This window comes from Coturnix japonica, unplaced genomic scaffold (assembly GCF_054131305.1).
Source record: "Coturnix japonica strain WE unplaced genomic scaffold, WE-NBRP24 Scf039, whole genome shotgun sequence".
Classification (NCBI taxonomy): Eukaryota; Metazoa; Chordata; class Aves; order Galliformes; family Phasianidae; genus Coturnix; species Coturnix japonica.
Window position 1 is genome coordinate 1,249,982 of NW_028188942.1, and position 70,013 is coordinate 1,319,994.

General features: G+C 44.8%; 4 protein-coding genes and 4 long non-coding RNA genes across 9 annotated transcripts; 5 read left to right on the forward strand and 3 right to left on the reverse strand.

Annotated features, from left to right (window-relative positions):
* Positions 1-201: 201 nt before the first annotated feature.
* On the forward strand, positions 202-1,511 carry LOC146753144 (fibrous sheath-interacting protein 2-like). The gene is made up of 3 exons (XM_085530803.1): positions 202-514; positions 775-900; positions 1,227-1,511. The coding sequence occupies exons 1-3, from the start codon at positions 443-445 to the stop codon at positions 1,509-1,511; spliced, it is 483 nt and encodes a 160-aa protein (XP_085386929.1). The 5' UTR covers positions 202-442.
* A 9,172-nt stretch (positions 1,512-10,683) lies between these two features.
* On the forward strand, positions 10,684-12,381 carry LOC146753145 (obscurin-like protein 1). Its single transcript, XM_085530844.1, has 2 exons — positions 10,684-11,323; positions 11,789-12,381. Exons 1-2 carry the CDS (start codon positions 11,286-11,288, stop codon positions 12,132-12,134), a joined length of 384 nt encoding a protein of 127 aa, XP_085386970.1. The 5' UTR covers positions 10,684-11,285; the 3' UTR covers positions 12,135-12,381.
* A 9,273-nt stretch (positions 12,382-21,654) lies between these two features.
* On the forward strand, positions 21,655-22,801 carry LOC146753146 (obscurin-like protein 1). The gene is made up of 2 exons (XM_085530997.1): positions 21,655-21,917; positions 22,561-22,801. The coding sequence occupies exons 1-2, from the start codon at positions 21,668-21,670 to the stop codon at positions 22,755-22,757; spliced, it is 447 nt and encodes a 148-aa protein (XP_085387123.1). The 5' UTR covers positions 21,655-21,667; the 3' UTR covers positions 22,758-22,801.
* Positions 22,802-23,321: 520 nt separating this feature from the next.
* LOC146753147 (myosin-binding protein C, cardiac-type-like) lies at positions 23,322-26,395 on the forward strand. The gene is made up of 3 exons (XM_085530804.1): positions 23,322-23,729; positions 24,358-24,624; positions 26,370-26,395. The coding sequence occupies exons 1-3, from the start codon at positions 23,348-23,350 to the stop codon at positions 26,393-26,395; spliced, it is 675 nt and encodes a 224-aa protein (XP_085386930.1). The 5' UTR covers positions 23,322-23,347.
* Positions 26,396-27,890: 1,495 nt separating this feature from the next.
* Positions 27,891-30,964, forward strand: LOC146753148 (uncharacterized). Its single transcript, XR_014940192.1, has 2 exons — positions 27,891-28,409; positions 30,854-30,964. It is a non-coding gene; the product is annotated as an uncharacterized LOC146753148 (long non-coding RNA).
* A 13,836-nt stretch (positions 30,965-44,800) lies between these two features.
* On the reverse strand, positions 44,801-48,481 carry LOC146753149 (uncharacterized). Of its 2 annotated transcripts, XR_014940203.1 has the most exons (4): positions 48,284-48,481; positions 45,375-45,650; positions 45,131-45,208; positions 44,801-44,925 (listed from the first exon to the last, which is right to left on the reverse strand). It is a non-coding gene; the product is annotated as an uncharacterized LOC146753149 (long non-coding RNA). The 2 variants fall into 2 exon arrangements; XR_014940202.1 differs by lacking the exon at positions 48,284-48,481 and having other exon boundaries at positions 45,375-45,728.
* Positions 48,482-49,214: 733 nt separating this feature from the next.
* Positions 49,215-53,383, reverse strand: LOC146753150 (uncharacterized). Its single transcript, XR_014940154.1, has 3 exons — positions 52,286-53,383; positions 49,858-50,965; positions 49,215-49,368 (listed from the first exon to the last, which is right to left on the reverse strand). It is a non-coding gene; the product is annotated as an uncharacterized LOC146753150 (long non-coding RNA).
* A 4,972-nt stretch (positions 53,384-58,355) lies between these two features.
* On the reverse strand, positions 58,356-59,223 carry LOC146753151 (uncharacterized). The gene is made up of 3 exons (XR_014940193.1): positions 59,176-59,223; positions 58,707-58,829; positions 58,356-58,558 (listed from the first exon to the last, which is right to left on the reverse strand). It is a non-coding gene; the product is annotated as an uncharacterized LOC146753151 (long non-coding RNA).
* Positions 59,224-70,013: the final 10,790 nt, after the last annotated feature.

Genomic DNA, 70,013 nt, shown 5'->3' on the forward strand with positions numbered 1-70,013 from the left:
GAACGAGGTGATCTTAAGGGTCCCTTCCAACACAAACCATTCTAAGATTCTAGGACAGAAAAACAGGCCAGCTCTCCCACATTGTTTCAGTGTCATTTACTTATAAAACAAGCTCTGGGACAACCGAGAAGGTATTTGTTCCACGTGCAGCATCACCTGTGATAGAAACCAAGGAAGCCTACAGCAGGCCTCAGGACTCAGCAAGCCTTTTTGGCTCAAAGCAGGGCCAGCTGGAGCAGCTTACCACGAGTGCACCCAGAAGGGCCTCCATGCAGCTGCAGGCTTGCCGCATGTCATTGCATGTCATTGTGATGCAACAGTGGGTGAGCGTGACATAAAGCTGCAGGCTGGAACTCTGGCTGGGGTGGCCTCAGTTCGCTGCTGCTGGAGCGAGAGGTGGTAGCGGAGGGTTGCAGCTCTCAGAGAGTTCCTACCAGGAGCCATGGAGTGCTGTTGCAGTGCTGGATTCCGAAATCCAGATGAATTTCTGAGCAGAGCGGGGAAGAGCGGAAAGGTGAGCGCTGCTACATCAAGAGAGGGCTGAGTGCAGTAGCCTGGGGTATGCAGGGCTGCTCTGGGGCTGTAGATGCTCTCCAGAGGCTGAGGGACACTTCTCCTCATGCTGGTGCTGGAGAAGGCTTGCAGGGAATCGCACCTCTCTGCACATCCCAGCATCGGTTACAGAAGTGGGGAGGGAGCTGCCAAAGGGAGCGGAGGTGGGCTGGAGAGGGGAATGGAGTGTCTGAGTGTCCAAGCGTGTCTTTGTCTTTCTAGCTCCGACCCAGAGGACAGGAAGTTGGAGCAGGAGGTAGCTGGCTGTTGGACCTTCCACTCGGGGTTAAAATCCCTGTGCAGCCCGGCACCAAGCTCCTTTTCGCCAGGAGAAAGCTGGGGGAAAAGGTGAGAGGAGTAAGGAAGCGTCAAAAAGGGCTCTTGTTTCCTGGGGTTGCCGCCATGCCAAGGAGGCCTTGTGTTGGGATGCCAATCCCATGTGTTGGGATGCTGGGGCCAGGCACCCATCAGGCACAGAAATGTGGAGACCGGGTCGTTCCTGGAGGAGGGTGCAACCCTCTGCTCTCCCTCTTGGAGGACTTAGGAAAACCCAGACATGACTGTTTGGGAAAGAGGCAAGAGGCCAGCCTGTGGGTGTGAGCAGCTTGGAAGTGTCTCTGTTTCTTTGCTGCTCTCTCCTTCCCCATTCACACTCTACAACACATCTCTTCCAGCTCCACCAGCCTTCTCCTCAGTTTGACCTGAGAGATCCGTACAGTCGCAATCTGTGCACAGAGTACAACAGCCTGCATGACCCGCATCTGCGGGAGTTCCACAACCGCAAAAACAACCTGCGGAACCTGAAGAAACGGGGCTTGGTCACCGAGGATGGCGACGTAAGTTTGGCTGTTGGGCTGACCAACACGGGTCTCCTCAGGAGGGCTTTCCAGTCTGCCAGGCAGGGGCCTGACATTACAGCCATCTGTCATTGTCTCTTCTGTAGGTTGTCTGCACTCTGAAGGAGTTCAACGAGTACAGGCAGTACCTGACCAGGCTGAAGCTGGAGAAAAAGCAAGCAAAGAGGCGAGAAGAGGTAGGCAAAGCCCAGTATTGGTAGGCACGTGTCAGCAGCATGGCACTGAGGGCACGGGCTTTACTTGATGGATCTGAGGGAGATGGGGAAAGCAGAAAAGGTGAGGGGCGGGCTGGTGGTCTAGGCATTGAGGCATGGAAAGGACAGCTCAGCTCAGAGCTGAGCTAGCACAGCGTGCTGGTGTGAAGGCAGCCTGGAAAGTTGCTTGCTTACAAGCAGAGCACTGTGGCAGCCGTTCTCTTCTGCCCTCATTGCAAGGCTGAAGCAGTGTGCTTGCCCTCTTCTGCGTAAAGCAGCAGTACTTAGGGTGGAAAGCACTCTCTAAGACAAGACCAAGCATAAACCCTCTGTTCCCTTCCAGGATGAGCTTCTTCGGGAGATTTCCAATTTGAAGAAATCGATCCACAGACTACAGATGGCCAGGGACAAGTTCCAGCCCGGTCCCGTGGATTGCATTGCGGGTTCGAAAATCAGACCCACAATGCTTCATAAACCAGCTGGCCCCTCTCCTTCATGCTATAATCTTCTGTCTGGACAATGCAGAAGGAATGTGGCTTTGATGGAGCGTGGCCTTCAGGGAGACTCATGGAGCACAGGGCGTGCAATGAAGCTGCCTGAGAAGTCACCCAAACCTGCGTTGGGCAGGGAAGGCTCCAAACTCCCCAGAATCATCCAGACTACTTCTGCGTCAACAACAAACTCCAAACTCCCCAGAAGCATTCGTACTGCTTCTGACCCAACAGCAAACTCCAGAGTCCCCAGAATCATCCAGACTACTTCTGCGTCAACAACAAACTCCAAACTCCCCAGAAGCATTCGTACTGCTTCTGACCCAAAAACAAACTCCAGAGTCCCTAGAAGCATCCAGGCCCCAGTGAAGGGAAAAGGAAAAAAAGGGGAAAACAAGTAGAGAGATTGGCCAAAAACCAAAACAGTGGCAACAAATTAGTTTTAATTGGCTTAATTAATTTTAATTTGTTTAATTCGTTTTAATTTGTTTAATTAATTGACCAAAGATGATACCAGAATGCAAGATAACACACTACAGTACAATATATCATAATTAGTATCAGAATTAGAATTAAAACCAATAAAAAAAATTAAAAAAATAACATTACAAAGTGTGTCCGAAAACTGAAGTCCTTATTCTAAAGCCGAGGTGAGACAACCCAGGGAGTTCTCGTGCTGCTGGGATCAAAAAGGAAAGGGGAGATCAAGTGATATACGGATGGCTTTTATCTTTTGCACTGAACATAAAGGGTGACAGAGCAGCAAGCAATCCTCTGGGGGATGTAGTTGTTCTCTGCTGGGGGTACATGCAGTGTTACAGGCTTGGGACAGAATGGCTGGATGACTGTGAAGAGGAAAGGGACCTGGGGCTGTTGGTCGATGCTCTGCTCAACATGAGCCCACAGTGTGCCCAGGTGGCCAAGAAGGCCAAGGGCATCCTGGCCTGTATAAGAAACAGTGTGGCCAGCAGGAGCAGAGAGGTGATCATCCCTCTGTACTCAGCTCTGGTGAGGCCGCATCTCAAGTACTGTGTTCAGTTTTGGGCTCCTCACTACAAGAAGGACATGGAGGATGAGGTCCTCACAGGGGACTTCAACCACCCTGATATCTGTGGGAGGGACAACACAGCATTGCACCAGAAATCAAAGAGGTTTCTGGAATGTGCTGATGATAACTTCCTCTTCCAAGTAGTATGGGAACCTCAAAGATCAGGTTAGGAAAGCTAAAACCCAGGCAGAACTAAATCTAGCTGGGGACAGAAAGGGGAACAGGTATATCAGTGATTAAAAAGAAGGTAAGCGAGGATGTGGGCCCTCTCTGGAAGGCAACTAGAGGCCTGGTCATGAGGAATACAGAGAGAGCTGAGGTGCTCAATGACTTCTTTGCTTCAGGCCTCACTGGCAAGTGCTCTAGGCCCAGAGCCCAAACTGCAGAAAGCAACAGTAAAACTTGGAGAAGGTGGATCTGTAAGTGCTGTAAGTGAAGATGAGGTTCTAGACCATCGAAAGAATCTGAAGCTGCACAAGTCCAAGGGATCCATCCGCAGGTTCTGAGGGAACTGGTGGATGAACTTGCCAAGCTGCTGTGCATCGTATTTGAAAGGTCATGGCAGTCTGGTGAAGTTCCCACTGATCAGAAAAGGGGAAACATAACCCCCCTATTCCGGATCGGGAAAAAAGAAGATCCAGGGAACTACAGGCCAGTCAGTCTCACCTCTGTGCTTGGTAAGATCGCGGGGTAGATCCAACTGAAGGCCCTACTGCACCACACGGAAAAATAAAGACAAGGTGGCTGGTGGTAATCAAAATGGTTTCACCATGGGCAAGTCAGACGTGACAAACTTGGTGGCCCATGTCAACTTCATGAAGTTCAACAAGGACAAGTGCCCTGAGTTGGGGAAATCTCAAGCACAGATAAAGGTTGGGTGGAGAATGGCTTGAGAGCAGCACCGAGGAGAAGGATTTGGGGGTCTCAGATGATTCAGCACGAGGTGGCAGTGTACGCTTGCGGCCTGGAAGGCCAAATATATCCCAGGTTTCATCAAGAGAAGTGTGACCAGCGAGTCGAGGAGGCGACTCTGCCCCTCCGCGCTGCTCCCATAAGACCCCACATGGAGTACTGCGTCCAGCTCTGGGGACCCCAACACAAGGACACTGTGCTGTTGGAGCAGGTCCAGATGAGGGAAATGGAGATGATCAGAGGGCTGGAGCACCTCCCCTAGAAGGACAGGCTGAGAGAGCTGGGGCTCTTCAGCCTGGAGAAGAGAAGGCTCCAGGGGGACCTTATAGCAACCTCCCAGTATCTGAAGGGAGTGCATAGGAAAGCTTGGGAGGGACTTTTTATAAATGCATGTAGTGACAGGATGAAGGGAAATGGTTTTAAACTGGAAGAGAATAGATTTAGAGTACATACCAGGAAGAACTTTACTGTGAAGGTGGTGAAACACTGGAACAGTCTTCCCAGTGAGGCTGTGGTTGCCTCACAGAATCACAGAATTGCAGGGGTTGGAAGGGACCTCTAGAGATCATCGAGTCCAACCCTCCTGGAAAGCAGGCTCCCTACACCACGTCGCACAGCTCGGCGTCCAGTCGGATCTTGAATATCTCCACAGAAGGAGACTCCACCACCTCCCTGGGCAGCCCGTTCCAGTGCTACGTCATCCTCACCGTAAAGAAGTTCTTCCGTATCTTCGTGCAGAACTTCCAATGCTGAAGTTTCATCCCATTACCCCTAGTCCTGTCCCTACACATTACTGAAAAGAGACCAGCCACGCCACTATGGCACCCACACCTCAGGTATTTATAAACCTGGATCAAATCCCCTCTCAGCCTTCCTTTCTCAAGGCTAAACAGACCCAGTTTGCTAAATCTCTCCTCATAGGGGAAATGCTCCAGGCCCTTCACCATCTTAGTGGCCCTCCGCTGGACTCTTTCCAAGATCCCTGTCTTTTTTGTACTGGGGAGCCCAGAACTGGACACAGCACTCCAGAGGAGGCCCCACCGGGGCAGAGTAGAGGGGGAGGATCACCTCCCTCGACCCGCTGGCCATGCTCTTTTTAATACACCCCAGTATGCCATTGGCCTTCTTGGCCACAAGGGCACACTGCTGGCTCATGGTCAATCTGTCGTCCACCAGGACGCCCAGGTCCCACTCAGCAGAGCTCCTGTCCAGCAGCTCTTCCCCCAGCCTGTACTGGTGCATGCAATTATTTCTCCCTAGGTGCAAGACTCTACACTTGCTTTTGTTAAACCTCATCTGGTTTCTTACTGCTCAGCTCTCCAGCCTGTCCAGGTCTCTCTGAATGGCAGCACAGCCTTCAGGCGCGTCAGCCAATCCTCACAACTTCGTGGCATCAGCAAACTTGCTGAGGGTGGTCACTATCCCCTCATCAAGGTCGCTGATGAAGATGTTGAACAAGACCGGACCCAGCACAGACCCCTGGGGGACGCCGCTAGTTACAGGCCTCCAGCCAGATTCCGCACCACCAACGACAACCCTCTGCACTCGGCCAGTCAGCCAATTCTCGACCCACTTCACCGTCCACTCATCTATCCCATACTTCCTCAGCTTTGTTATAAGGATGTCAAGGGGGACAGCATCAAAAGCCTTACAGAAATCAAGGTAGACTACATCTACCGCTCTCCCCCTGTCCACCCAGCTAGTGACATCTTCATAAAAGGCCTACAGGTTGGTCGAGCACGACCTCCCCTTGGTGAACCCATGCTGAATACTCCTGATAACCTCCTTTTCTCCCAGTTGTCTGGAGATGGCATCCAGCACAAGCTGTTCCATCACCTTCCCTGGGACAGAGGTGAGGCTGACCGGCCTATAATTACCCGGGTCTTCCTTCTTGCCATTTTGAAGACAGGAGTGACACTGGCCGTCCTCCAGTCTTCAGGCACCTCCCCCGTTCTCCAAGACCTCTGACAGATTACTGAGAGCGGCTCAGCAACGACCTCCAGCAGCTCCCTCAGCACCTATGGATGCACCTCATCAGGTCCCAAGGATTCATATTCAGTGACTGAAAGCAACAGTTGTTGCTCTAAGAAATGCAATACTAAACTAGGTCTGCCTGTAGCTGACAGCCATCAGCTTGCTCCTCAGGCAGGTTCTGTCTGGATGGAATGAAGGGCATGAAATACTGATGTGCTCATCAAACGCTGCTTGTTAGCTTAGAGACAAGGTGTTAAATAGGTTTGTTCATGTATTGCAAACATGTTACTTAGCTGCCTTCATTCTAGCTTCAGAAGAACATGTGCAGAATACAGAATTGATTAAAAGAAATAAGAACTGTCTGCATAGAACTTACTCTTTCCTTTACACAGGAGAATCAAGCACACGTTTGTATGTGAGTACCTCCAGAGGTGAAACTCGATCACCCAAATGTAATGAGCAGAGACATTACAATCAGTTCTAACTGTATCTTCATGCTGTGCTGAATAAGCCTGAGTCAGGATGTAAACCACTTTCTCTTTTTTTCTTCAGATGAAGCCATTAATTTTGTCAACAAGCCCAAAACGACTCCAGAAATATCAGTCAGTCCTTCTGAAGACCTGGAGCTGGTGTGTGAGGTGTCAGCTGCAAGCGGAGCTGTTGTATGGAAGAAAGATCAAACAGAGGTGAAGCAGGACCAGAGGACAACCATCATCTCCCAGGGGACGCACCGCAAGCTCATGGTCAAAAATGTGACCCTGAAAGACCAAGGGAGCTACAGCTGTGAAACAAAAGATGACAAAGCAACATTCCAGGTGAAAGTCAGAGGTGAGAAAATGCTTGAAATCCCAGAGATAAAGGAACGCTTCATTTTGTGTGTCTTGCATTTGGAGGATCAACTGACAGCCTCTCTGGTGCAAAACATTTTGGCTATAGGACTTTCTTTGTCATCTAGTGTCATAGCAACACTTTTCTACATGTGCTTTTCCATCCAGGAATGAATTACTGCAACAAACCATAGGCAAGGAGGGTAACTTGTTCAGCTCTTGTAGTCATCTGGTGTCTGCAGGGTTACAGTGCAAGAGCACACCAGGCATGCAAGGAGTGAGAAAAGGGGAGGTGTTTGAAGAGATCTGGTTACAAAATTTGAATGACACAATGAGGTGGAAAATGCAAATAATCAGACTGATAAATGGCCTGGGTTGCAAAGCCCCACAGTGCTCATCCAGTTCCAAACCCCTCCTATGTGCAGGGTTGCCAACCAGCTGCCCAGGCTGCCCAGAACCACATCCAGCCTGGCCTTGAATGCCTGCAGGGATGGAGCATCCACAGTCTCCTTGGGCAACCTGTTCTAGAGGGCCGTTCCCTTCTGATTTACTGGAAATGTAGAGAGACATCAGAAGAAACAAAGAGAAGGGAGGAGGTTCAGCAGTGCATGCAGGTGTTCTAAATCTCATGTCCAAATCTGCTATCAGAGTGCGAAATGTTTAGATTTGTGATATGATGTGATATGATATGAAATGATATGCTTATCATTTCCCAAGGCAAAATAGAGGGGAAAGTATTTTCCTGTCTTAATGAGGTATCACAATGCTCCCTGTGAAGGGCAAGTATAGTGAAAACGGGGAACTGGAGTAAGCTCTGCAGCAGACTACAGCAAAACGGTGTGACTGTTGTGATGTACCTGCAGAGAAAGAAGACGTGTTTACAAACAAGGACAAGGTACAAAAGGAGGTGAAGGCTGTACTGACTCAAAATGCCACGCTGAGCTGCGAGGTGGCCCAGGAGAAGACGGAGGTGAAGTGGTACAAGGAGGGGAAACTGATCACCTCGAGCAAGAAGTTCAAGGTGGAGTCAGAGGGCAAACAGCGTCGGCTGGTGGTGAGCCAGGTGGAGAAGAAAGATGCAGGGGAGTACAGCTGCGAGGCTGCTGGCCAGAAACTCACCTTCAAGATTCATGTAACTGGTAGGAAACACATTTTGGTTGATATTCTTTGATTATTCCATAGTCTGGCTGTGGAAACGTCTGTGTGAATGTGTCTTGATTCTGCCATGAAACTGTTTTGGGGAGGATGAAAAGAAATGCTTACAAACGTGCAGCTAAAATGATTATTTGTTTTTAACAGTGTTTCATCCAGCTCTTCCCCTAGGACTACTTTTATCATCAGCTGTCCATGGATGTCCAACTGTGATTTGTACAATGTGCAACACTGCTCTGCCAGTTGATATTTCAACAGTAGTAGTTACAGATCTCTACTGTGGCTGCACTGAGGTTTGGTTGTCGGTGTCCTAAGAACTTTTAGTCAGAGGCATTGCACTTGCCTTTGGCTTGTTGAATCCCACGTTGACGACCATTCGTTCCATGTTCTGTAAATGTAATGATCAGTCGTGAATCCATTTATACCTTTCTAATTGTACGTTTCTCATTAGTCTGAGAGTTTAGCACAAAGGTAGATCTCTCACTCCAGCTGCAGTAGAGATTGCTCTGGTGTCAGTATATTTTGCACAAGATCCGGTAAATTTTAACTTAGACTCCAGATAGCCATGGGCACATCAGCTGCATTCTGAGTGACCATTAGTGAGCTGGCTGATGACGAGGGTTTGTCTTCTGTTTTATTTGTAGCTGCACTCTGCTGGTTTTTGCTCATAAATCAGCTTGTTCTCTGTTAACTTTACAGTTCCCGTCTTGTATTCTGAGCTGATCAGGACAGGGAATCTGTTTTCTCCTCTTCTTTCCTATGGCAGTGAACACATTGGAGCTTAATCCTGGTCAAGGTTTGGCATTTGGTCAGCTATGTGGAGGAGCAACTGTACTGGGAGTCTACTGCCTTTCTGCTTACACAGACCTGGTGTCCTTGCAGGGCATAGCTTGCGTTCTGTTCCCTTGTAAAGGTTGCAGTCTTTGCTCTCTCCATCTTGGGGCATTCTGCTCCTTCAGTCCCTGGTGTGCAATATATCTCTGCTCCTGTAGTAGACAGTTTTGCTGCTGCCTGTGGTGTAGACTCTAAACCATCAGCTCTTACTATTCCCACACCACGTGGATGTGATTCTGGGGCCTTTGGATCTGTTCCGTGAGTTGTGTCGCTCATGCTTTTGGCTCAGGAAACTGGCAGTTTCAGCAAAGAGTGGATTACAGACAGGGTAGATTTGGGAGGTATCTGTCAGAGAAAATGAAATATGAACAATGACAGAAAGACTATGGCAACAGCTGGAATCTACCAAGTTAATCCTCAGCAGCCAAAGCCAGCCCACGTCTTATTGCAGAGGTGTAGGGAGAAAACACAGAAATGTAGTGCTTTTACACTTGAATTTTGCTAGCTGAGGGCTATTATTAGCTGTTTGCCTCAGAAACCAAAGGTTTTCTGTTCTCTTTCAGACCGGATGAGCTCATGGCTGCACAGGGTAATGTAATACCTCCTCCTCTGCCATACGTGGAGAGTGCTTGCCTAGCTACCGTTGCTGTATTTCTCATGTGTACCACTGTAACATGATGTGCAAGTCCAGCCCTCACTGCAAAATGATGTGGTGTGAAAGTCAGGAGGGATTATGAGTACTCTTGGAGTGGTTGGCTCTTTCACTACAGAAATCCTCATCTTACTAGCTTCTCCCAAAGTGCAATGGCTTCCTGAGTCTTAATTTCTCCTCTTACCACTGCACTCAGAAAGATTTTCAGGGTTCCTCTAGCCCAGGGTTCCACTGGTAGCACAGAACAATCCCATTTTAAGGACATGTTGAATGTTAGGTGCTGAGTGTTGAGCATTATGGGATGCAGATTAGACCTTCTTGCTTAAAAGAAACAAGTGCTGCACACCTTGGAAACCTATAGAAAACTAGAGTAAAAAGGGCTGATTCTGCCATCTAATTATCTCAGTATTTGTGGTGCATGCTGAAATCCTTATTTGAAGTGGGCCAAAGCTCCATTGCATTTGTGAGAAGTTTTGCATCACCTGTTTGGTCTAGGCCATGTTTGTTGTCTTGCTAATAAGCAACCCTTCTGATCTTCATCAAATCATTGTGGTTGGAAAAGACCACAAAGATCCCCACATCCAGCCTCACCCCATCCCACCATGCACACTGCCCATGTCCCTCAGTGCCACATCTCCATGGTTATTGAACACTCCCAGGGATGGTGACCCCACCACCTCCCTGCAAAGCTGTGCCACCACATCACCATTCCTCTTCAGAAGAAGTTTTTCTTAACATCCAACTTGAACCTCCCCTGAAAACCATCAGTCAAAACAGGGGCTGTTGAAGATGGGCGGAGAGAATGATGCTTCTACAGTCAGTACAAGCAGGGAGATCAAATGTAGAGTGTGTCAACTGCATTCTTGCATTGGCTTGCTGCCCTGCTCCCTCGCCTTCAGTGGACTGCAGTGCTGGTGGTAGAGCTGTGGTGTGAATCCTGGGATTGCACGTACTGCAACGGTCAGCAGCACAGGAACTTGAGCTGAACTTACCCTCCTGGGCAGCTGCTGCCAATCAGAATTCAGACAGCATGCAGAGGAGAAAGTCATGAAGGAAGGGAAAGGGATGGCAGCAGAAGGCTTCACAGAGTGACAGCGGGGAGGAAGGAGATAGGGGACAGGTCCTGGAAGGGTTTGCCATGACTGCTGGGGAGCAGGAGCCTTCCCGGTCACCTGAGCTGGGTATGCCTGAATATGCTTGCATGAATGATCTGAATGAGTGGTCTTCCATGTCTCCACTGCAAATAAAAGGCAATGTCAATCCCCCTCACAACTGCTAGTCCTGCATTCATGCTTGGAGCCTCTGTCTTGGTATCAACATCAGGACCCTGGGATCTTTCCTGGGACCCAAACAAGCATAGGAAGCTTATTCAAAATTGCTCTGCTGTTAGAAGCTGGCTAGCACTAGAGAAGTCCATGATGTAAGTACTTCAGAAATATTCTGCACTTCTACAGCCTTTTGTAGGGCAAACCATGGAATAGAAATGGAAGCCCATTTATTTAGGGTTTATCTGTTCTCCCACGCCTCAAATAGGAACTAGCATGAACGCTCTCAGCAACCAGTTGTTGGTAAAAGGAGAATCAGATAAAACAGTCATTAAAGTAATCAATAAAAGATTCAATGTATCAATCGATCCCACTTAGCAAAGTGATTAACTGAATCACCTTAACTGAAGTGTGTATGCCTAACTAATTACACTTGATATCTTTCTGATGCTAACTCCATTTGTTGACACAAAGGGTAAGGTGGGCTTTAAACACTTTCTTCTATATGTGTTAGGTATTAAGAGGAGATGACCTCAGCCAGTTCTCTGAAGAATCAGGGGTTGCTGTGAGTACAAAACCATGATTTATGCATAAAACTGAGCTACAAAATCTAATGTAGGCCAAATATTCACCATATTAAGGGCTATATCATTACCAAAGGGTAGAGTCAAAAGATAGTTTTCTGCTCTTAAATTTCTAAGTTCCTGATTTTGAGGTCTTCATAATTGAGCTGTACTTGGCTGATATCCAGTGCAGAGTGGAGCAATATCAAAAAGACAGACAGATGAAGATCTGTCATTGTCTTCATTAGAAGAAATCTGAAAATTAGGAGTCCAAGCTGATAGTAAAGACTACCCAGAGGGATGGGATGACCATAGGGACTGTGCTGAGGATGCATTATAATGTGTGATAAACACTGTGAAGCAGAGTTGCTCCAGGAAATGGTCCAATACAACATAGAAGCAACTTTTAATGTCTTCCAGTCACAAGTTGCTCAAATCTAATGTATATTTTACCCAATGTTTTCCAGTTCAATTCCAGAAGCAGAGGATGCCTTTATCAACAAGCAGAAGGTGCAGAAGGAGGTGAAGGCTGCACCAACAGAAAATGCCACGCTGAGCTGCGAGGTGACCCAGGAGAAGACGGAGGTGAAGTGGTACAAGGAGGGGAAACTGATCACCTCGAGCAAGAAGTTCAAGGTGGAGTCAGAGGGCAAACAGCGTCGGCTGGTGGTGAGCCAGGTGGAGAAGAAAGATGCAGGGGAGTACAGCTGCGAGGCTGCTGGCCAGAAACTCACCTTCAAGATTCATGTCACAGATGAGAGAAATTGTTTCGACTGTATTGAACCCCCCAACAAAGAAGGAGGGGAAAGTTAAGTGGTTTGACACATTCAACCCCAGCATTCAGTGATGTAGACGGTGCTTAAATTCTGTTTAATTCATATAGTTTTCTGTTTGCCTTCTGAAGCTATGAACGCAGAGGACTTGGGTAGCCTCAGCTTAAGACAGGCTGGAAATAATTTGGGAATTTCCCTGGGGATCTCAAGTAGATGCAATGATAGCAAAATGAGAAGTCAATAATTTCAGGGGAAATTATAGAATGTTAAAGATATCTTTAGGGCACAAGCACACCCCTGCAAATGCTTCTTCCTAAATAGTCTCAGAGACAGCATTTGGTCACAATGCTAGACGGCGGCATTGGTGGTTTCTATTAAATTAAAGAAACCTGCAACTAAAAAGGTTTTCCAGTATTTTCTTTTGTTTTCTTCTCTATAGCAGGTACAAAAGAAATGCTTAAAAATAGAAAGGCTTCAAGCTGGTGCTTTTCATTCCAAAATGGAGGAAGACAGGCGTTCTATTTATGAAGAGAGTCTGATAAGAAAGTGGAAAAAGGCTTTTTACCAGGGTCTGTAGCAACATAAGAAGGGGCAATGGTTTCAAAAGTGAAGAGGGTAGACTCAGTTTGGACATGAGAAAAGTTCTTTATGATGAGGGTGGTGATACACTGGAACAGATTGTCCAGTGAAGGTTGTGGGTGACTCATCATTGGGAGTGTCCAAGGCCAGGCTGGATGGGGACCCTGGGCAGCCTCATTTAGTGAATGATGTCCCTGACCACGGCAAGAGGTTGGACTGGATGATCTTTAAAGCTTCCTTCTATACCCAAACCGTTCTATGATTCCATAGGGGAAACCATTTTATTACTGCCTCTGAAAACTCAGGAGATATTAGAATTGTTTTCAGAAATAAGTAGGTGAGAAAAATACATTTCCTCACTATGACTTAATCACAAACAGAATTTTTTCCTGGCTTTTGCTGGCAATGTAACTTACAGCTGTCAGCTTGTTTGGACAATTTAATGCCTGTCCCCTTGTATGAAACAGACTTTTCAATGACTGCGTATGCTGGTGTGCTGCTGGACAGTGGGGAAAGGGGTGTTGTTTTCTTTTTGAAGATTTTGGAACATGATACTGGTGGAAATGAAAACAAGTTTAGGGCTATCTAAGCTGTTTTGGTCTGGCAGGGAGGAAGTTCTTCACTGGCAATTGATATAGTTCAGATGTTGGCATTCAGTTCTGTATGGGAGATCACAATGTGAACCACTGATTGATCAGCTGAGGCAAGTGTGGGGTCAGCTGTGGGAGCACAGGTGAAAGTTATGTAGCTGTGCTCCCTGGAGGGGTGGAGTTCAACTCCACCTCCTCTGAGACCTCATTTAAGGGCTGACCCTCACTGAGGCAGCATCTCGTGGAGATCGCTTGCCAGGGAGGATTGTCTCAGCTCTGGTGAGTTCGCTTTTCCTTATATCTTCTGTATTTCTGCGATTTTGCTTGTAATTGCTATCCTTGTTAGTACCAGCATAGTTACTGCCAATACAAGTTCATAGCACTGTCAGGAAATGTGAGTGGGAAAGCTGTCCTCAACGGTACAGTCCAAAGACTAATTTGGGCATTTGGGGAAGGCTGTGTAGAAAAGATTCATGTCTTAAATGTGCCCATTTGCCTTCAATTCCAGAAGCAGAAGATGCTTTTATCAACAAGGAGAAGGTGCAGAAGGAGGTGAAGGCTGCACCAACAGAAAATGCCACGCTGAGCTGCGAGGTGGCCCAGGAGAAGACGGAGGTGAAGTGGTACAAGGAGGGGAAACTGATCACCTGGAGCAAGAAGTTCAAGGTGGAGTCAGAGGGCAAACAGCGTCGGCTGGTGGTGAGCCAGGTGGAGAAGAAAGATGCAGGGGAGTACAGCTGCGAGGCTGCTGGCCAGAAACTCACCTTCAAGATTCATGTCACAGGTAAGACAGGTGTTGTCTGAAATACAGCAGAGAACAGTAAAGTAAAATCTAGTTTCTATTATACAGTGATCCAGTTGCAGTAGTCTGTGCTGAGGTTTTTCCCCTATACTTGATTGCCTGGGTTTGTAGCAAGTATTTGGTTTCAGTATGACACAAAGACCTGTTTCAGTCTGTCTGTAGAATAATAATTACTGATATATGTACAATGGAAGCAATATTCAAGATATTATTGAAATCTCTCCAGTGCCTGAGGTCCCAAACTGTAATTCCTGTTCACAGAAACATTTGACTAAGCTAAGTATGTGCAGTGAGGCTGGAGTGCATGTTGTACGTGCAGCCTTTCATGGCAGGAGAAGCAGGAACTTCTCCTAGTAGTACACTGCCTTTTTACTATGCCTTTATGTTGGAGGCTGCATCTGGATAGGTGAGTCTGCTACTCACGGTAAGAGACCTGGTAGAGCTGACTATTGCCAGAGCTCAAAGTAAGATAGATATCTGCAAATCACACACAAAGAACAAAGGACTGCGTTGGTGAGCATATTTCCTTTGTGCCTTTGACAGTCACAGTTGTGGCAATGGTAGAGGCCATGAGGAGTCTGTTCAGGAAGCCAGGAGTACTGTTCTGGGTCATGAAAAGGCAGCCAGTGATTTGACTATCACACGTTTATGTGTTTTGATGTTTCACAGTGGGTCTGAAGTAAAAGGAACTCAGGTTTTGGTTGCCTGCAGGACAGATGTTCTTTTGGGTTCAATATGTTTGCATAGTGACTTGCAACCATGGGACTGGTGTTCAAGGACCCTTTTGGTTCCTTCAGTTCCTAGGTTCTTTCTTGCCTAGATTTGACACTTTGTTTCGACAGAAGAGCTGATATTCTCTATGAAGGCTATTAGTTTGGGCACAAGTGGTAACCTAAACCTGTTCCAACCTGTACATACAAACCTGCAAGATGGTCTCATTTCAGTCCTTCTGTTTTTTTCTTCCCTCAGAGCCAAAACCTGTGTTTATAAACCAGGAGAAGGTGCAGAAAGAGGTGAGTGCTGCCCTGGCAGCAAGTGCTTCCCTCAGCTGTGAAGTAGCACAGGATCCAACTGGAGTAAAATGGTTCAAGGATGGAAGACTGCTTGCCTCCTCCAGAAAGTTCAGAATGGAATCTGTGGGCAAAACACGGTGTCTGGTTGTGGAGCAGCTGGAGAAGAAAGATGCTGGAGAATACATCTGCGAGGCTGCTGGCCAGAAGATGACCTTCAAGTTGGAAACAACTGGTGAGCATTCAGAAATTCTCAGCCAGGATTTTGTAGCCTTGTTGTGAACTGGGTTTTAGGGTGAAATCTCAGTTTTCTTTGCACCTGACAGTGTGAGAATTTGCTCTGGCCCTTTGTGTACCTCCGCGGTGCTCAGCTGTTCATTCCCTTACTTGGGGATAATGTCATTTATTCAAGGTGATGTCCAAACAGGCTTGTTAACAGTCCTCTGCAGTGCTTTAAGCTGTCATAGGTCAGCCAGAATTTATGCATGTTCTATAGCCATTCCTACATGTTGAAAACACTGCACTGTGCTTAAGCTTCAGCATATGTTCCAGTAAGCACAGTTCCATTAATTCTAGGGGAGTGGGTGAATTAAGCATAGATCTGAAGGCTGCCTTTGCCCAGTGCAGAGATGGAAGGACTAATGTAGATTTGACTTGATATTTTCCCTTCTAGGATGGGAAGGAGCTCTGTCAAAGTAAAAAAGTGGGCATTACTTCCCAGGGAAATAAGAGAAGTCTCATTATTCACAGGCGGTGAACTCTCATTTTCTCTCTCAGTTTGCAACCAGGCTGGGTTGCTGTTTCAGTACTGGCTGTTTTATGCAGGAACTCTTCTCCTGAGGTTAATCCAAGTTGTATCCAGGCCCTTCAGAAGGAAAGGGAAATAGCAGCACAGAAATATGGTCTGATTCTGACATAAATAAGTGCAGACCTGGAGAGTTAAAAGGGATTGTGTGATGTTCAAGGGACTTTGAAGCAAAGATGTCCCCTAGGTAAGATTTGTGGCTGACATTCCCCATACATTGTGGGCACACAAGCTAAGGAGAGACTAGTGATGAGCATGCAGAGAAGCCAATGATTCAGACAGGTTTGTAGTGACACGACATTGTAGAGTTCTGTCTAGTTCTCCTTGGCATAGTTTGGAAAATGAAGATGAGGTGATGGTGGTAACCAATATGGCTTCCTCAAATTCAAGCCATGCCTGACAAACTTGGTGGCCTTTCATGATGGAGTAACAGCATCAGTGGATAATGGGAGAGCAACTGACATCATCTACATGGACCTGTGCAGAGCATTTGATCCCGTCCTGCATGACATCCTGGTCACCAAACTGGAGAATAATGGTTTTGATGGATGGACCAGTTGCAGGATAGGGAACTGTCTGGATGGTCACACTCAGAGAGCTGCAGTCAATAGCTCAGTGTCCAGATGGAGGGTGGTGTTGGGACCAGTGTTATTTAACATTTTTGTAGGCAACATGGAGAGTGGAATCAAATGAACCCTCAGCAAGTTTGCAGATGACACCAAGCTGAGCGGTGCTGTTGATGTGCTAGAGGGAAGGGATGCTACCCAGAGGGACCTGGACAGGCTGGAGAGGTGGGCCCTTGGCAGCCTCATGAACTTGAGTGTGGCCAAGTACAAGGCCCTGCACCTGGGCCAGGGCAATCCCAAGCACAGGCACAGGCTTAGAGGAGAATGATTTGAGAGAAGCCTTGACCCTGAGGAGAAGAGTTGGTGTGGAGGGAGGTGTCCCTGCCTATAGCAGGGGGACTGGAACTAAATGACCTTAAAGATTCAGTCAGTTCTATTGTTTTTCTACCCTTAATTTTGCTTGAAAGGTTTTAGAATAAATGAGATTCTGGTTTCCATGAAAACTGTTTGCAGGGAGCTCCATTGTAGCTAGTAAGTCTATCTTTAAGTTCAAGGGCAATAATGCATTGACTGTGTTGAAAAGGGAAATGACTCAGGAATGGATGATGGTTTAGAATAAAACATAATCCTACTTATTTTCTATGCAAATATGTGTAAGGAAAAGATGCTGCACTCAGTTCTGGAAATATCCTGACAAATATATCTCTAGTGTTTCACAGCTGGAGATATCAAGATTGTTAAAGCACTGGAAGATGTGGAAGTGAATGAATATGGGAGTGCATCTTTTGTCTGTGAGATTTCACACAATGAGGTTCAGAGCCAGTGGTACAAAGATGACAACAAGCTGAAGGCTGATGACAACATTAGAATGCAGCAAGATGGTAGGGTGTAAGCGGGGGATCTTTCTCCTGAGTGGGGGGTGGGTTGGAGATCAAGCATATAAGACATCTGAAATGAAGAGGGTTCAGAAGCGAGTTCCCCTTTTGTTTTGGGACTGAGGTTTAGGTGGAACAAGTGACATGGTGGGATGCTTAGTGTGGGAAGTGTGATGCTATCCCACCATCCCACACTGCTGGGAGCAGGTAGGAAATGAGTGCAGTTATTTCCAAAGTGGGGGTGAACAGGGCAGTCAGTTCACCTCTCCAAAGAGGTTTTGTCTGACAGTGAGTGTGATCCTTCCGTATCAGGTACTTTGAAGGTGACGACAGCCACATTCGGTCAGTCCTTGTAGAAGCCATGTTTAGATTCTGCTTTGGTGGGGATGTGGACGTGGGGGAATGGGTGGTTTCATTGACATGAGAGAACAGGCAGTGATGCTGTGAAACCAGATGGATGATGCTCAGCCTGGCCATGTGCCTCAGAGCTCTTTGCTCAAGGAAGCCAAGTGTAGTTGTGGGTTTGCTCTCAAGAGCACAGTTTGGTAGGGATGAGTTGGCGGTTAGACTAGATGACCTTAGTGGTCTTTTCCAGCCTTAGTGACTCTGTGGTTCTCTGCTTCAGGAAAGAGCTACTTGCTGACTTACACACGTGTCCAAGTCAAGGATGCAGCAGAAATAAAATCTGTAGCAGAAAAGGCAGAATCTCGTGCCCATCTTACAGTTAAAGGTAATTATGCTTCTGATGACGATTTTGATTAAATTATCTTATGTTATAAACGAGCTAACATCCTTTCCTTTAATGTCAAGGAACTTAAACACCACCAGGGCCTTTCACAGAAATAAAAACTCCTACCTACCTACCTTTCTGCCCACAAAATATCCAGCTTCTCTTTTGGAATTTACTTTTGCAAAGTAAGATGGATTATTTTCTTAGGAGGTTGATTTTCTACGTTTAGTCTTCAGATTTGTGTTTGAACGTTGAGGGATAAAAAACATAGCTTGTCTTTTTCTTCATTTTCTCTTGCTGTTTGAAAAGAACACAGGGTTTTGTTTTTTTTTATATATATACAATGTTAGGGTATATATATGATGTTAAGTGTGATAAAGAAAAGGGAGACATTTGAGTTAGCACACTACTCAAGAGTTCAGTCCCCAGCTTTGCCACTGTTACAATTATAAGGGCAAGAACTTCCTGGAAAATGAATTTCTCCTAAGTAGAGTCATTACATTTGAGCTACAGAGACCTTTACTAGGTGAAAACTTGTTGTTCAGAGCTAAGTTGCTGTATTTAACCAAAGTAATTATCAATGTCCGTGTTTCAATGAACCTCTTTTCCATTTCGTAATGCGAGGAGTTTGATATTGGGATGGGAAGGTCATGGTTTGATTTAGATGTTGGACTGGGAATCAGAAGATCTGGGCTCTTTTCAGATTGTCAGTCTTATTGTCTGACTTCTTAACAACATTCTTTTCTTTCTATTATTTTTTTAATGATGTTTCAAGGCATTTTGAGCTGATAGGTGTAGTGTTCATGTGCAGTAATGCTGACGTGAGTAAGTGGGGTGATAATGTAAGGGTTTTTTACATTCCTTCTAAATCTCTGCTTTCTCTTGTTCCATCCTTCTTAAAGAGCAATCCATTAATCTAGTAAAGGAGCTGTGTGATGACTATGTGACTGAGCCTGAAAAAGCCAAATTTGAATGCGAGATATTCATTCCTTCTGTGAAACCTCCCAAGTGGTATTCCTACGTGGGGAAGTCTTACAGGCTGGCATAACCTTTATTATGCAGCAAGAAGGCACCATCCACCAGCTGACCATACCGAAAACCACCACTGATATGACAAGCACCATTCAGTTCTCAATTGGCAAATCCAAATCCACAGCCAATCTGCTTGTCAGAGGTAACATATCCTGGCTTGGTTTACATCATGAAGATGAAGAATTAATTAACGTACAGTCTTCCTTCACTGGGGTCTTTGAAATATTGTGTGTGTGTCTGGAGGGTCTGCTCCATTTCCAGTTCAAAGTCGTTGGACACTAAATGGGACAGCTGCATCTCAGTAAAAGATCTGTTTGAATAGTTGTGATGTGCTTACTATTCAGATCTACAGAGCTGAGGTTTTGTCCTTGGCTATACCAAAGAAGTCAAATCAGGTGAAATTAATTGTATTTCTGAACTAGACAAGGTTAAGTTTGGTAGCACCTAAATTTGATGCAGTTTGTCATTGATTTCATCTGAAAGAAACTTGCAGGCTTTTTATCTGCTGTTGTCCCCAGCGTAAGAGTCTCCATTCACACCCTAAAGTACTTGTTATATTTTCAACTCACTCTTATTTGAATAAAAGCCTCAACAATTGGGAGCAATTTAATAAGCACAGAGCAAGAGCTGGAGCTTGCATTTGGTAGATACTATACAGTATTACTTTATAGAAATATAATCAATGGCCTTCCCTATAGACAATCATTTGTTTTATCTTTAGAGTGGTTCAAAAAACCATTGTGAACATGACATTAATTGGAATGGAATACACGCAAGAGACTTTCCTCTTCTTCCAATTGTCCTCATCCTTTCTTCTCTTCCACCCCTGCTTTTCAGATTACCATATACAAATCACCAGGAAGCTGGAGGACAAGACAGCTTTGGAACATCATTCTGTCATCCTGTCCTGTGACTTCAGGCCTTCTCCAAAGGTTGTGAAATGGTTCAAAGGCCACACACTCATCAAGCCCTCTGAGAAGTACAAGATCAAGAGGGATAAGCATTCATCAGAGCTCAAGATTCTGAAGCTGAAGCCCAATGATGCCGGTGTGTACAAGTGCAAGGCAGGAATTGCAGAGACTGAAACCACGCTGACAGCTGAAGGTAAGAGCAGGGGGTGTGGTCTCTTACATGTCCTATTTCACCTCAGATTTCTTTTCTTGAGGTTGATTTCTGCTGTTCTCTCCTGCTAACTTTATAAATGTATAATCTTCACTGAGAATACTAGCCAAAGATCGTCTAGTCCAACCATTCTACCACATCCCAGTATGATTTATAGTAACAGTGGTAACAGTTCACCTTGTTTCCCTACAGCCCGCAATGTAGAAGTAACGAAGCACCTGCAGGATGTGGAAATTGAAGAAGAGAGCTCTGCTGTCTTCTCCTGCGAGCTGTCCCATGATGACGAGGACGTGGAATGGTTCCTGAATGGCAACCTCCTTTACACCAACAATTACAATGACATCAAGAACGTTAGCAATTGCTGCACATTGACAATGAAGCAGGTTAAGCCTGAGGATGCTGGCCCAGTGACAGTGAAGTCAGACAAGGTGTCAGAAAGCACGTGCCTGAAGGTGAGAGGTGGGTCTGATCACACCCCTCCTGGATGTAAGAGATGCTAAGGAGCCCCAGTTCATTCTATTGTGCAGCAGTCCTGCTTCTAAAGCTCACCTCTCTGGGGTGACAAGACATCAGGGGCTTTCTTCCAGTGGAAGGTTCCATTGCAGCAGATATCAACTAAGGAGGATGGTTTTGGTGTCCTGCCATAGCATTCCATTGCTTTTTATCATCATTTTACTTAACTCAAGAAGAGTTACAAGAGCAATTTCTTTTACTGCTTCAGTAACATGCAGTGTCAATGCTGTTGTCTCCAAGTATTTATGACTGCAGGGAGAGCTCATTCAGTGTGTGTTTTGCCTCTGGGATGACTAATGACCAGGCTGTGAGCAACCTGATCTAGCTGTGAATGTCCCTTTTTATTGCAGGGGAGCTGGGCTAGATGGCCTTTAAGGGTCTCTTCCAATTCTAAGGATACTGTGATTCTAATCTGATCTCCCTAGCAATTAAGCTCTTTTTCTCTATGCACTCCAGAGTTTGAAGAATTTCATTTTTCTCCTTTCTTTTGCATTTGGTGGAAGTTTTTTCCCCAGTATAAACATCTGATGTGTGAAATAGAAGATAGATAAAAGGAGTCAATAAAACAGGAAAATCAAAAGTGTTCAGCAGCTTATCCTCTTAATCCTGTGGCCTGCTGTATGAGCTCTGCTGTATGTGAGGGCAACGCCGGCTCTCCAGCTTTAGAAGAGTTGCATCCCAATTACTTCATATGATATCAGTCCCACCCACCGGCAATGCAGGCTGTCCCTCCTGTTCCCTGTATTCTCCTACTGAATACTTGAGAATTCCATAAAGTGCATTCAGTCAACGGACATGAAATCGCTTTAGGTTCTATACTGGTGTCGTCAGTAATGGTAAAGATTTATTGATCCCTATTTAAATATCTGAAAGCAACTGGAAATGTCTCAACTTCTGTATCACGTTGTTCTGTTTTGCCCTTTTAATTGCAGAGAAGCCTGCTGTCTTCATGAAGTGTTTGAATGATGCTTTTGTTGAGGAGTGGGGTGTGATTAAATTGGAATGCGAAGTCTCTAAAGAGAAGGTCAAACCAGTGTGGAAGAAGGACGGTGTTCTGCTCACTTCTGGCAACAAGTATGAGCTGGTACAGTCTGGGAAGACCCTATATCCCCTTATCCATGACTTCGAGAAGTCAGATGCAGGTTTCTATACCTGTGATATTGGCAGTGATGTTGCCAAATCAAAGGTCGGCATTCAGGGTAAGTGCTGTGGAAAGTAAAGGAGTGCTGAAAGCACATTCAGTGTGGTCACTATGTCTTACACATATTCCCCCACGAGCCTTAATAGTTTCTACAATAGAAGTGTATTACTGCAATTTAGCACAGTGATGTCTGGAAAATTCCCACTGCTTTTGATGTAAATGTATCTCATTTTGCCATGAAAATCACCAAACACATCATGAATGTCCTGGAAATATTTCCTTTCTAAACATCCCTAAAATGGAGAAATGGTTTGAACACCAGTAGGGGTAGGATGGTAACAAATTAGCTAATAGAAACATTTAATTTCTTGTCATAGGCAAAACCCTTTTTCTCACGCAGCATCCTAGAGTTGTCCTCTCTGTTAGGTTGTTCCCTCTGTAGCTCATTTAATCTTCATTCTGCTCCATGGACTGAGCTGCTCTAATTGTAGTTCTTCCAGAGCAAAGACAAGAGATTCACGTCTCTTTTTTTTATAGCTTTCTGGTAATTCTGAGTGGAGAATGTCTTAGAGAATACATCAGTAAGGAACACAGCCATGATCTGCAAATCCTGAGTTCAAACACCAGTGCTGCTACTCACATTGGTCACGAATGCCTTTTCTCCATATAAACCTCATACTAACCTATCTCTTACCTTCCAGAGCTGAATAGTGGCATTACCAAACAGCTGAAAACCACTGAAATCCAGGAGGGAGAAGATTGTACTTTTGAATGCATTCTGTCCCATGAAAGCATTGATGAGTTCAACTGGACACTGAATGGAAGCAGAGTGGAAAATGGTGGGCGATTTAAAGCTTCTAACGTGGGTGGAAATATACTCTCATTATCAAAAGTGTGACTCCTACTGATGCTGGGGAAGTCGTTTTTACTGCCCGTGGTCTAACCTCCAAAGCCTGTCTGTGAAAGGTAATGAGATGGGAGAGATTCTGGGGTCTGATTCCTTCAACTGTCTTCTGATAAGATTGTCGTGAGAGCTAACTCATAATATGGTTAAAGTGAATAGCAACCTTCTACTTGAACCTTGAAGCACTGAGAATTTCTCTTAAAAATAAGTAAAAGGACAAAACATTTTACACAAATGTGAGAACTACCCAAAGCACTGGGGTAGTGTTGGAAATGGGCATCTCACTACAGCTTGTTCCATTAACAGTAAATCAGGAATGCTCTGTTGAGGGAACTGTGGGAGCAAATATCCTCTAAGTATAAGCTGAAGGGATGGCCTTCACACCATCTAGCTGTACAACAAATTCCTATCTAGAGCATGTGCATCTGAGAGCATCATCCGAGGCTCCCAGTGTGATGAGTGGAGAGAAGAAAGAGGCAGTTTTCAGACATGGTTCATCATCCTCAATTGGGTAGATTTAAGAGAGAATAAATGCTGCCTGGAATTCTATTGTCTGTACTTTGCAGATTACTGCTGGCTGTAGGATGGCGTCTGTTGCAAGTGCCTCTCTAACTTATCTCCAGCATGTAGATGCGTGTATTTTGAGAGAGGCATCCTACCCTAAGTGTATGTTACTCAAAAAGCAATGTTTTCTTCCAGGAAAACCTACTGAGGTAACAAAACAGCTGGAGGATAAGACAGCAGCAGCAGGGCAGGACATCAGCCTGAGCTGTGAGCTGTCAAAACCGGATTTGAACATCAGGTGGTACAAGGATGGCAAAGCAATCAGAAAAAGCCAGAAGTACGACTTGCAGCAGGAGGGAACTGGGGCCATTCTGATCATCCATGACTCTACTGCCAAGGACAGTGGGGAGTACCCCTGTGAGACAGAGGACTCCATAACAAAAGCCAGGGTCACTGTGCAAGGTGAGTTGAAAAGCACACTGGGGATGGCATGTAGAGAAGTCGAGGTAAATATCTGCAGCCTGTGGGTGATGTTTTTCTCTTCTGTTTCCTTGAGCGAGATCAATTCTTAGTTTTCAGAAAATACGATGGATTAAAATCTTTTCCTTAAAATAATCTGGAAACCGAATGATTCTCCAGTGTGATGTGGATCTGGGCAGCCTGGTCTGGTGGTTGGTGGCCCCTTGACCGGGGGTTTAAAACTAGATGCTCTTTGAGGTCCTTTTCTACTCAGGCCACTCTATGATTCTGTGATCATTCTATGGTTCTATGATCTTGGTTGTTAGTGAGCCAAGAAAAGATGGCAATCTGAATTAGTCTATATTGAATACGTGTAATCAAAACTATATGCAGTTGATCAGATGAGATCCTACCAGCGCATGTATAATGGTATTGAACTTTCCAGATATCTACTGGAATTATCAAACCTATGTAAATGGGTGGACTTTGTGGTCTTCTTAGACTCTTTGCATCTCTATGTGATATTCTGAAATGAGGGCAAAGGAGATTCAGGACACCTCTGTATGCTTGGGACTTGTTGGGGTAACAAATCCCTTTGTCCTACACCCTCATCCTTTTTTTTTCCTTCCAGAAAAACCTAATTACTTTATCAAGGAACTTTCAGATGTGAAAATTGAAGAAAGTGGAAGTGCACTTTTTACATGTCAGAGCGAGAAAGCCACATCCTTCGTCATATGGAGGAAAGGCATTGCTGTGCTCAGGCCTGGCAGGAAATACAAGAGGACACAGAAAGGACGAGACCTGCAGCTGTGCATAAAAAATCTGGAGAAAAGTGACAGTGACGTGTACACCTGTGACATTGGTGATGCCCAGTCCAGAGCCAAGCTGGTTGTACAAGGTATGTGTGAGAGCCATATGACTGCGCATCCTGTTTCTCCACTACCAAGACATTATCCTGGTAGAATTTGTACATTTATGGCAGGTCTTTGGGGCTGCAGCTGTCTGGCCTGAATAGCGGTTCACAAGCCATGCACAGAGCAAGCTGCACAGAAAGGGAAAGAACTACCGACTAGAGCAGTGCCATTGAGAACTTTATGTATCATTTAAAAACCAAAAATGCTGATGTACGGTGAGGCTGGTGACACAGAAATCAGTGTGAACTTTCTATCTCTGACCTTTCTGAGTTAAAAATAGTCCTCCAGAGTTCTAGGCAAAAATTCCCTTATGTTGCATTCTGGGTAGTTGTCACGGTTTAAACGAAAATCTACCTGTGTCCGTGACAGGGGGGCCACAGGCAAGCGAGGTGCTAGAAGGAGCTGAACCTCAGTCCCAGCTACTTCAGAAGCAGCCCAAACCCCCTCGTACATCGCTAAGATTTTCTCAGTTGGAGTGTAGCACTCCTCAGACCCTTTATATGCTCGACTCCAAAGTTCCGGGGGTTGGCCTTGGGTTTCTCCTAAAGCTCTTTGCCACAAACTCCAAGTGGGACCTTTCTCTCCAGCAGCAGTGTAGCGGATGTTCTTTACATCCTGTCCTGTCCGTACTGGCCCCAAGGCCACGGCACGGGCTATCTCTTGTTTTCTCTGCTCAAAAGCCTGCTGCTGCTCAGGACCCCGTGAGAAATAATTCTTCTTCCGTGTTACCTGATAGAGGGGGCTCACTATGTGGCTGTAGTTTGGGACATGCATTCTCCAAAAGCCCACTACTCCCAGAAAAGATTGGGTCTCTGTCTTGGTGGTGGGAGGAGACATAGCAGTGATTTTTTTCAATCACATCTGCTGGGATGTGTCGATGCCCATCTTGCCATTTTACACTTAAGAACTGGATTTCCTGGGCAGGCCCCTTCACCTTGCTGCGCTTAATGGCAAAACCAGCTTGCAAAAGAATTTGGATTATCTGTTATCTTTTCTTGAAAATCTCTGCTGCTGTATGGCCCCACACGACAATATCATCGATATACTGCAAGTGTTCGGGAGCAGTAAAATTATTCATGCTTTATATGATGTTATGATGTGGAATAGCAAAATTACAAAATTATTAAACCATGACACCCTGGTATTTTTCTTTTTTTTTTCTTAAATATTTTTTTTTTTCTTAAATATTTTCCTTTTTATTATTAAAATGTTATGGGCACATCTTATAGAAACACAAGGCTGTTTACAAAGAAGTGCATGCTGTGTTGCTGTATGATGAGCAAGATACATCTATTCTTCATCTAGCAGGAATAGTTGCTGAGCCTTAAGAACAGTTTCAGAAAGCTTTGGGAATTTGGGCATTTTCCTTGTTTCTGCAACACAAAATGAAAATTTACGCTGTATACAAAGAAAAGGGGAGTCCGAACTTGTACGTTAAATTTGAAGGAGATCAATCTGGGGTAATATTTAAAAAAAAAAAAAAAAAAAAAAGGGAGTGTGGTCATCAAATACTTTAAAATATATTAGCTGTTACTAGAATGACACTTATCTTCCCCCATACGAATCACTGTCGTGTTGTATGTGAATTTGTGAGGTGGGTTTTGAAGCTGAAATTAAAAACTTCTTGTATGGCTGTCTTCATAGTGGCTATCCAGACTATCTGTAGAAATAACAGCTATTATGTAGTCAGCTATTCACCAGTTTTAACTGATTATAAATTACGTTTCAGCGTGGAGAACAAAGCATAGTGCCTGACACCTGTGTTGATCCTGAGGGCATTCTTGATTCTGTGCATTATGATGTCATGGATATTAAAGAGCAAGCTGAGGCAGCACATAGTTCCATTGTATCCCTGGGGGACCCGAAGGAAGATACTGGCTGGTTTGAAAAGCAGCTGGAGAAAACTAACTTTGAACTGATGGAGACCAAAGAAGAGCTAACAGAGAAAAACACCAAACTACTTAAAACTGAAGAAGAGCTGATGCAGAAGAACAAAGGTGAGTTATGCGATGTGAAAGGTAGAAGACAGAAATAGTTCATTAATCTAAAAGAGAAATAACCAGTCTGAGTAGGAATTAGAGGAGATGTTCTACCTTTGGAACCATAGCCTGTAGATAAGTGATAGTTTGTTCCTTGTGTATATTCAGGTTCAGCAATTCCACGGGTTTTGGTTATTTCTTTTCTTTTTCCCCCCTCTCCTTTAAACTGCAACTAGCAGCTTTACGCTTTCGTAAGTATGGGGTTAAATGTCTATATCTTGATTTTTACTTTTATATTGCAATCTCTACTCTTCTTTATGTCTTGTTGATGCAATGTTTTTGTTCCAAGAAATTTAGAAAACTTTTGAATCACTCCCAATAAGTGAAGACCACATGCAAATTAATTAATCTGTTCAAAAGCTACCTAAACATTAGAATATCTGGAAAAATTGATTACTTAATAAACTATCTATTGGCTACTTATGTAATACAACCTTTTCTGTGTGTTACAGACTTTGAAATGCAGATGATTAAATTGGATGAGTCTGTTGAGCAACTTAAAGAAGCAACTGAGGTAACTTTATCAAGAAGATGTTGTGTAAAATTGTTTTAATACCAACTTGTGGTAGCTTAAAAAGCTATGAATGCTCAGGATATCTCCACGTTCTATGCAGTCCATAAAACTTTATCCTGACTAATGTACTGCGAGCTACTGAATATGTGAAGACTAGCTTGATATAAGTATGTGTGCATACCACTTCTGGTGGTTTTTGTTCATTTTTTGATGTTTGGTAGCCTGAAGTAGCTCTGAAAACATTTATAGTTAATTCTGTCACTCAGATCTCTAACCTTGTAAGCTTAGCAACTTGACCCTTCTTAGTCTTTGACTGTCTGCATCACTGCAACTTTGTATTTCCATGGTATTAAAGCTGACTGTGATGAGTAGTCATGTCCTCGCCTATTACTTCTTCCAAGAACAAGGCTCCAACTCTATCTGTGAGATTGTGTGGCCTGAACACTTCTGAAGCTTTTCTTTTCATAAGTTACTAAAGATGAATAATCAGTCCTTGGCAGTGCCAGCATGGCTTAACAATCGTCATCTTGTAAGTAAGGAAGCTTCACTTGTGGTCAAGGACACAATCTAAAATATGCGTGACAGAGCTGACTAAGCTTTAAGGTTGGATTATATCTGTCACGATGAAAGTGATTTTAGCAGCTTAGCAGAAGTGTGATGTGATGAACTTGTATGAGAGCTGACCATTTGCTCTTTGACCATGTTTGTAATTTTGTTGACTTCTTGGAAACAGGAAATTCTTTGATAAACTGGTAAACTCTTGATTGTGTGCAAGTCTTTTACTTTGTAACCTGCTAGGCTCTTGCTTTCCCTTGTATACTCTACCGAGTATTGCACTTGTCATTATCTGAAGGTGTACTTGTTGTGTCTGCTATTGAAATTTGTAACTGATGTCTATAGAGTCACTGGGTAAATATTTTAGCTGTATGGTTTTGTGTAAATATTTGCCTACAGAAGATTACTGAGACTTAAGTGCTCCTTTTGTTAAGCTTCAATGTAACTGATCTTATATCAATACAGGAAAAGACTACCTACCATTTAACTACCATTAAAGCAGAACCGGCAGAAGAGAACACTAATAAAGGAACTGAAAGCAGCCAATTTTCAGTGCTTTCAGTTAAAGCACTGAAACAAGAGAAAACTGAGTTGGAAGTGGGAAGAAAGCGCAGTACTGATGAAGATAAGCCTACTGTGGAAGAGCCACCTCCAAAGAAAGGTACAGTTTCTTCCATCGTTGAACAGGGTGTCTTCCAAAACAATAAATTGCTTCCTATTCCGGATAGGAAGCAAAAGGCTGTGAAGCGCGTACCTTATGGTATAAGGAGAAAAGCCACTGTGTTAAACTGTAAATAGAAGTAACTGTTATGTAAATATCCCTTTTTCAGAAGGTCCTATGCTGTTCATTTTTGAATGCTTAAGAATAAAAGTTTTTTGCACTATTTTTTTCCTTTTTGCTGCTTTTTCCTCATCTGTTGATGCACTTGCAGATTTGGTAATAGTTTTAAAGCAGTTTCTTTAGGATTGTTTCAACTGCTGTTGCTGATCTTCTGAGTAGCATCAGCTGTTCAAGTGCTTTTTTTTTTGTTTGTTTGTTTTGTTTTTCCTGAAGCAACTATCAAAATTGTTGACGACCTGCTAATTGCTCGCTCATGGGCAATATTTGAGCAAAATGGTTTGGATAAGCTCTGATGCATTTAACTTCACTTCTGGGCACAGCTGAGCATCAGTGTTCCTAGAATTACGGAAGGCATATACAATGTAGAAGGGAAAATCTAAAACTTAGCTGTAGTCCCTTCCTTTCTTGTATTCCTCTTGCAAAATATGTGCAAGGGAGAAAGTCAAGGCCTTCTTTGGATGAGATGCTGTTCTTGGATGATTTGTCCCTGCTGCCTTTATTTGGCATAAATATTGAATCCTAATGTGACCACTGAATGGCATCACATATAAGCATCTTACCAGAGACTGAGGGAGGGATGTGGACTCCTCCATACTCCAAATAGTAGTGGGTTTGTTATAATCATATGACCAAAGCTCTCATTTAAAAATTAATGACAGCAATGCTCCACATAGGAATTAAAATGGGTAGCTGATAGTCACAATGTCAGCGTGAAGTTTTCTGTTAAGAAGTACTGAGTATTCAATCATGTTAAAATTTTCTTCTATTTGTGAGTATTAATAGCATCCAATTTCAAAAACCGCTTAATATATATTCTTTAGCTATGTTAAATATACACAGTAGAACAATGAGCACAGGTATGTTGTGCTGGTTCTTTTGTAGAATTAGTTATATAAGTAGCACGAGCAAAAGTGTTTTAGGAGATGCTAGGTTATCTCAGCTTCAAGTTCAGGGTATTTACACCATTCTCTGAGCTTTTAGGTCTTGTTTCCTATGCTCTGTAATAATGCTTTTTCCCTACTTCCTGTGTAAGGAGCTTCTAGACTGAACATTACACATCTTCTCCCTAGTCTTATTTATCTTGCTTTAGTGCTTGCTTGTTGTTTTCAGCATAAAGTGTTTAGATTACTTATAAATCATATTCCCCTCACTAGTGTTGCTGGGAGCAGCAGTCAAAACCCAAAACCTGGTTTGGGGTGGAATACGCCACTGCTGTTTCTTCAGTATGACTTTTAAATCAGTTGAGGGCTGTATATAAAACTCCTTAGATGAGTTAAGAGGCTGTTTCCATGCAGTACATGTGAATCTGTATGTAATGCAGGCTGCACGTGGGCGCTATAAAATTCTGCATTTCTGTAGTTGTAGTAATAAAAGGACTGTACAAGAATCACCATGGAATATATTGTTGTGGTGACACAATCCCTAGTAAGTCTTGACTTATATTTATTTTTCTAATACTTAAAGTATGCATATTATGGAATGGACATAACTGGATTCTAAAGCAATGATGAAATACAGCAGAAGTCGCTTTTGATAGAAAGAAAATGCATGTGATTTTAGCTAATTGCTCACCAGTTAAAGAAAAAACAGCCCCAAGCTAATGGAATATTTATGGAAACTTGAATCTGCAAATTTGTACAACTTTATGCGTGAACTTTATATGCAAAAGAGTAAGTGTGGACAGAAGTAGGAATCCTCATATTTTGTTTAGAGATCAACTGAATAAGAGAGACAGATATCAACACTTAAGTGATCAACTTGTCCAGGGTTTTATCTTTCTTTTGAAAGTAAGAGGACTGTGAGTTGGAATGAAATTTCTTAGAGAACTGTTTATCTACCATTTAGATGTAGATGGAGTGATTCCTGGCTGCCTTATAGGGATTGCTGAAGCACGGAAGATAGAAAGAATATAGCTGTGAATTATCTATCTCGTTCCCATGTTTCTTAAATCTAATTAGATTTTCTACTGGTGTGGAGTGGAAGGTTTGAGTAGTGCCATGGTAAAAGTGTTCTTCCAGACTGAAAACCTTTTGCTGTTAATTCTGTATAGAAATCTGAGGCACCTGATTACGTGTCCAGAGAACTTTAATTCCTTCACTAGTATCGAATACTATGTGATGTGAGGGTATGGCTTGCATATTACGACAGTTTTTCATTTAGAAGTTGCTACTTGGTGTTGTGAACTGCTATGTAATAATGATTTTAATCAATCTGAGCTACATTCCTTTTCCCTTTTTTTTTTTGTTTGTTTGTTTGTTTTACAGTAGTTGTAAATGAGAGAAAGAAAAAGAACACTGTAGAGCAAAAGACAATTGAACACATGAAACAAAAGTGCTCCGCGTACCGAAAGGAAGTACTAGCACTGAGGGAAAGAACTGAAATCTTGGAACATCATTTAACTGTGCTTGAAGAACAATGCAGAAGAGAAAAAAATAAAAAAGAAGACTTCAGTAAGCAGGTAACAAACCTGCGTATTGAGCTTTCTTTTTCTGAAGAAACAGCTGATGTCCTCCGTGAACAAATTCTGCAGGGTCAAGCTGACTATCGGGAAATTGCTTCTAAACTGGATAAACAGAAATCTATAAATATGACACTAGAAGACAAAAATGCCTAACTAACTAACAACATAGAAGTTGCCAAAGAATATATAATTGATAAAGTGTCACAAGTAAAAAAAATGCGGACCAAATTAGATGAATTATACAAATGTCACTTAGAGTTTCACGCCATCGGTACTGACTTTGTCAGTGTAAAGGATTCCTCAGACTCTGAAAAAGATGAGACAGGGACATCTCAAATTAGTTCTGCATGCATTCAGTCACAGACTTCTTCCATCTCAGATCTTGTGCAGGACCTCTCCTTTAACTATAGTCTTGAAAGGATTTGGGAAGTATGCAGAAGTATTGTTGATGTTTCCTCACAAAAAAGTCAGCACATCAAAGCACTGCTTCAAGACAATGAAAACCTAAAGGCGGGACTGAATAATGCTGAAAATCATAATCGTCAACTTTGATCTAATTGTTCTGCTACTCTTATAGAATCTTCAATTAAAGATTTCATTTCCTTCTTAAAATTTCTAATTTCTCCACTAGTGAGTGGGGAGTTTACATAGCATATTTGTCCTTGTCCCAATGGGACCTCCCATAAGGGGTACACTGAGGTGCTGGTACAGCTAGTGTCTGGGAAAGGAGAAATTTTTATGTCCCTTTTACATTGTTTTAATTCTCTCCTGAGCCCAGCATGCCCCTCTTTTCTGTGAAATGTCCCTGTGTGCTTTACCATTTCCTCTTACTGGGGCAGCGCCTGTCTCCCTTTGTGCTACATTGGGGTTATATGGGGGGGAGATTCTCAGGAGGGTCCCATTGATTAGTTCCTTTTTCTAATTCCTCTCCTTCCTGGTCCGGGCCTTTTTCTTTTTACTAATCACAGGCTGGTTTCTTGTATCCAACAGGCAGCATATTCTGATTCCTCCTTTGAAAAGGGGTTTTGTTCTTTACATATAAATTCGAGATCTGAGAAACCCAACCTTCACCAGATCTGTATTTTGGCCAAATACTGATTTTCCCTGTAGTGGATCTCTAGGCCATATCTAACACAATATTTAAACATCTTTTCCCTATCCTTTTTCCTGGTTTTGGGATCATTTTAACCCGTCCTCCAACTTATATACTAACCACCAATGATTACATTATTTGATGAGGGTGTTCTTGCTTAGAGTCCCTCCTGGTTCCCCAGCAATATCCCTCTGATATGCCAATATACATCCTAAGAGATTTTCTTAGGTATCTCCCTTATGTTCCTACACACATGAGGAGTGGGAACAATGGTTCAAAAACAAATTTCATAAAGTTAACATGTTAAAGCGGAGGTAACACAACCCTATTGTTTCTCTAATCTGGATCATTATCACATTGAAACCGTGGTATTTTCTACAACAAAAGCAACAGGGTCTCGATACTAATTGTGGTTTGCCTTTTGTGGGCTTTTACCCCGCAGGATCATCTGCTTCTGTCTTTAGTGAAAGGACTCTCCCTCAGCAATCCCAGACCCTGGAGGTTAATGAGAGAGTCCAGGGAATGGGAGATTTCCCTTTAGTCAGGGAAGAGGTGGTCCGTGAGTGCCTAGGAAACATTAAGGTCGATAAATCCATGGGACCTGATGGGGTGCATCCGCGGGTGCTGAGAGAGCTGGCGGAGGTCGTTGCTGAGCCGCTCTCTGTAATCTATCAGAGGTCTTGGAGAACTGGGGAGGTGCCTGAAGACTGGAGAATGGCCAGTGTCAGTCCAGTCTTCAAAAAGGGCAAGAAGGAAGATCCGGGTAATTATAGGCCGGTCAGCCTCACCTCTGTCCCAGGGAAGGTGATGGAACAGCTTGTGCTGGATGCCATCTCCAGACAACTGGGTGATAAGGAGGTTATCAGGAGTACTCAGCATGGGTTCACCAAGGGGAGGTCGTGCTCGACCAACCTGGTGGCCTTTTATGAAGATGTCACTAGCTGGGTGGACAGGGGGAGGGCGGTAGATGTAGTCTACCTTGATTTCAGTAAGGCTTTTGATACTGTCCCCCATGACATCCTTATAACAAAGCTGAGGAAGTATGGGATAGGTGAGTGGACAGTGAAGTGGGTCGAGAATTGGCTGACTGGCAGAGTGCAGAGGGTTGTCGTTGGCGGTGCAGTGTCTGGCTGCAGGGCTGTAACTAGCGGCGTCCCCCAGGGGTCTGTGCTGGGTCCGGTCTTGTTCAACATCTTCATCAATGACCACCCTCAGCAAGTTTGCTGATGACACGAAGTTGGGAGGATTGGCTGACACACCTGAAGGCTGTGCTGCCATTCAGCGAGACCTGGACAGGCTGGAGAGCTGGGCAGTAAGAAACCAGATGAGGTTTAACAAAAGCAAGTGTAGAGTCTTGCACCTGGGTAGAAATAATTGCATGCACCAGTACAGGCTGGGGGAAGAGCTGCTGGAGAGGAGCTCTGCTGAGAGGGACCTGGGCGTCCTGGTGGACGACAGATTGACCATGAGCCAGCAGTGTGCCCTTGTAGCCAAAAAAGCCAATGGCATTATGGGGTGCATTAAAAAGAGTGTGTCCAGCAGGTCGAAGGAGGTGATCCTCCCCCTCTACTCTGCCCTGGTGAGGCCTCATCTGGAATATTGTGTCCAGTTCTGGGCTCCCCAGTACAAAAAAGACAGGGATCTCTTGGAAAGAGTCCAGTGGCGGGTCACAAAGATGGTGAAGGGCCTGGAGCATCTCACCTATGAGGAGAGACTTAGGGAACTGGGTCTGTTTAGCCTTGAGAAAAGAAGGCTGAGAGGGGACCTGATCCAGGTCTATAAATATTTGAGGTGTGGGGGGCAAAGTGTTGAGGCCAGACTCTTTTCAGCAGTGTGTGGAGACGGGACAAGGGGAAACAGACAGAAACTGGACCATAGGAAGTTCTGCACTAATGTGTGCAATAACTTCTTTATGGTGAGAGTGACAGAGCACTGGAACAGGCTGCCCAGGGTGGTTGTGGAATCTCCTTCTCTGGAGATATTCAAGACCTGCCTGGATGCCGAGCTGTGCAACGTGGTGTAGGGAACCTGCTTTGGCAGGGGGACTGGACTCAGTGGTCTCTGGAGGTCCCTTCCAACCCCTACAATTCTGTGATTCTGTGAATATCATGGGGTGGTTTGGATGGGGAAAGACTACCCCGGTGGCGCAGTGGTTAAAGACGCCGCCTTGCAACACTGGGGCCCGGAGTTCGAATCCCCCCTGTGGCGCAAGTGGTAGATGTGCCGCTCTGCTACACAGAGGCTCGAATCCCGGGGCCTGGACTCGATGATCTCTAAGGTCCCTTCCAACCCGCACGAGAATATGATACTATGATATGATACCCCTTTGAATGACCTTTTGTCAGGGCATGTCCTGGGATTCCTAGGATCCTCAAAATGCAGCACTGCTTCTGTCACTGAAAAATGGGGCCCTGTGTGGGACGGAGGGAGGGTCCATGAGTCCCTGGCCCACCTGACTGAGTATTTCCATGGTCTTAGCAAAGACATACGTACAACTTGAGAATGACAGTTAGCTGCGTTCATGGTGGCATGGCCACTGTTAATGGCCTTGAACTGTCTGAACATAACTGAAGAGGCTCAGGCTGATGCAAATCAGCTATTGAATGATAGTGTTGAAAAATTGGAAAGACAGGTGGCAGTTTTGATGGGGAAAAAACCTAATTCAATCATTCTCCTATGGAAGATCAGTAACAACTCTCTGGAGGACCATGGGGACCCTGTACAGGGAATCTGTATAAAATGGACTCTGTAAATGAAGGCACTAAAAGGTCAGATTTTGAGGTTCCATTTGGACTAGATCTATTTGAGATCTGACTGATTGTAACCCAAAAATGAAAAAAAAAATTTAAAAAAAATGCAGGATAGGCTGGTGGGAGTGCCCTGACCAGTGTCCAACCCCCCAAACCCTGCTGCCCATAATACAGCAGCTGAACTGATGGATATAGTACAATGGTTTAGACAGAAACCAAGAGAGCATGCCAGCATAGCTGCTCTGGTTATGGGACATGGAGGCAGAAAGCGCTGTGGTGAATGGACTGGAAATTTCAAAACTGACATCCATTACTACTCACCCTGCCCTCAGGCAAAGACTGTATGCTCTGTCCAACATAATGAGGATAGCCATTTGATCAGTGAATGATTTATGGCTGTGTGTCATATAACATGGCCAAATAAGAATGACATACCATTAAATATCAGCCTGTGGTCCTCTATGGAGGACTAACAAAATTATATTAGAGAATTAGGCATGAAAGAGGCAATCTATGAAGATGATTTTGAGAGCCCAGTCAATAAATTTTTCATCAGGAACGAGGGATCTCATCCTACAGCCATCACCTTTACATCAGTATGGGTCTATGTTATCCATACTGAACCCCCCAGTGGCCCTCAGGTGCTGTAATACAACAGGCTGCCCAATTGATGGGGAGACAAGAGTGCCTATGGCCAGATGCAGGCTCTGAATGGTGGTGGAAAGGTCAGAGAACCATCTGCTGCCATGACTTAGGCGTCCAGCCCCTAAGGTAATCCAGTCTGGACCCATTAGGGTCTTGAGACAACAAATGTTTAAAGACCAGATTAGAGCAGGAGTTCAGTTTAAAAAGATCGATGGACAGCATAATCAGGAAAAAATATCTGTTAAACAGGCCCAAGCACTGAGTATTTATAGTCCAACCTTTTCAGCCAAACTAGATGTGAATGTAACTCAAGAAGGGTCTGGATGGGGGCTCTGGCAGAGCCAGAGTTCTTTGTGAACCCCTATGAGGTTTTGGTCACAGGTTTGGCATGGAGCAGAATAAAGATACATCACAGTTGAAAAGCATTTATTGGCTACCTATTCTACACTACAGGTGGTAGAACCAGTAGCTCAGATTTCAGAGGTTATCGTTAAACAACAAGGCCAGTCCAGGGGTGGGTAAAAGATCTAACACACATCTCTATGATGGGGGTGGCCCAATCACAAGCAGTGGTGCGCTCAGTTGTTCTGCTTGCCTGCTCCTCAAGGAGTTAGGAGAAATCTGTGCCTGTTGCGTGTTCGAGTGCATGCGCAATGCCATGTGGAGGGCTTATCACAATAAAGATTGGCGGATTTGGTGCGTAGACCGGTCAGAACTCAGATCTGCGTTGTGCTTCCTGCGGCACCAAACGCCCAACAGTGGCAGTTCCGTGTATTGGCCAGAAGGTGGCAGCAGAGACCACGGAAAGAACGTCTGCGGGACAGACCCTGGGGATCCGTTCTCTTTTGATTATAGGGGAAGAACACAAAGGTTAATTTAAAAAAATAAAGGGGGGGGGGGGGAGGAGGAGTGGGAAAAGAAAAAAAGAAAAAATCAAACCACAGCAAACAAATAAATCTTCTCCAAATGTAGCAAACGTGAATGTCTGTCAATAAATAAATGAGTAATTGAATTGATGTCTGTTTCCCCTCTCCCCCGCCCCCCCCCAACTTCCGAGATGAAAAAACACCTGGTATCAATTGGACAGATGCACACAGTGAAGCCAGGGATGGTCTGAAACGCAAAGCAGCTGAGCAGCTTTTAGAAGAAAACAGAGTAGTAACAACTTCTGTACCTACATTCACCACTCTGAGATCCTGTCTGGGTCTCCCAAGGCTTGTAAATAACCACTGGGTCGGTTCTGATGTCGAGTGATTTGTTGTCAGTTCTCTCATGGTTCTCCGGTCAGTTCTCCGGTGCCAGGATCTGCCACAGGGCATTCTGACCACGGGCATCATGTTTCTACGCTGCCGCCTGCATTTAACAGGCAATGGGACTGCCCAGCATGTGCAAGGCAGCACCTCTTTCACACCACCAGAATGTTTAAGGCTGTTGGGATTGTTGTTAGCGTCCCATTAACACTGAGGCTAGAGATACCCTTAGGATTGACATTACTATTAGCATTACTTTGATGGTGCCCTATCTGGGTCATTTCCAGGGGATGTCAGGAGTAAGGCACAGTGTCAGGAGAAAAAGAACAGACTCTGTTACTTTATAAACGTGATAATAGAGAGAGTTCATTGGAAAAAATACAACTCTTAAATAATGCAAAGCATGCTTCTGATTGGATGCAGGCATCATCTGGGCTCTGATTAATATTACTCTTAAGGTAAAGATTATTGTTACCATAATGATTTTTTTTTTGGATTATGATCAGGGTTAAGGTTCCTTTTGCTACAAACTTCTACCATCATTTTTGTTGTTACATTTGGAGTTAGAGACGATTTTAGAATCAGGGTAAGGGTTAGGATTAGAGTTACATTGCGGGTTAATGCTGTTATCTTTACAGCTCCTGTGAGGGTTGGGGTCTGGGTCAGGTGTTTAAAAAATGAAATGAAAAAAGAATAAAAAAAAAATATATTGAAAGCTTCAGATTTCCTTAATCTTTGTGGGAATCATATAATGTGCAACTCAGATCTACCTCTTTGTGCAGTGACTGCCTGTAAATTTGCTAGAGCCTGATATAATATGGCCTTGTGCCATAGTCCTCCAGATTGTTGCTAGGATTCCTTTCCATATATTGAAATTGAATTGACCTAATATATAGGTCAGTTACCAACCTCTTGTTTTTAGGTCTGCCTTGTACTTTTCTGCGGACAGAGAAGGGCAATGTTTCCAAAAGTCAGTACATTCATTCTGTGCTGTGCTGGGCTCTACCCACCCTGTGTATTTATCTTGTGCTTGTCTCAATTCTCCCCATGTCAGAATGCCCCCAGTCTGAACTTAACTCTGTTCAGCAACTTTCTTGGTGGAAAAACTACTTATACAGCTGTTTTACAAGAGGGTTATACATTCAGTTAGGGCCTACACTATGTACTGAAAATACTGGAAACTTCCACTGCAAAAACACAATCTACCTCTCCCATCTGTGCAGCCTTGCAGACCCAGAGCACGCCAGGTTATTTCTGCTTTCATAGCATTTGCATGCTGTAGGGTGAGCAAAAGGTTCTGCTGCTTGATTCTTCTGCAAGAGCTGCCTACCGGCAAATGGTTGCAGGGATGGAGGATGTGACAGAAAGCATTTGTCTCCACAAGAGCAGAGTTACATTCAGTGCAGAGTGTGAGAGTCAGGTTGGTGTGGAAAAGCACTGACACGCTGGGGATGATGCAGTGCTCACATGTCTAACACTCACAGACATTACTGTCAGAAGGATGGTGCTGTGTTGTGCTTCTACCTTTGGCAGCCCCTGGAGAAATGCTGTGGCACACAGAACACCTTTGTATTGCACTGACTGCTGCCATGCAGCATGGATTTAACACACCAAATCCAGAGGAGCATGACTGCATCTAACTGCCCTGAGAAAAACTACTGTAGCTGAAGAGATGAGGAGGCAGCTGCTCATCTGCAGAACAAGCAGCACTGCCAGACATTGGGCCAGGTGAGCACCTCCTGCTGCAGCGTGATGATGACAGGGCTGGAGATGATCTGCAAAGCCAGCTTCAAAGTGGGAGACGTGAGTCAACATGGCAGGAGGACAGAGGTGTTAGGGAGCAGCCAAGGCATCAAAGAGTATCAAAAGGCTTTAAAAGGTATCACAAAGCGACAGCCAGGAAGACTGGGATTATCATGAGCAGCAACCTGGATGCTAGAGATTATTTGCTGCCATACAAAATGGTAGAGATCTTGCTGCTGACATCCCAAAGCCATGCAAAATGGGAACCCAGAGCTCTGCCTGCACGAACCCCACAGCCAGAGTGTTGCAAGCTGAGCTGCCTTGCTGTTTGTTGCATTCATCCCAATCCCTGTGAATGAAGACTCAGAATGCAGCCAAGGCGATGATTGAGCATGAGAGTGACTTTATTCAATAAAAGACAGGAGGACTTGAGAGGTCAAGGGTGAAGATGGGACTCCTCTTTTAAGATGAGAGTGGCTCAGAGCTGGTGCTGCTGCCTGGTGCCTGGGACTGGCAGCCTGACTCTAAGTCCCCATCTAAGATGCTCAGCTTCACCTCACTGATGCTGCCCTGCTCCTGCATGGTGGTGCTGCTGTTGGGGCACTCGGGCTGTGCTTGGGATGGGCAGCACTGCAAAGGCGCTGGGTCACAATCCAGGCAGGTGACTGTGGTGTCTGCCAGGCTCAGGTCAGGAGCTTCAGCAGAGCCAGGAGATATGAGAGCATGAACGTGGATGAGCCCCTTGTGTCCATCACTGTTACCATGTGGAAGGCTGTCATCCGAATTGCAGCGATTTGTGCTTAATAAGAACTCTCCATTGATGGAAACACACTGCACATCACTACTTGGTTTGGATCTTTGGGGTTGACAAGGGCTCGAATTATCTAGGAAGGCACAGAAACACAAGGGTTAGTGTCAAACGTTTGCAAGTTGGATCATGCAAGAGGTTGTTGATACTTGGTAATAGAGTGGCGGCAGGACGAAGCAAATAAGCTTGAAGCAACAGAGCCACTGTCTTGAAAGTGATCCTCGTGCAGGTCCATAAGTTTTGACTCTGCCTGGACTTCATATGGGGCAGTATGACATCACAAAGGGGTGATATGATGTCACAAATGGGCATTATGACGTCACAAATAAGCATTATGATGTCACAAAGGGGCACTATAATGTCAAAAAGGGGCATTATGACATCACAAATAAGCATTATGACGTCACAAAGGGCATTATGACATCACAAAGGGGCATTGTGACGTCACAAAGGATCATTATGACGTCACAAAGAGGCATTATGACATCACAAAGGGGCATCGTGACGTCAGAAAGGGGCATCGTGATGTCAGAACGGAGCATTATGACATCACAAAGGGCATTATGACATCACAAAGAAGCATTATGACGTCACAAAGGGGCATTATGACATCACAAAGGGGTGTTACCATCACCCTGCGCCCAACTCCTCTCTCCCTCCTATTGGCTCCCTCTCCCACCAATCCCCGATCTCCCCTCCCCTTAGGCATTGAATTCTCCTCTCACTACCTCCTCCCAGTCCTCCCCTAGGAACAGAAACCATTCAGATTCTACAGCAAACTACAGCATCTGCACTGCAAGAGCACACTGAACCACCTGCAACAATGAAACACGGTTTTGGAGAGTGGGTTTGAAAACACACCTTTAGACAGCTGTCTCCCTGTTGCCAAAAGGAAACCAAGCAGCAAAAGAAGAGTCCAGCCTGAAACATGCCCATGCTACTAGCCCAGGTTTTTCACAGTCAATGCAGAATCCATCCTGTTCATGAGGTGACAAATGACCAGTGGGTCTCCCCTTGCTCCACCCCTTCTCCTTCAAAGCCAGAAAAAGAAAGAAAAAACAAGCTTCTGTACAGCTGCCGTTATTTCTGACAGCGAGTGTAATCACAGAATCATAGAATGGCCCGGGCTGGAAGGGACCTCAAGGATCATGAAGATCAATCGCCTCCCTGTCCCTGCTGGCCATCCCCTCTTCTGATGGAGCCCAGGGGACCATTTGCTCTCTGAGTTGCAAGAGCACGCTGATGGCTCACGTTCTGTTTTTCATCCACCAGGACCCCCAGGTCCTTCTCTGCGGGGCTTCTCTTAAGGACTGCTCCTCCCAGGCTGTAGAAATGCCTGGGATTCCTCCAGCCCAAGTGCAAAACCTTGCACTTTGCTGTCTTGAACCTCATTAGATTCACCTAGGCCAACCTCTCGGTTGAGCTCCCTCTGAATGGCATCCCTTCCTTCCACTGCATCAGCCGCACCACTCAGCAAACAGCAGAGGGTGCACTCCATTGCATCATTGGTGTCACTGATAACCATGTTAAAAAGCACTGGTCCCAAGACAGACTCCTGGATGACACCACTTGTTATCAGCCTTCACCTGGACATCGAACCATGAATCACCACCCTCTGTCTGTGGCCTTTCAACCAATCCCTTATCCACCAGGTGGTCCACCTGTCAAATCCACATCCCTCCAGTTTAGAGATAAGGATGTGGTGGAGGGCCATGTCAAAGATCTTGCTCAAGTCCAGGTCAATGACATCAGTTTCCTTCCTTTTGTCCACAAATGCCGTCACTCCATCATAGAAGAGCACCAGATTGGTTAGGCATGGCCTTCCCCTGCTAAAGCCACGCTGCCTGTCTTGGATCACATGCTCATTCCTTATGTGATCAAGCATGTCTTTGAGGCGGATCTGTTCTTCACCATCTTCATCACAGTTCTACATTTGAATCAAATAATTGGTGTTGCTGTCACCAAGAAAAACTCTTTGTCTTCTACTCCTGCTGCACATCTGTGCTTTCACCAGAAGCAAAGGGAGAGGCCACCTCCTAGATCCAAATTTTAAGAAACCAACACCCAATAGGTGTCATCTGAAGTAAAATAGGAGAGAAATTAAGATGACTCTTTTGCATCCAGCTTGGATCACTCCCTCACTCAGGCACACCACCATCAGATCAAGGAGATGCTGCCTTCAGCTTAGAGACTGTATGGGAAATCACAGCTTGAACCTCTGATTAATCAGCTGAGGCAAGTGTTGGGTCAGCTGCGGGAGCACAGGTGAGAGTAATCTAGCTGTGCTCCCAGAAGGGGTGGACCTCGACTGCACCTCTTCTGAGACCTCACCTCATTTAAAGGCTGACCACCACTAAGGCAGAATCTCTTGGAGATTGCTCCCCAGTTGAGACTGCCTCAGCTTTCTGGTCAAGGCACCAACATTGGTGAGTTTTCCTTTGCTAATAATCTTTGACTATTTACCACCATCTTGGTTAACATCTTTTTACTAGCCACCCTTACAGAGACCATAAGGGCTTGGGCTTCCAAACTCTCAGCAAGCATTTGGATCAGACAGCTTCCTGCTGGGGAGCCCCCTGCATCACTGCTGCCTCCTTTCGTACTGGACCTGCAGATGCTTCAGAGCTCATTAGCATGGATTTCCTTCCTCCCCTCAGCAGCTGCTCCTGCACTCACCTTCATTCCTGCTCAGATACCGGCCGCTTCCAGCACCAGCTGACCTGCAAGACACAGAAAGGAAAGGTGGTAGTCATGCAAATCCCCAAGAAGCCCAAGGCTGCATCACCACCACGTATGGCAGCCTCAGGAAGTCAGCTGCAACTACAGCCTTGGTCAGAATGGAAACAGGAATCGTCAATTAAGTATGACCTCTGAACTCATTGCCACCATCAGAAACAGGCACTGAAATTGCTCACTTCACTGCAGCTGGTTACCTCCTGATTTTGGGTAAATGCGGACACTGTCTTGAGGGCTACCAGAAAAACGACATCAACTTCATTGTAGGTGGTTAAGCTTGGAAGCTGGACTTGAGCAAGAAAAGTTTCTCAGCTCAGAATCACAGAATTATCAAGGTTGGAGAAGACCTACAAAATCATCTGGTCCAACCATTACCAATACTTCCCGGATAAATCATACCTCTCAACACAACATCCAAACGTTTCTTGAGCACTCCCATGGTCGGTGACTCCACCACCTCCCTGGGCAGTGCTATCCAATGCCTGAATACCCTTTAGGGGAAGTAATATTTCCTAATGTCCAGCCTGAATCTTTCCTGGCACAGCTTAAAACCATTCCCTCTAGATCTATAACTGATCACACGAGAGAAGAGGCCAAACCCCAGCTCACTACAACCTCCCTTCAGGACGTTATAGAGAGTTATAAGGTCTCCCCTGAGCCTGCTCTTTTCCAAGCTGAACAATCCTAGTTCCCTCAGCAGCTCCTCGTAAGGTTTGTGCTCCAGACCCCTCACTACCTTCGTAGCTGAAGACGTTCCAGAACCGCAAGGTTTTCTTGCAGGGAGGGGCCCAAAACTGAATAGGTCAAACATCCTTCTCTCCATCATTGCTGTCACGTGGAAGGCTGTCCTTGGAACTGCAGTGACTCATGCATCCTAACTGCACTCCATTGATGGAAGCACAACGTGCATCATTGCAACTTGCTGGTGGGTTCATGTATTGGCAAGGGATCGATTCACCTGGAAAGAGTAGATACACAGCATTTAGCGTCAAACTTTCACTGTCCAAGGAGGCAAAGGCTTGGTGCTGCCTGTCAAGCAGGTTTCAAGCAGCTTGTGAGACTCATCTGGGAAAGACAGGAGTCAACCAAAGATGTCAGGCACAGGCTTGAATGCCAGAAGGAGGTACAAGCCCACTGAAAGCATGAATTCTACCTGTGTTGCTGACAAGCAGTGTTTTGAAAGCTGGATTTGCACCCTTACCTGCCAGGACCAAGACTTCTACTTCAGAGCGCTCCCTGGCACTGCTCTGCAGTTGGTGTTTGGCCACAGGGGATGGTTTGCCCAGGCAGAAGCAGGAACGCCAACTGCCAGCTGGTGACTCTGCCCTCTTACTGGGAGAACTCAGTCTGGAGAGAAAACAGAGCATGCTGTCAGTCGTGCTGCAGGGTGAGGGAAGAGCTGCACCGAGCCCTTGCCAATAGTTGCCTGTTCCCACCACTGCCTGCTTTCTGCTGAAACACAGCCTAGAAACACCCTCTGTTTCAAACAGCAGAGGATGCTTCCATTCCTACAGCTCAGCCCTCAAGTCCTGCTGGCTACATTCCTCTCAATGATTTCAAGCAAGATTCGGAGCATGTGAGCAAAGGCTCCACAGCCGGACAGGAAAGGAGCTGGCAGGCGTAACTGCTTTCTGAGGAACCGTACAGTTATAAGGGAAGCTCAAAAGCATCCCTGACTCTTACGTTAACACCTCCTCGGCCTCAGCTCACTGCCACCTTTAATTTCTAGTGCCAGCAAGTCTGACCAACAGCTCTGCTTACAGGAGAAGCACAATTGGTTTCAGGCACATGGCCCTGAAATCTGGAAAACCCCAAGATTTCCATGTACAGCCAGCACAGAACAGGATAGACGCCAGCGTGGCTTTCTGCATCTTGTGACTGCCTGCCCAACCAGGAAGGAAAGGCACCTTGTGTGGCTCCACTGAGGCCATAGGGCAACTGTGTGTTAGTTGAATCCTCAAAGATATAATGGACAAAAAATAAACCAATAAAAATCATCCGAACAATGATGGTAGGGGCTGGAAAGGGAATTCCTCTTTCTTTATCTTTCAGATGGAAAATCAATGATTGCGTTGAAGTTCCTCAGTACAGCTGCAGGCCCTTCCTCCACTTGTATCTTGCTGCTCCGTGTTGCAACAGGAGAGCTGCTCTGGCCTCTCCTCTCAGCCTGTGCCGCCTGCACGGTGAGCAGCTTTGTGGATGGAGAGACCCACACAGACTTGGGCCCAGGCAGAGAACTGTGCCCTGCAAGGGAAAACCACAGCTAAGACAGAAAAGGAAGCAGCAGCACAGCCATCCCCATTCTGCATATCTCTCAGAATTGCTCATCCGAGCCACTGGAAGAAGAGGAGCTCAAAATAACTGTGTGCTCAGAGGTATGCTCGTGGCAAAGGACACAGCCACAATTAAGAGCAGCTCACTGTATCTTAAGAGGCAAACAAAAAGCCTAGAAAAACTAGGGGCCAGAGATCTCAGAAAGCATCACTGCCACACTTCAATCAAGTTTCACCTGCTTGCAAAACATCTTAAGAGCAGTGATGGTTTTCTCTATGTAAGGCTTGGACACTCTCAGGACCCATCAACAGGGCACCATATTCTAACCTAAGCCCAGAAGCCTGCTGTCTCCTCAACAGTAACAGAATTTTCAAAGGTCTTGGAGAAGCCCTGGATTGGATGAAGCTGTCAGATTTAGATCAAGCTAATGGAGGAAGATGCTCACCTACTCCCTCTCCCATGGCTGGTGTGGATTTGGAGCAGAAAAGGACGTCTGTGTAAATAGTACTGTTGAAATATCAACTGGTAGAGCAGTGTTGCACATTGTACAAATCACAGTTGGACATCCATGGACAGCTGATGATAAAAGTAATTGTAGGGGAAGAGCTGGATGAAATATTGTTAAAAACAAATAATCATTTTAGCTGCACGTTTGTAAGCATTTCTTTTCATCCTTCTCAAAACAGTTTCATGGCAGAATAAAGAGGACACGTTCACACAGACATTTCCACAGCCAGACTAGGGAATAATCAAAGAATATCAACCAAAACGTGTTTCCTACCAGTTACATGAATCTTGAAGGTGAGTTTCTAGCCAGCAGCCTCGCAGCTGTACTCCCCTTTGTTGCAGTAATTCATTCCTGGATGTAAATCACATGTAGAAAAGTGTTGCTATGATACTAGATGACCAAGAAAGTCCTATAGCCAAAATGTTTTGCACCAGAGAGGCTGTCAGTTGATCCTCCAAATGCAAGACACACAAAATGAAGCGTTCCTTTATCTCTGGGATTCCAAGCATTTTCTCACCTCTGACTTTCACTTGGAATGTTGCTTTGTCATCTTTTGTTTCACAGCTGTAGCTCCCTTGGTCTTTCAGGGTCACATTTTTGACCATGAGCTTGCGGTGCGTCCCCTTGGAGATGATGGTTGTCCTCTGGTCCTACTTCACCTCTGTTTCATCTTTCTTCCATACGACAGCTCCGCTTGCAGCTGACACCTCACACACCAGCTCCAGGTCTTCAGAAGGACTGACTGATATTTCTGAAGTGGTTTTGGGCTTGCTGACAACATTAATGGCTTCATCTGAAGAAAAAAATAGAAAGTGGTTTACATCCTGACTCAGGCTTATTCAGCACAGCATGAAGATACAGTTAGAACTGATTGTAATGTATCTGCTCATTACATTTGGGTGATCGAGTTTCACCTCTGGAGGTACTCACATACAAACGTGTGCTTGATTCTCCTGTGTAAGGAAAGAGTAAGTTCTATGCAGACAGTTCTTATTTCTTTTAATCAATTCTGTATTCTGCACACGTTCTTCTGAAGCTAAAATGAAGGCAGCTAAGTAAGGTGTTTGCAATATATGAACAAACCTATTCAACACTTTGTCTCTAAGCTAACAAGCAGCGTTTGAAGAGCACATCAGTATTTCATGCCCTTCATTCCATCCAGACAGAACCTGCCTGAGGAGCAAGCTGATGGCTGTCAGCTACAGGCAGACCTAGCTTAGCATTGCATTTCTTACAGCAACAACTGTTGCTTTCAGTCACTGAATATACCAAGGCCAATTGCTATGCCAGGCACATTTATGGCATCAGTGAACAAATAATGAGTTAAAAATTGTAATAGACAGGAGTCATCTATTCTTGTAAAACTAGGTGACCAAAGAAGAACAGTCCCTCTAGAGTCAAGCTGTTTAGAACTAATAGCATCAATCAATGTCACGTAGATAGATTACTTCCCTGCCCTAAGACCATCTTGTGACCATTTGGTGCTCCTAATTAAGCCCTCTTGATGGCTTTTTTGTCTGAGCCATGTGACATTTTGTGATAGGAGTTACTGCTAGTGTTCCCTTAACCCTACACCAAAGTAGGAGGTATCCATTCTCAGGGAATCATGCAGGCTTCCTCTGGATTTGATGCTCAGAGACAGCCCCAGAACTTTTTAAATCTTAGCTTAGCTCTCATCCAATAATGTTCATCAAACAGTGCAACTTGTCCTTTGGGGATGCCTTTGTTCTGCATCAACCAGTTCCAACGGAGTCTTCTCGGCTTGTTTTAGATCAGTTTTTCAACAGATAAAGCCAGGGGCTTTGAATTACAAAGTGAAATTGCAGAATGCATGATTCTCAACCAAACAGAACGGGAGGTGGGATGCAGGGTGAATACCTGAGCCAATACCACCTGCAAGCAATCCTTCAATATCTTAGGAATCTCTAGCCATCCCAAATCCAGTGTTGGGCTTGATCTATCATCTCTGCTGAGTTTTTAGCTAGCTGATGGTGAGCATCTTGGTGGAGATGGGTGAGCAGTCGGACTAGAGGGTCTTAATCAACCTTAAGGATCCTGTGATCAGAGGAACTTGATTGTGCTGTTAAAGGTCACAAGAGCTGCACTGCAGCATGAGCATACACAGCGAAAGGTTTTCAGTAGAGCTTCGGTTCATAAATGAGGACTGGGTTATAGAAAATAGGCTCAAGAAATAAACCAGAAAACAGATCTTAACGCCAGGTTCTGTGAATGCAGCCAGCTGAATTTCACAGATATTGAATTTCAATGACAATTTCTTGTGTTATTTTACCCTCCAGCTCCACCCTGAACAGGAACAGGTCAGTGACAAGCATTACTCCTCCAGGCTTGACCTGACAGTGCTTTACTTGTACTATGAGCTAATGCCAGGAAGAGCAGGAAAAGAGTTTCATCCACGTGCCTTCTCCTTCCTTAGTAAAACCAGTGTGAAACTGCAGCCACATCAGGCTGAAGGAGACGTCTCAGATGTCCTGCCTGGATGCAGGAGGTCACGTGTCAGAGGATGTCTGGCACGTCAAGTCTCATGGCAGTGCAGTGCATGACAAACTGCAACAACACTTTCCTGTGGGCTCCTTTGGGCACGAGGCCCAGCGGGTGACACACCTCTGGCTGCAGCTCTTCAGAGCCTCCCAGCAGCCACGTGATGCCCATGGGAGAGACACAGCTGACCCGCACAGCAGATGATTTACCAGCTCGCTCTGATTTACAGCAAGAGAAGATACAAGTGGTGATGCTGAATGGTGAAATACTGCGAGTGTGTGGCATAGGTATAAGATTTGTGAGCCTGAGGATGTTCAAAGTCAGGATGGACAGGGCTCAGAGCACCTGATGGAGCTGCGGTGCCCCTGTTCATTGCAAGGGAGTCCAACTAGCTGACCCTTAAGGGTCTCTTCCCTATCTATGAGATACACAAAAGCTGATTCTGCAGTAACCAAGCTACCAACAGCAGCTGTTTGTCTTACAGCTTGCCAACACAGATTTTAAAATAACAGCATTGATTACTCATTTGATAGTCACATTACAGTGCAATGCACATGGAAACGTCCATCAGCTAATTCATTTAATTCTTTGGGCAGACCTGCCAGTATGAAATATTATGCTAACATGACAGAGAGAAGAAAAGCAAAATTAAGACTAGCTGACAAGCCGTGGCAGGAAGTTCTGCTCTCCATCAATTTAGTCCCATTATTCAATTCTGTTTGGAGATGTCTCCATGACTCTCTGGAGTTTGTTCTTTGAGAAGAAGCAATTAAGTAAGCTCTCCAATGCCAAAGTGCATACACTACTCTAGGCCTTTCTTGTTTCTCCATGGATCAACAAGGGTGACAAGCCAGCAGAAGATGATGAAGAGCCTCATCATGCAAACTCATGCATTTTATCCCCCTCACAGTTGCACTGACAACTTACAGCATCATCCATTGAGACGTTGTGAATTTTCAGGGTGTGTTTCTTCCCCACAATGTGCAGTTCATATTTTTCACTGGCCTTGAGCTCCTTCCCATCCTTCATCCACTCCACAGTAGCGCCTGTGTCTGAAAGCTCAGCCTGCAGTTTGGCTTCCTCACGCAGCCGAGCGGAGATCTTTTCTACATCTTTGCTCTTATTGGTAAATCTCACTGCAGCACCTGTCAGGAGCAAAGGCCTCGTTATTTCAATTGATATCAGGCTAACGTGGTCAATGTTTGCTGCAACATCTCTGAAAAAGTATCACCTTCTGTTCCTGCACTCATCATTGTGTCACTGCTGAGCAATTCAAGATATTTCATTTGGTCTTCTTGCCGGATTTACTAAGTAAAAATCAACCAAACATCTCCTTCTACTGATTAAGAATGCTCTAAACATGCTTCTGCAGAGGTTTCCACCCAATGACAAACAGGTCCTCCCATCATGAATGTTTATTTGTTCTATTTTGTCATGCAAAGCTGATTGATAGAGATATTATCGGAATGATTGCTCCCCTACTTCTACATTATTCCAGTGCAATCAGAAAGGCTGTCTGAACCTGGAGCTGAAAGTACTGCTCTATGGTGATGCAGTGGTAAACCAGGTGACTGAATGCACTGGCCAATAGCTGTGAACTGCAGACATTCATCAGCTGGCATGGAGCAATCTGGTTCAGATACCAAGCAGCTGGGTAGACTGGCTTACCCTACACTCAGTGCTATCATGTTTAGGTCATTACCAGGACTCACATCAGTCCATGGGATGCAATTTCAGGTATTTGGTACAGGCAGTGAATGCCTGCAGCCCCAGTTCTAATCAACAGATCACAGCAACTATGCCTTGACTGTAAGAGGAAAGGAGAAGGATCAAAGCAAATACCTCTCACTCTCATCTTGGTGCTGACATCAACATTTTCGGCAACAAATTTCACTTCTGCTCCACCATCATTCTTGGTGATGTTCTTTATGATTAGGCTGTGAGTAGTTTGGGTTCTCTTGATGATGCAGGTCTCGCTTTCCTGTAAGACTTTACCACTGAGGTACCAAGTGCTGCAACACATTGTTGTAAGATCAGTAGTAAACATGGCATCCCCTCCAGGTACAGCTTCACCAGCTGTTAGGGGGGATTTCACAGCCAGGACTGGTTCTGAGGAAGAACAACATGGATGTCTTAATGCTCTTTAGATGCAAGTCTGGTATCTCATTTAGAGATGGAAGATTAGATCATAGGTACATTTCTACTTCTCCCTTTGCATGAGTGCTGGAAGAAGAACTTCTATGCTTAAGATCTGTTACAGAAAGTTCTGCCTCTTGCACATGTGAGATATCAAAAGATAATAATATTCATGTCTCTCTCACAGAAACAGAACTTGTATCACTTTAGTGGTAGCTGGAGGTTGACAGGAGAACTAGTAATAAAGGAAAGCCTTTGGTGTGTTAGTGCACTACTATCCTTAAAGTCAAATGAAACATCTTTAGGGAACCAACACAGCTGCTCAGCTCACACTGACCCATTTCCATTGGGGTTTTTGTGCTTACCAAGGTGCACGCTCCCTGGGAATTCCAGAGACGGGCTCTGTCCATGCGCATTGACTGCAGACACTCGGAACTGATCATCAGCCTCTTCAGACAGATTGCTCACCGTGAACTCTGGGACGGGGACATGAGACTCGTGGCACCTCACCCACGTGAAGCCAGTTAGTTTATTGCCTTCCACAATGTAGCCATCGATTGGAATGGGGCGTTGCATCTTCGGAGGGGACCATGCCAGCGTCACTGAGGTTTCTGTTTTATTTTTCACCACGGGGTCAGCGGGGGGCTGGGTGGGAGGTTTTCTGGGAGCTGAACAGAAAGAAATACAGAAATATTAGCATAAGGTCATGTAGGCTGGAAAAGACCTTCAAGACCAGCAGACTCAACTTTCAGCATGACCTACTGAGTCCCACCATTAACTACTGTACTACCTGAGGACATACATGACAAGCTTATTCCTGCAGGTATTTGCATAGTGAATATATTCACCCTCTGGTTGCTTTGGAACATTTTAGAGGTTAAAATCCCATCAGACTTTTTCACTGTGTGCAGCCACTGATACAGGCAGGAGGCTGGGAATTACCTGATGGGCTCTGGTTACAGACTACTGACACAGTAAAGGATTGATTTCATTTCATTTTGGCCATCAAAAAGTTTGGAGTCTGGTTTAAGTCATCCATCTAGACTCCAATTATAATCCTATGGAGAGCAGCGCATTCAGGAGAACTCATCTCATCTTCATAAACCTGAATGAAATCACAGAATCATAGGATCACGGGAGGGCTTGGGTTGGAAGAAACCTTCAAGATCATCCAGTTCTAAACACCCTGCCATGGGCTGGCTGCCCACTAACCAGCTCAGGCTGCCCATCACCCATCCAACCTCGCCTTCAACACCAAGGACAGGCATCCACAGCTTCTCTGGGCAGCCTGAAATGGAAGCAATGAGCCACATGTTGAAGATACTCAAACATTCATGACTGTAGAGAGAGCCAAATACTCCATACATATTGCCTGCCTGGTCAATGGTATTAAAATGCCAACAACAGACTCATCCAGCTCATGGAAAATGGTGTGAACAAGGCGTACAGGATTCTTCCAGCAGCGAGTTAGATCTGCAAAGTGTAAAAATAGGAAATCTCAATGCAATGCAATTTTCCCTCATAACATAAATAGACACATAACTGTTTTGGGGTGCACTGTTACCAGCCTGTCAGTTGCTGTTGGTCAGTGCTAGATGCCAAAGGTCCCACTAACATAGCATGAATCTGAAAGCTAGACGCTGGAATCAGATCTCCTGACCTTACCATCAGAAATCGAGATGTCATATTTTGCTCAGAGGTGCCTGCTTGTAGGAGGGACAGCTTCCGAGCTTTTTCTGCTCCAGGAACCAGCTCCAGCTTCAGGATTTAAACAGCAGTCAGAAATTAAACTGAGCTTTGTCACCTCCATCAAACAGAAGGAGTGGTTGGGTGGTACAGCTTTCCAAATAACTTAGAAACTGTCACAACAATCAGATGCCTACCTTTTCTTTTTGAACTTGTTAATACATAGAGCTTAATAGCATCAGAATGCCCCAAGCACTTCAGATAACACGACAGCTGTAAACCCTTCTTTAAGGATTCCTTTGTTTAACCACTGAGTAACTGTAATTCAGTGGTGCTGGTGGGAGAAGGGAAGTCCTAATCTTCCCAGATGGTGAATAGAGTTGATGTTCACATGCAGACTGGTGCTGCAGCACAGCCAGAAACCACTCATTTGGGAAACACAGCACCAAGAAAATAATGGGAATAGCTTCATAAAATCAGGCAGCTTCACCCAAATTTCATGTCAGGTCCATTATTCTTCCTATTTTCAGGAAGAAAGGTTTTCCCTTTTTCTTGTAGTTTTATTTTCTTTTCCTTTCATGCAAGCAGCTTTGTAGCTTAAAAAATTGTTTTCTAATCACCTCCTGGTGTGGACAAATCACACAGGTTTGACTCCATGTTTTACATAGTTAGCATTTTATATTTGTTCCAGTATGGAACTGAACAGCCATAGAATGGCCTGGGTTGAAAAGGATCTCAAAGATCATCCAGTTCCAACCCCCTGCTATGTGCAGGGTCGCCAACCACCAGACCAGGCTGCCCAGAGCCACAATCCAGCCTTTCCTCATAGGGGAGCTGCTCCAACCCTCTGATCATCACAGTGGCCCCTCCTCTGGACCCACCCCAACAGCACCACAACCTTATTGTCCACAGAAAGCATATAACCCTCATTCAATTGCCCTTCCACTCAGCTTAGAGCACTACTAAAACCAGCATCTTCACCTTAGTTCATCACACTGCTGCAGTTCCTTTTACAAGGATTTCACTGGCAAAAATTAAATCAAAGCCATCACAAGGGATTTAGCACAGTTACGTGTTACTGGCTACGAGAGCTGTCAGCACAGTCACCTGTCAGGCTTTGCTGCTGTTCTCTTTATGTAGAGGCACAACAAGGTTCAGACACCTCACAGTGCAATTCTCACTTGGACTGTAAAGAAAAAGGAGGCTTGAAAAGCAGCGTGTGGAAAACAAAGAAACAAGAATTAGAACAACAGTGGGGCCATGGCACTTGTAGGAATTGTTCTGCCTTTAACAGCAGAGCTTTTCAAGAAGTATGAGGGCATTGCAAACCAGACCAGTTTGGACAGATTAACAACTGCAAGTAGTGGGTTCCAAAATTCCAGACATGAAATCAAAGATAGAAAAACTCTTCACATTTTCATCTCTCAATTTTTCGTACATTGTGCATTACAGTGCAAACAAGTCTTCACATACAACTTGGAAGCTAAAGACAAGTCTGACAAAACAGACTGCACAAAAATGATGGATAATTAACAGAGCAAATTGCTCTTTCAAAAACAGAGTTTATGACTTCTGGTCATAACACTTCAGAAGCCTCAGAGGCTTCTTCTCCTTTGTATATTTTCATTCATCTTAGATTTTGTTTTCATTCAATGTGACCTCACTAAACAAATATTGTCTAAGACCATGAGTATCACATAAATGTGCAGATCTCAAGCTGCTCACTTATCTAGTACCCTTGGCATGATGCTTTATTTTCCTCAGCTGATCATCTAGATTGTGCCTGTTGATTGTGCAACAACAGCCTGTTGGTCTCGATTACCTGTGAGAGGCTCTAACTTTGGCCAGGAAAAATCATTTGAGGACAAGTAATTCTCTTGGAATCAGTAAGGCAGTCTTTCCGTTCTTTCTTACCAGCACCCATCTTACATGTTAATAAAGGATTCTGGAAATCAGTTTGAAGATCAAGAAACAATTCAGTTCAAGCATATGCAATCACAGGATTTGTACGTCACCTGCAAAAGTCATTTTATTCTATCCACAATCTCATCCTACATGCAGTTCCTTAGAGGGTTCCTTAGGCACACCAACCCCATGCTCCTATTACAGACCCTTGCATAAGACAGGTGATATACCTACAAGATTATCTACAGCTTAGACTATGAAAACAGGGAGTCTAGCTAGAGAAAATTATCTACCTGTGCTTCTGAGCAATCTGTTAACCACTCTCATACAGTTCAGGCCAATCCAAACAAGATGCAATGACATGTCAGCCACAGAAACAGCTTGATTTTAAGGAGTTTGTTTGGACAAGCCCCTGTTGCATACGGTGGTCAAACATGCATTACTTGGGGGCACATTGTATTTGATTTAACAGATACTCTTACCTTTGGCTTTGCACAGAGTCCAAAGTCTATCAGCTTCAAATTGTCAATCAGCAGATTTTCCCGGTGGATGAGAAAGCAGTCAGGAATGATTTCCACCCAAACGCCCAAGGAAACATCTTTTCTCTTCTTTTATTTCCTGCTGTGGACAGTGGTTCCCAGTCTACTCAAAGCTCGCTCGCTCTCGCTGTCTCAGAGATCTTCACTGACTGCTGGCAAGTTCCCATCTTCCAATATCCCAGGTGGGAAATACTAGCTTGTATCTGTTGGAAAGGACCTGGGGACTAGGAGGACAAGTGGTGAGAGACCACAGGCTGAATGCAAGCCAGCAGTGTGCTCTGACAGAAAAGAAGTACAACAAGATCATCAGCTGCATTAAAAAGCAGCACAACCAGACCAGGACAAGTCATTCCTGCTTCAACACTCATTGCACCACATCTACAATACTGTATCTGGTTTTTGGCCAGGAAGGATAACAACCTGAAACAAACTCTGAAGCAAGTTCTATGGATGACCTCCAGCCTGTGCAGGGGGCTGAAGCTCCCACTCAGAGAAGAGAAGCTGGGGAGAATGATCTTTGTGACAGAAAATCCATTGGATGGGGCCAGAGGAATGCGTCTCACCCCATACCCTCTGTACAGCCACCATTTGTTTAAAGGATCACTCTTCCTTGAGGCACAAAACTAGAGCAGGTTACACAACAGACTGACACCACAAGGGCTTCTCTCGAGATACAAACTGCAGCAAAGAGCATCACAAAAATGTGAAACCAACACTCAGATCAGATCTGTGTCTCTGCTCCGCTCATTAGGAGCATCATGTTTTACTCCCCTTTCAGAGGAAGATACTTCTTCAAGGATAACAAAATCCAGCTCAGCTACAGAACACAGTACCACATAGCAATAAATATCTAACATTTCCTGTAGGGAAAGAATCCTAAGCACAAGTTATTGTCTGAGTTTCAGCTGGGACTGAATTATCTTCTTCAGTGTCTGATATAATACTACGTTTTCATTCTAGAGAAACAATGGAGATAGCGCAGTGATGCTTACAGTTGCTGCCAGGCAGCGTTGTACAGAGCCACAGTCAATCTCAGCTGAGAGCCCAAGGAAGTGAGAAGGAACAGAACTAGGACAGCTGACTTAAACTGGCCAAAGGATATTCCATACTATATGACATATTGTGGAAGGAGTTTTGAAGGGGGTATAACTTCATGTAAATCTCTTCCACTACTAGGAGGCTAACTGGACACTGATTGGTAGGTGGTGAGCAATTGCTTTTGCATTCATCATAACTATTATCCTTTTCTCTATCTCAGTACATAATTCTATCTCAACCCATGAGTTCTACTTTGTGTTACTTCTCCCCCCTTCAGTTCTCTCCTGCAATCCACTGGAATGGAGTGGAGTACTGTAACTCTCTCTGCCAACAGAAAAATAAAAACACATTCATTATTATTTATGGAAGACTGACTGCAGTTCAGGCTCACTGGTTTGAGGTCTCTGGGCATAACCCTGACTGTGAACAGAAGCAATTGCTGAAACAGTCTGTCAAAAAAAGACTGGAGCTTCCTCTTCCAAAAGGCGGTCCTTAGAAACAATGCAATCAAACAGCTTCCCTGTAAGATAAGGTTATCTGAAAATGCATTTAGAGAGTATCAGAGAAAGATAAGTAAGAAAGACAGCACAGAAAGCAGAAACTATTTCTTACCTCTATGACTATAAATATTTCTTTGATGTCTCTCTTACGTGATCCAATGGGCAAACATGTTGATGACTTCAGTTCTTCATGGCATCAATTTCTGTTTTAGCATGAGGCAAGTCATCCTTAAGAGACCATAAAAGCAAGCGATGAAATCGCTAACTACTGTGACATACCAGGTACCACATCTGACTGCTGTGGAACAGAACAAGCACATATGGGACAGTACACAATTCAACATCAACTCAGCAATGACTGACATCACTCCCATAGAAATTCTGAAACAGAGCTGTGAAAAATGAAAAGTAAAACATTCAGCATTTTCATTGGCATTTTGGTAAAGTTGCTGTAATAATGTAACAATAATGTAATGTAATGTAATGATGTAATAACTTCCTCCATTTTAAAGCCAGAGAATACTGCCCTCTGAACAACCAGCAACAAGATTTGTGGTGCTCTGTTAAACTTTTTCCAGCTCTACAGCATCTTTCAAAAGGCAATGGGACTAGTAGGCTGCATTCGTATGTACCATCCCACCTGCCCCCGTGTTCTTGAGAACTCCACAACTCCAACAGAAGATATTCTCATATTTAAATGCCTTTTGGCTTACCCCTACAGTAACTTTCTCCATGATTTTTAGTGCAACTTTTTCACCAGTAAGAAGATGCCGCCCGAGTTTTACCTTGGCAAAACCACCTACAAATCAAAACACAGATGCTTAAAGTTGAGTGTGAATTCTTCTCTAATATAATATTACAATTTCCAACTGGTTTAAAAAACGAATTTCAAATTTATACAAATGAAACCTGACTTAGAGAACTGACAAGAGCTGTTAATCTATTCTCAGATTAATTCTAGAGTGGTGAGACAGACTGTTAGGCGTGCTGTTTCTGTACAAAGATGACACTTACCCGTTCCAACTGTTTCATGGAATTCCTAGTACTTGAGAATTTCCTCGTAGTCACTGACAGACATCCTGAATGTGCAAGAACTGAAGATCCTCCAAGCACGTGCAATGAGGAAGTGCCAGCAGTGTTCACATCCTACTTAGGACATATTCTTAGAGGCAGAAGGGACACTCGTGGCAGATCCAGCAATGCTCATCTTCTCACCAACGTGCATCCCCCTCTCACCCAGCAACAACAAAACACAGTGCATGAAGCTGGCTTCACTTAGGTTAACAATATGGAACATCCCTCAGGGCTTTGTGCCACAGAGCAGTAGCAGGGCTGGTCTACAGCTTGAGGAAGCAGTGGAAGCCTTTCCCTGTATGGTTACAGTGTCCCTGCACGCACCCCACAGCCAGAGCGTTGCAAGCTGAGCTGTCTTGCTGTTTCTTGTACTCATCCCAATCTCTGCGAATGAAAACTCAGAATTCAGTCAAGGCGTTGATTGAGCACGAGCGTGCCTTTATTCAATAGGAAAAAGGAGGGGGTGTGAGGTCTGGAGGAAAGATGGGACTCATTCTCTGTTGTCTGACGAGAGTGTCTCAGAAGTCGTGCTGTTGCCCGGAGCCTGGGACTCTTGGCCTGATTCTACCTCCCCCTCCAAGATGTTTGGCTTCTCCTCTGTAATGCTGACCTGAGCCTGCATGGTTGTGCTGCTGTCGGGGCACTCGTGCTGTGCTTGGGCTGGGCTGTCCTCGAAAGGCACTCGGTTCAGGCTGGTGCCTGAGGAGTCTGGCAGGCTCAGGTCAGCAGCTTCAACAGGTATGGGATGAACGAGAGCTTCAACGATGATGGCATTCTTCTCTTTATAACTGATGTTATACGGAAGGCTTTCATCTGAACTGCAGCATCCTGTGCTTAGTAACAGTTCTTCATTGATGGAATCCCAGGATGCTGCATCGTAACATGCCTGGCGTCTTGGAGATATACAAGGGCTCGGGTCACCTAGGAAGGAGTAGACGCACAGCAGTTAGTGTCAAAGTTTCACAAGATGAATCATGAAACAGGTTCTTGACATTTGGCTATGCAGTGATGGTGGGCAGAAGCAAATAGGCTTCTAGCAACAGTGTCACTGTCTTGAAAGTGATCCTCGTGCAGGTCCAGCTCTTGTGTTGACAAGAGACTCATTTGGGAAAGACAGGGGTCAACTGAAGATGTCAGGCACAGGCTTGAATGCCAGAAGGATGTACAAGCCCACTGAAAGCATGAATTCTACCTGTGTTGCTGACAAGCAGTGATTTGAAAGCTGGATTTGCATGCTTACCTGCCAGGACCAAGACTTCAGCTTCAGAGGGCTCCCTGGCACTGCTCTGCAGTTGGCGTTTGGCCACAGGGGATGGTTTGCCCAGGCAGAAGCAGGAACGCCAACTGCAAGCTGCTGACTCTGCCCTCTTACTGGGAGAACTCATTCTGCAGAGAAAACAGAGCATGCTGTCAGTCGTGTTGCAGGGTGAGGGAAGAGCTGCACCGAACCCTTGCCAATAGTTGCCTGTTCCTGGCAATGCCTGGTTTCTGCTGAAACACAGCTTAGAAAAGCCCTCTGTTTCAAACAGCAGAGGATGCTTCCATTCCTACAGCTCAGCCCTCAAGTCCTGTTGGCTAAATACCTCTCAACGATGTCAAGCAAGGACATGGATCCCGAGAATGTTGGAGGCTCAGGCTGCTTCGCTCTCCTGGGGTAGGCCTTCAACAGGGAACGAAGGCAGGAGATGAACTTGCCCCGTTTCTTTGGCTCTGCGCAACAAAACAAAAAAACAAGTTCATTTCAGCCCTGGCTCGGTTGGACGAGGCCGACTGCAACACATTCAACAGAACACGTAACAACAGAAAGCATGTTCCCAACAAAGACACGCAAGAACAGATTTTCCCCATCCCTGGAGGTGCCCAAGGAGCTTAATGCAGTTCTCTTTCTAAGCTTGCTCAACTCGGGCATTAATGAACCCCCTGAAAGCCACGTTCAGACCCCATTTTACTAACCCGCATTGTCAAATGTAAAATACGCACCTGGCTTTGGCAATGAATGTAGGATGGACTCGGGCAGTTTTCCCCTGATGAGTTCCACGCACTCACCAGGGAAAAAACCAACCTGTAATAAGAACAAAAAGTCAGTTGGGCATTAGCCCAAGCCCAGAGCCAAAGGGAAGGTCCTCTGACACCGACACAGGGCAACTGTTTGCATCCAGAAGCCATCCTGTGCAGGCAGAGCAGCTCCAACCGGAGATTCTAGACACTACTGAAGCTGTGCTCTCTAGTCAAAAATGTGTGCCTACCTCAAAGCCACGCTTGCCTCTCCACCAGGGGCTCATCTCCTTTGGTGGCATATCAACAATGCACACGATGTCTCCAACCTGCAAAAGATTGAAACATCAATCCCAGCTTCAGCACAGCTAAAACAAAAGCCTTCTTCTACGACACAAAATATGAGAGTATTCCCGAGGCGTTCACACTCTATACTAATTCTGTGCACAACAACAAGGAACGCCTGGAACTGCTTACCTCCAGAGAGAGCTCATCCGGCCCCTGGGCAACGTGGCTCCTAATAACATGGGCTGCCGCAATCGCTGGTATGTTTAAAGATGACATAGCACGCACCAGCTGCGGCTCCCGCATGTTATCAGCCTGCAAAACAGAGCACAGGCCGTGGTCAGGAGCTGAGGACAAACCAGGAGGATTTCTAGGTGAGGAGCACATCTGCAAAGAAAGCTGCAGCAAATGCGCTCCGTCCTTATCAGGAGCACTTCAGAAGGAGCTGCACGTCTCATCACAGTTATTTCCCTTTCTGGCGTGCATTGCCAGGCCATGCAAAGATGCATCTCTCTCTACCCAGACTAATCAGCAATGGCACTGGCACAGACAGGTGGCCAGGCCCTTTTTGGCCCATTCTTTCCTGCAGGAGAGTACACCTGCAGCTCCTTCTAATGGCTCAACACAGGGAAAAAAGACCGGCCAGAGCTTCATACTGTACCTCCGTCGCCGCCAACTCAGGCTCACGGCTGATCCCACTGCACGCAGCACCCATCACAGCAAGTGTGAACAGCTGGAACAGAGCAGAAACACACTTCTGTTTTCTCTATTCACACAGCACAGTATGGACAGACTTCTTCAGAGCTACCCGCGCATACCCTGCGGCAAAACCATGCGGGGGGACAAAACATGGCACGTACCTGGCAGTGAGATCACCTCAAGCTATCTGCAGCAGTTCCTTGTCGCTTTGCTCGGATGAAATGAGAGCAAAAGCTGCACCGAGGCAGTGGGCGGAGGGTGAGGAGAGGAGAGAGAAAGAGCAGGTCAGTGAGCAGGGCTAAGACAGTCATGGAATAACACACACAGCACAACTGTCCCATCCACTTGCTGCAAGACATGCTGAGTCTCAGGCTACATGATGCCTGTCCGCCCAGCAACTTTACAATGCTTCCACTACTGAGCAAAGACAATGGAAGAAGCACGGGACAGGTGCCAACTTTACTGATACCCCCTTTGGAACGTGTGTACCGGGGAAAATTACGTCTGATGGTCAAGAGTAAGCAATACGGTGCTGTGAGCTCAAACAGCCAGCAGTTCTCAACACCTCACTGCCCACCCATCCATCCCACGTCAGCTCAGCTTACCTACAAGCTGCTGCACACGACGGTGAGAAGAAAAAGCACTAAAGATACTAACTAAAGCCACTAACTAAAGGCACTAACTAACTAACGGCACTAACTAACTAACGGCACTAACTAACTAAAGGCACTAACTAACTAACGGCACTAACTAACAACAGTAACTAACTAACAACGCTAACTAACAACACTAACTAACTAACAAAACTAACTAACTAACGGCACAAAAGGCACAAGAACAACAAGACAACCAACCACTCCGACCACTAGCTCACCCACAAAGGAACACAGAACGCACCGCTCCTCCCCTCATTCCAGCCGCTTATGACATCACCAACGGCCAACAGCCTGGTCCACCATGACCCCCCACAAGGCGGGGAGCCAAGACCATGTGGTCACATCTGATTCCAACACGGCACCACAACATTCCAGGACTCAGTGTGGGCTTGGAATTCTATCCAGGTGTGGCAGCGCAATGGGAGGTGTTAGGGCACAGCTGACGAGCTGACAGACAACGGACGTTTCCAAAGGAGGGTGCCAGATTAACTCTCAGCATTCTCTTGCGGGGCTCTTAGGAATGCTTCAAACCCATTTTCACTGCCTAGCTCATTTCTAGAAAGTCCAGTTGAGAAATGCTCACTTTGTCTGGGGAACGCCTCTATGCATCATGAATGAAAAATAAAATAAAATGGGCATGCGACCCTATGAAACTTACCTCTCTGCTCTTGCTGTCAGCCAGACACCTCAGATGAGCATGACGTGTCCCTGCTCCTGAAGATTCACCCAAGTCTGTGTTCCTCTCTGCTCCATCTCTGGCTCTAAAAGAAACACAGACAGAGATGATTACAAGATCCTTTGTGCAGACGAAAGACAAGGGTGCACATGAATTCTGTTTAGCAAGAAATACTACATTCCCAATGGTAGTACTTGAATCCTCCTTTGGGGCTGGAGCTCAACAGGTCAACACATCAGAAATAACACAAAGTGCATCTGGAAGACGTGTCTCAAAGCCCAGAAAATCCAACACGGGAGGGGGCTGGACAGTGGACCACAAGTGTCCATTTCCATTGCAGCTCCCTGTAGAGAACAGCACCAATCAGCAGGCGTGAATCAATTCATTCACGAGCTGCACAATGACTCTGTTCTTTACATGATAAAGAAACACACAGAGATTCCTGACCAAAAATTTGGGAGTTAATAACGACCAAAGAGGTTCCTGTTCCTACGCCTCATCCTCTCACCCCAACTCCTGGGTGATGCCCACAGGCTTCAAGTCAGCTCTCAAATCCATTGAACTCCAGTCACAGAACTCCATCAAAAAGGATGTCACACATGTGACACTTACATACATTTTGCATCAGAAACAGTGACGCCAGCAGGAGCAGAGAGGTGACTGTCCCCCTGTACTCAGCACTGGTGAGGCCACAACTCTAATTCTGTGTCCAGTTTGTGGCCCCTCACTGAGAAAAAGAAACTGAGGCATTGGAACGTGTTCAAAGAAGGGCAACAAAGCTGGTGAGGGGTCTGGAGCACAATGGGGCCATATGAGGAGAGGCTGCAGGAGATGGGAATGTCCAGCCTGGAGAAGAGGTGGCTCAGGGGAAACCTCATTGCTCTCTATAACTTCCTGAAGGGAGGTTGCAGTGAGCTGGGGGTCGGCCTCTTCTCTCGTGTCATTACTGATAGAACTAGAGGGAATGTTTTCAAGCTGCGGCAGGAGAGGTTCAGGCTGGACATTAGGAAATATTACTTCTCAGAAAGGGTGGCCAGGCACTGGAATGGACTGCCCAGGGAGGTGGTGGAGTCACCCACCCTGGGGGTGTTCAAGGAACGTCTGCAGAAATCCCTGCTGAAATCCTGACCTCTGCCACAGGTGGCTGAGTGACACAAAAGCTGTGTCCTTGGTTCCCGGCCTTACCTTCACATGCTGTTCATCTTGCTCTGCAGCTCCTGTTCTGAATAGTCTTCTTATATTCCCATGTGATGTACCCTGAAATACATCATTTAGTGAGTCTGAACAAAACATAAGACATTAATTGGAACTGTGAAGAAATGTTTTTTGCACTTTACTTGGAGGATGTTACATGCTATACCTTCTTTTCTCAATTGTAACACATGATTTTTTATAAAAAGAAACATAGCAAGTCAGCTCTTCAGTGTGCATATTGATGAAACTTGGTGAAATACAACTTTAGAAAAAGGTAATTTGAAAATTTAAATATTCTTATCAGAATCTCTGCTATTAGTTACCGTTCCAGTGTTCTGATTTGATGATGATTCTCTCAGAGCTGTTTTGTCACTCGCCACCTCAAATGCACTTCAAGTGCTTTAGGAGCATCACTGGAATTTTGAATAAACTCGATATATTTTAGGAAAGCTGCTACAGATGCACGACTGCAGTACTTTGGAAAAATATAATCTTGATTGAACGCTGAACAGTGTTATTTAATTATAATCCAGGTAATTAAATTAATTAAACCAAGGGAATCACCTCCCAGTCAGTCAGCTCCCACCAGGGAAATCGCTTCCCTGCCAAGCAGATGCAACCAACACAAGCTGCTACATCACTCTAGGGCCCCACTGAGTCTTCCCAAGGGGTCTCCAAAGGCTTCCCTGTTGACTTCTGGGAACCTGGAAACACTCACATGGAAACCAGTGCCCCCTAATGTGCCCCAGAGGTTTCTCAGGGCCCTGCAATTAGCTCTACAGACATCCAGACATGCCCCAGAGCAAGTATGTGTGCTGTAGGGAGCCCAAGAGACATTCCAGAGTATGCTAGTACTCCTCAGTGCGCTCAAGGGTTCTTCACCTGTCTCTAAATATGCCATACTTGACTTTGTTTTCTCTTCTGGAGCTTAGTTCTCAGCTTTGCTTTCTCATGCCATTTATCATTCAGTTTAGAGATTATTTTAACTAAAATATTTTAATCCACCATATTTTCTGAAAACTAAGAATTGATCCCGCTCAAGGAAACAGAAGAGAAAAACATCACCCACAGGCTGCAGATATTTACCTCGACTTTTCTACATGCCATCCCCAGTGTGCTTTTCAACTCACCTTGCACAGTGACCCTGGCTTTTGTTTCAGAGTCCTCTGTCTCACAGGTGTACTCCCCGCTGTCCTTGGCGGTAGAGTCATGGATGATCAGAATGGCCCCAGTTCCCTCCTGCTGCAAGTCGTACTTCTGGCTTTTTCTGATTGCTTTGCCATCCTTGTACCACCTGATGTTCACATCTGGTTTCGACAGCTCACGGCTCAGGCTGATGTCCTGCCCTGCTGCTGCTGTCTTATCCTCCAGCTGTTTTGTTACCTCAGTAGGTTTTTCTGAAAGAAAACATGCTTTTTGAGTAACATACACTTAGGGTAGGATGCCTCTCTCAAAATACACGCATCTACATGCTGGAGATAAGTTAGAGAGGCACTTGCAACAGAGGCCATCCTACAGCCAGCAGTAATCTGTAAAGTACAGACAATAGAATTCCAGGCACCATTAATTCTCTCTTAAATCTACCCCATTGAGGATGATGAACCATGTCTGAAAACTGCCTCTTTCTTCTCTCCACTCATCACACTGGGAGCCTCAGATGATGCTCTCAGATGCACATGTTCTAGATAGGAATTTGTTGTACAGCTAGATGATGTGAAGGCCATCCCTTCAGCTTATACTTAGAGGATATTGCTCCCACAGTTCCCTCAACAGATCATTCCTGATTTACTGTTAATGGAACAAGCTGTAGTGAGATGCCCATTTCCAACACTACCCCAGCGCTTTGGGTAGTTCTCACATTTGTGTCAAATGGTTCCTCCTTTTACTTATTTTTAAGAGAAATTCTCAGTGCTTCAAGGTTCAAGTAGAAGGTTGCTATTCACTTTAACCATATTATGAGTTAGCTCTCATGACAATCTTATCAGAAGACAGTTGAAGGAATCAGACCCCAGAATCTCTCCCATCTCATTACCTTTCACAGACAGAGAGGCTTTGGAGGTTAGACCACGGGCAATAAAAACGACTTCCCCAGAGTCAGTAGGAGTCACACTTTTGATAAGGAGAGTCTCTTACCAACCCACGTTAGAAGCTTTAAATCGCCCACCACTTTCCACTCTGCTTCCATTCAGTGTCCACTTGAACTCATCAATGCTTTCATGGGACAGAATGCATTCAAAAGTGCCATCTTCTACCTCCTGGATTTCATTGTTTTTCAGCCGTTTGCTAATGCCAATATTCAGCTCTGGAAGATAAGAGATAGGTTAGTATGAGGTTTAGATGGAGAAAAGGCATTCGTGACCAATGTGAGTAGCAGTACTGGTGTTTGAACTCAGGATTTGCAGATCATGGCTGCGTTCCTCACTGATGTATTCTCTAAGACATTCTCCTCTCAGAATTACCAGAAAGCTATAAAAAAAAAGAGACGTGAATCTCTTGTCTTTGCTCTGGAAGAACTACAAGGAGAGCAGCTCAGTCCATGGAGCACAATGAAGATTCAATGAGCTACAGAGGGAAAAACCTAACAGAGAGGACAACTCTAGGATGCTGCGTGAGAAAAAGGGTTTTGCCTACGACAAGACATTAAATGTTTCTATTAGCTAATTTGTTACCATCCTACCCCTACTGGTGTTCAAACCATTTCTCCATTTTAGGGATGTTTAGAAAGGAAACATTTCCAGGACATTCTTGACGTGTTTTGTGATTTTCATGGCAAAAGGAGATACATTTACTTCAAAAGCAATGGGAATTTTCCAGACATCACTGCGCTAAATTGCAGAAATACAGTTCTATTGTAGAAACTATTAAGGCTCATGGGGGAATAGGTGTAAGACATAGTGACCACACTGAATGTGCTTTTAGCACTCCTTCACTTTCCACAGTACTTACCCTGAACGCCGACATTTGACTTGGCAACATCAGTGCCAATATCACAGGTATATAAACCTGCATCTGACTTCTCGAGGTCATGGAGAAGGAGACATAGGGTCTTCCCAGACTGTAGCAGCTCAAACTTGTTGCCAGAAGTGAGCACAACACCGTCCTTTTTCCACACTGGTTTGACCTTCTCTTTAGAGACTTCGCATTCCAATTTAATCACACCCCACTCCTCAACAAAAGCATCATTCAAACACTTCATGAAGACAGCAGGCTTCTCTGCAAGTAAACAGGCAAAACAGAACAACGTGATACAGAAGTTGAGACATTTCCAGTTGTGTTCAGATTTTTAAAGATGTATCAATAAATCTTTACCATTACTGACGACACCAATATAGAACCTAAAGTGGTTTCATGTCTGTTGACTGAATACGCTTTATGGAATTCTCAAGTATTCAGTAGGAGAATACAGGGAACAGGAGGGACAGCCTGCATTGCCGTGGGTGGGACTGATATCATATGAAAAAATTGGGATGTAGCTCTTCTAAAGCTGGAGAGCTGGCATTGCCCTCACGTGGAGCAGAGCTCATACAGCAGGCCACAGTATTAAGAGGATAAGCTGCTGAACACTTTTGATTTTCCTCTTTATTGACTCCTTTTATCTATCTTCTATTTCACACATCAGAGGTTTACACTGGGGAAAAAAGATCCACCAAATGCAAAAGAAAGGAGAAAGAGGAAATCCTTCAAACTCTGAGCGCGTAGAGTAAAAGAGCTTAATTACTGGGGAGAGCAGATTAGAATCACAGTATCCTTAGAATTGGAAGAGACCCTTAAAGGCCATCTAGCCCAGCTCCCCTGCAATAAACAGGGACATTCACAGCTAGATCGGGTTGCTCACAGCCTGGTCATTAGTCATTCCAGAGGCAAAACACACACTGAATGATCTCTCCCTGCAGTCATAAATCCTTGGAGACAACAGCATTGACACTGCATGGCACTGAAGCAGTAAAAAAATTTGCTCCTGTAACTCTCCTTGTGTTAAGTAAAATGATGATAAAAAGCAATTGAATGCTTTGGCAGGACACCAAAACCATCCTCCTTCGTTGATATCTGCTGCAATGGAACCTTCCACTGGAAGAAAGCCCCTGATGACTTGTCACCCCAGAGAGGTGAGCTTTAGAAGCAGGATTGCTGCACAATAGAATGAACTGGAGCTCCTTAGCATCTCTTACATCCAGGAGGGCTGTGATCAGACCCACCTCTCACCTTCAGGCGCGTGCTTTCTGACACCTTGTCTGACTTCACTGTCACTGGGCCAGCATCCTCAGGCTTAACCTGCTTCACTGTCAGTGTGCAGCAGTTGCCAACGTTCTTGATGTCATTGTAATTGTTGGTGTAAAGGAGGTTGCCATTCAGAAACCATTCCACATCCTCGTCATCATGGGACAGCTTGCAGGAGAAGACAGCAGAGCTCTCTTCTTCAATTTCCACATCCTGCAGGTGCTTCCTTACTTCTACATCGTGGGCTGTAGGGAAACAAGGTGAACTGTTACCACTGTTACTATAAAGCATACTGGGATGTGGTAGAATGGCTGGACTAGATAATCTTTGTGTAATCTTCTCAGTGAAGTTTATACATTTGCAAAGTTAGCAGGAGAGAACGGCAGAAATCAACCTCAAGAAGAGAAATCTGAGGTGAAATAGGACATGGAAGAGGCCACCCTCCCTGCTCATACCTTCAGCTGTCAGCGTGGCCTCAGTCTCTGCAATTCCCGCCTTGCACTTGTACACACCAGCATCATCGGGCTTCAGCTTCAGAATCTTGAGCTCTGCTGAATGCTTATCCCTCTTGATCTTGTACTTCTCAGAGGGCTCGATGGGTGTGTGGCCCTTGAACCATTTCACAACCTTTGGAGAAGGCCTGAAGTCACAGGACAGGATGACAGAATGACATTCCAAAGCTGTCTTGTCCTCCAACTTCCTGGTGATTTGTATATGGTAATCTGAAAAGCAGGGGTGGAAGAGAAGAAAGGATGAGGACAATTGGAAGAAGAGGAAAGTCTCTTGCATCTATTCTATTCCAATTAATTTCATGTTCACAATGGTTCTTTGAACAACTCTAAAGATAAAACAAATGATTGTCTATAGGGAAGGCCATTGATTACATTTCTATAAAGTAATACTGTATAGTATCTACCAAATGCAAGCTCCAGCTCTTGCTCCGTGCTTATTAAATTGCTCCCAGTTGAGGCTTTTATTCAAATAAGAGTGACTTGAAAATATAATAAGTACTTTAGGATGTGAATGGAGACTCTTACACTGGGGACAACAGGAGATAAAAAGCCTGCAAATTTCTTTCAGATAAAATCAATGACAAACTGCATCAAATTTAGGTGCTACCAAACTTAAACTTGTCTACTTCAGAAATACAATTAATTTCACCTGATTTGACTTCTTTGGTATAGCCAAGGACAAAACCTCAGCTCTGTAGATCTGAATAGTAAGCACATCACAACTATTCATACAGATCTTTTACTGAGACGCAGCTGTCTCATTTAGTGTCCAATGACTTTGAACTGGAAATGGAGCAGAACCTCCAGACACACACACAATATTTCAAAGACCCCAGTGAAGGAAGACTGTACATTAATTAAATCATCTTCATGATGTAAACCAAGCCAGGATATGTTACCTCTGACGAGCAGATTGGCTGTGGATTTTGATTTGCCAATTGAGAACTGAATGGTGCCTGTCATATCAGTGGTGGTTTTCAGTATGGTCAGCCGGTGGATGGTGCCTTCTTGCTGCATAATCAAGTTTCTGCCAGCCTGTAAGACTTCCCCACGTAGATACTACTTGGGAGGTTTCACAGAAGGAATGGATATCTCGCATTCAAATTTGGCTTCTTCAGGCTCAGTCACATCCTCATCACACAGCTCCTTTACTAGATTAATGGATTGCTCTTTAAGAAGGATGGAAGGAGAGAAAGCAGAGATTTAGAAGGAATGTAAAAAACCCTTACATTATCACCCTACTTACTCACGTCAGCATTACTGCACATGAACAATACACCTATCACCTCAAAATGCCTTAAAACATCATTAAAAAATACTAGAAAGAAAGGAATGTTGTTAAGAAGTCAGACAATATGACTGACAACCTGAAGAGAGCCCAGATCTTCTGATTCCCAGTCCAACATCCAAATCAAAACATGACCTTCCCACCCCGATATCAAACTCCTCGCATTACGAAGCTGGGGACTGAACTCTTGAGTAGTGTGCTAACTCAAATGTCTCCCTTTTCTTTATCACACTTAACATCATATATATACCCTAACATTGTATATAGTAAAAAAAAACAAACAAACTGTGCTCTTTTCAAACAGCATGAGAAAGTGAAGAAAAAGACAAGCTATGTTTTTTATCCCTCAACGTTCAAACATAAATCTGAAGTCTAGCGGTAGAAAATCAACCTCCTAAGAAAATAATCTGTTTTACTTAGCAAAAGTAAATCCCAAAAGACAAGCTGGATATTTTGAGGGCAGAAAGGTAGGTAGGTAGGAGTATTTATTTCTGTGAAAGGTCCTGGTGGTGTTTAACTTCCTTGACATTCAAGCAAAGGATGTTAGCTGGTTTATAACATAAGATAATTTAAGCAAAATGATCATCAGAAGCATAATTACCTTTAACTTTAAGATGGGCACGAGATTCTGCCTTTTCTGCTATAGATTTTATTTCTGCTGCATCCTTGACTTGGACGCGTGTGTAAGTCAGCGAGTAGGTCTTTCCTGAAGCAGAGAACCACAGAGTCACTAAGGCTGGAAAAGACCACTAAGGTCATCTAGTCCAACCGCCAGCTCATCCCTACCAAACTGTGCTCTTGAGAGCAAACCCACAACTACACTTGGCTTCCTTGAGCAAAGAGCTCTGAGGCACATGGCCAGGCTGAGCATCATCCAACTGGTTTCACAGCATCACTGCCTGTTCTCTCATGTCAATGAAACCACCCATTCCCTCACATCCACATCCCACCAATGCTGCTTAGTGCTCCCAAAGCGAATGCTCACCAGTTGTTTCCAACTTGAAGGTCATCTTCTGGCCAGCAGCCTCGCAGATGTATTCTCCAGCATCTTTCTTCTCCAGCTGCTCCACAACCAGACGCCGTGTTTTGCCCACAGATTCCAGTCTGAACTTTCTGGAGGAGGCAAGCAGTCTTCCATCCTTGTACCATTTTACTTCGGTTGGATCCTGTGCTACTTCACAGCTCAGGGAGGCACTTGCTGCCAGGGCAGCACTCACCTCTTTCTGCACCTGCTCCTGGTTTATAAACACAGGTTTTGGCTCTGAGGGAAGAAAAGAAAAAGTATTGACTGAGGGACTGAAATGAGACCATCTTGCAGGTTTGTATGTACAGGTTGGAACAGGTTTAGGTTACCACTTGTGCCCAAACTAATAGCCTTCACTAGAGAATATCAGCTCTTCTGTTAAAACTAAGTGTCAAATCTAGGCAAGAAAGAACCGAGGAACTGAAGGAACCAAGAGGGTCCTTGAACACCAGTCCCATGGTTGCAAGTCACTATGCAAACATATTGAACCCAAAAGAACATCTGTCCTGCAGGCAACCAAAACCTGAGTTCCTTTTACTTCAGACCCACTGTGAAACATCAAAACACATAAACGTGTGATAGTCAAATCACTGGCTGCCTTTTCATGACCCAGAACAGTACTCCTGGCTTCCTGAACAGACTCCTCATGGCCTCTACCATTGCCACAACTGTGACTGTCAAAGGCACAAAGGAAATATGCTCACCAACGCAGTCCTTTCTTCTTTGTGTGTGATTTGCAGCTATCTATTTTGCTTTGAGCTCTGGGAATAGTCAGCTCTACCAGGTCTCTTACTGTGAGTAGCAGACTCACCTATCCAGATGCAGCCTCCAACATAAAGGCATAGTAAAAAGGCAGTGTACTACTAGGAGAAGTTCCTGCTTCTCCTGCCATGAAAGGCTGCATGTACAACATGCACTCCAGCCTCACTGCACATACTTAGCTTAGTCAAATGTTTCTGTGAACAGGAATTACAGTTTGGGATCTCAGGCACAGGAGAGATTTGAATAATATCTTGAATATTGCTTCCATTGTACATATACCAGTAATTATTATTCTACAGACAGACTGAAACAGGTCTTTGTGCCATACTAAAACCAAATACTTTCTACAAACCCAGGCAATCAAGTCTAGGGAAAAATCCTCAGCACAGACTACTGCAACTGGATCACTGTATAATAGAAACTAGATTTTACTTTACTGTTCTCTGCTGTATTTCAGACAACACCTGTCT

Bases quoted from the DNA above. Each gene is read 5' to 3' on its own strand.
- LOC146753144 (XM_085530803.1), top strand. From the start codon at position 443: ATGGAGTGCTGTTGCAGTGCTGGATTCCGAAATCCAGATGAATTTCTG. The intron at 515-774 runs GTGAGCGCTGCT...TTGTCTTTCTAG, and splicing joins GAGCGGGGAAGAGCGGAAAG to CTCCGACCCAGAGGACAGGA. The intron at 901-1,226 runs GTGAGAGGAGTA...CATCTCTTCCAG, and splicing joins GGAGAAAGCTGGGGGAAAAG to CTCCACCAGCCTTCTCCTCA.
- LOC146753145 (XM_085530844.1), top strand. From the start codon at position 11,286: ATGACCTCAGCCAGTTCTCTGAAGAATCAGGGGTTGCT. The intron at 11,324-11,788 runs GTGAGTACAAAA...AATGTTTTCCAG, and splicing joins CTGAAGAATCAGGGGTTGCT to TTCAATTCCAGAAGCAGAGG.
- LOC146753146 (XM_085530997.1), top strand. From the start codon at position 21,668: ATGAAGTGTTTGAATGATGCTTTTGTTGAGGAGTGGGGTGTGATTAAA. The intron at 21,918-22,560 runs GTAAGTGCTGTG...CTTACCTTCCAG, and splicing joins ATCAAAGGTCGGCATTCAGG to AGCTGAATAGTGGCATTACC.
- LOC146753147 (XM_085530804.1), top strand. From the start codon at position 23,348: ATGGCGTCTGTTGCAAGTGCCTCTCTAACTTATCTCCAGCATGTAGAT. The intron at 23,730-24,357 runs GTGAGTTGAAAA...TTTTCCTTCCAG, and splicing joins AGCCAGGGTCACTGTGCAAG to AAAAACCTAATTACTTTATC. The intron at 24,625-26,369 runs GTATGTGTGAGA...ATTACGTTTCAG, and splicing joins AGCCAAGCTGGTTGTACAAG to CGTGGAGAACAAAGCATAGT.